Source organism: Ciconia boyciana, chromosome 2 (assembly GCF_034638445.1).
Source record: "Ciconia boyciana chromosome 2, ASM3463844v1, whole genome shotgun sequence".
Lineage (NCBI taxonomy): Eukaryota > Metazoa > Chordata > Aves > Ciconiiformes > Ciconiidae > Ciconia > Ciconia boyciana.
The window spans coordinates 10,934-70,491 of NC_132935.1; the positions used below are offsets into that span (position 1 = coordinate 10,934).

Below are 59,558 nucleotides of genomic sequence, written 5' to 3' on the forward strand. Positions count from 1 at the left end.
ACAGGAGGAAGCCCAACACTACTTCCCTGGATGCCCTGGTGCTCCACTCCCCTCAGGAAAATGCAGTTGAGGATATCTGGAAAAAAAAAAAAAAAAAAAAAAAAAAGGAAAGAGAGCCACAGGGACCCGATATCAAAAGACGACTTGACCCACAGGAAGAAACAAAAGAAATCCTGCAAAAAAATTCTAACCAAAATCCAGAAAATATGAAAAACCCAGGAAGCTCAAAAAGACAGGACATTGTACAATGCAGCAACCAAGACTGCCCAACAGATGAAGCCATGAGGATGAGAGGTCCACCACGAAAGTGGCTCAAGACCCTTGAGCCCAATTACCTACAAAGCCCCTTAGGGAATTACAGCAGCAGTCGGTCAATGGAAAAACCACAATGGCGTGACATGGTGACTCAAAGATCTAAAATGGACACCTTATGACTACAGAAACTGGTGCTAAAAATGCAACAGATGAACAAGAACAAGAGAACCTAACTGCCATGACTGATACTAGACCAAACCTCATTGGACACTTAAGGAAAAAGGCAAAAATGGAATAATAGAAAAAGCTTGTGTGCCCAGGACCGAGATAAAAAACAGACCCCTGGATGGAGATTGTTATAAGCACGAATAGTACACTTCCTCTTCTCCAAGAAATTCCAGGGAAGACAATGATACAAGCCTGCACTGGAAATAAATGCCTATCCAATGCCTCTAAATAACAATGTGACATCCAGATGGACAGTGAAGGGATGGATGCAAAAATTAAGTCAGGGAATGAAGTAACTAAAAGGCACAGAGGAGCAGAGACCTCAGAGTTCTGGAGGATGTATTTTAATGTACCTCATACTTTCCAAGACGAGACTTGTCTGATGTTCAGCCCTGCATGTTGTGATGCAGAGGCCTGGACAGTTTACGCTGCATCTCTTGTGATTTTGTCATACCTCCCGTCGGCTGTGGAGAAACTAAAATACAACAGACCTCATCAACACCCAAATCCAAGTGCAAAGCCCATCTGAGAAAGGCTGATGAACCCGTCTCCCTTTCCCAAGGGAGGACTCTGGGCTCTACTACAGGCCCACAAAGTAAGTAAGGTCCTGATGCTTATAATCCATGAGGGGCCTGCCACAAGCTGCAAAGGTTCTAGAGACAACATGGTACTCTGTGGGCAATCAGGAAAGGCGATGAGCCATTCCATACCCTGAAAGACCCTTATGTCCCTGCTGCATTCTTGAAAAATGCTAAAATTCCATACAGAAATGCATACAAGATGATCACCTTAAACCCTACTAGATCATCTCACCATCAGCCCTATTAGGAGATGATATCAACAACTTCCATGGTATACAGCAAAAATGGTAAAAAACCAAGGTTCAATCTTCAATAAAAACAGGAATTCTAAGAAAACACAATGCACTTAGAACAAAAAAAAAAAAAAACCAAAACATACTATTAAACCATCTTGCCACCCCTGAATACCTAATACAAAATACTCACCTGGAAAAAAAAAAAAAAGCTGCATATAAGGGTACTTTCTACTATATATGCTGCTGAACCTTGACTAGTCCTGAAGCCCTTTCCTCAGACAGACACCTCCACATCTCTCAATGTCAAAACACATCTACCCAAATAGCTTAGATGGCTCAAAAGCTGCCTCAAACCCTCCAATCAAATGAAGGAACAGCAGAGCACACACACCCAAGAAGCCCAGGAGCACAATGAGCCCCCAATGAGAGGCTGTGGCTCATATACCCCAGGTCCTGCCCACCACCCTTCCCACAATCCCCTGGGAACAGGGAGGGGCAAACCACCAGAAAGCATAAAGGCGGCCGGAGGAATAGCAGGGGGACTTCTCATCTGCCTTAACTTTACAGCCTGCAGAGCACTGGACAGAAAAAGCGACCCTTACTGGAGATTACGATGATCCCTGCTCTTTTACTACAACTACCTCTATTGCATCAGCCATATGACTGGATAGTGAATTAAACTTAATTTTTCTGGGGCATAGATAGAAAAATATAGGTGTCATGCTAAGCTACACAGGAAAGTAACTCATTAAATGCAATAACAATATTATTATCAAAAACAATGTGCTTTAGTTCCATGTAAAAAAACCAAAATGCTATGGCGTTATGCTTCATTTCTAGCAAGACCACGCATGCTTCCTAACTTCTACGAGAACTATGTTCTGGATAGGACTGAATGACAAAGCAGATTTAGATCCCGTAAGAATCCTTTCTCAAAAAAAATTCTGGCTGCAAAGTAAACTATTTATTGTAAATCACTAACAATTCAGAGTCACCTCAATGGTCTCTCTGACTGAGTCCCTTAAGAGAACTAGATGAGTCCCAAAGGACAGAAGACACAAAAAAACCCATGGAAAAACAAGAAATGTATGAGAAGCTGTATGAAGCAGCCTAATTAACACATAAGTAGCTAGAACAAAAATAAATTGCAAAACACAACAGAAACCACCATGGGAGATGTGTCCATAAAAAGAGATGAAGGTTATCGCCTTCTCAGAAAAGCTCAAGAGGAGATCTGAGCTGATGATAGACATCTTTGGGGTGCCAGATATCAAATAGAAACATACTATAAGACAGAAAACAGACAGACTGCTGCGGAGCACAAAGAGGGCTTTGGCAAAGGTTCTGACAGAACGAGAGGCATCATCACAGGGATGAGAGAGGTCCCAAAGGGGCTTGGAGAGACTGTGCTGGTTTTGGCTGGGATAGAGTTAATTTTCTTTATAGTAGCCAGTATGGGGCTATGTTTAGGATTTGTGCTGAAAACACTGTTGATAATACAGGGATGTTTTAGTTGTTGCTAAGTAGTTCTTCTGCAAAATCAAGGACTTTTCAGCTTCCCATGTTCTGCCAGGTGCACAAAAAGTTGGGAGAGGATACAGCTGGGACAGCTCACCCCAACTGACCAAAGGGCTATTCCATAGCACATGATGTCATGCTCAGTATATAAAGCTGGGGAAGAAGAAGGAAGGGGGGGTTTGTTCGGAGTGATGGCGTTTGTCTTCCCAAGTCACCATTACGCATGATGGAGCCCTGCTTTCCTGGAGATGGCTGAACACCTGCCTGCCGATGAGAAGTAGTGAATGAATTCCTTGCTTTGCTTTGCTTGTGTGCATGGCTTTTGCTTTACCTATTAAACTGTCTTTATCTCAACCCATGAGTTTTCTCACTTTTACTCTTCAGATTCTTTCCCCCATCCCACTGGGGGGGGGGGGGGAGGGAGTGGCTGTGTGATGCTTAGTTGCCTGCTGGGGTTAAACTACGACGGTCCTTTTTGGCACCCAACGTAGGGCTCAAAGGGTTTGAGGTAATGACAGATTTGACTGGAATGTGCTAGAGAGAATGTATAGCTGTTATTGCTGTTTAGCTATTAATCGGCAGGCTTCTGTGCTTGCCATGGGGCTTGCTTACCTTACTGTATCTTAGAGTCTAGTGCTCATTAGTGGCTGCTTTTTTGCTTTTGCTGTTTGCTGTGCTGCTGTACTGCTGATCATCTGGCTGTGCTCTGCCTAGGAACATTTGGGTAACAGCAATGGAGATGTGCCTGGGCTGGCAGATAGCCAGGCCATCGCTGCTGTTTGTGTGCTGCTGTACTGGACAGGCTGGAACTCCAGTATGAACTCGAGTCGAAGGGACTGTGACTTGTGGATGAGTCCACATGGGAGCAGGACACCCCAAAGCGTCTGTGCCCATGGATTAGCCCATACCAGAGCAGGTATATCTTGAAACGTCTGTGGTGGTTATGTCTGTGCCGCAGCAGGTATACCTCTGAAGGGATTGTGGCTCAAGTATAAGCCCATGCTGGAGAAAGTACACCTCGAAGCATCTGTGGCTGTGCATGAGATGATGCTGGAGCACCTCAAAGCGTGTGGCTATGGATAAGCCCACGACAGAGCACATACGGCCCTGGAGGGACTGCAGCTGTGTATAAGGCCATGTTGGAGCAAGTTTACTTCTGAAGGAACTGTGGCTGTGGGTAAGGCCATGCTGGAGCACGTATATCTCTGAAGGCATTGAGGCCCATGGAGAAGGCCACGCTGGAACAGGTGCACCTCAAAGCGACTGTGGCTGTGGATAAGTCTATGCCGCAGCAGGTATACCCCTGGAGAGACTGTGGCTCATAGATAAGGCTCCACTTGGAGCAGGTACACCCCTCAGGGACTGCAGTCTGTGGATAAGTCCAAGCCAGAGCAGGGGCAAGGGGAGGCATTGGTTGCAATGTTAAACCCGATGGTGTGGTCCAAAGGGACCAGGGGTGGAGATTGTAATGGAAGTACCTTTGAATTGTTGTAACCTGGGATTTCAGTTGCATGTTATGGGAATTACTATAGCCAGAACCACCTGAACCAATGGAGGACAAGCCTTACAAGAAGCAGTGCAAGTGCAGCAGTGACCCAAACTGAGCTGGCTTTGGTGCCCAGTAACTCCAAGCGACACACCACCTCTCCTGTCCCGAGTGACCACCTGTGACGGTGTGCTTCCCCCGCCCCCGACCTTTATCTCCTCTAACCCTGCTTAGGTGATAACCACCAGTGGTGATTGTAATGGATGCATCTGGTCACGATGGCTGCATCGGCTCAAAGTGAATTCAGGAGACAGATAACAACACAATAGCCTAGGGCTATTGTGCAATGCGCCCACCGAAGAAACTAAAACCTGTGGTCGGCATGCAAATATGACTATGGGTCAATCATCTTATCCCCATAAATACTGAGCAGCCCATGAGCCCTTTGAGCTCTCCTGCACGGCAGCGGGCTGCACGCCAGGATCTCCCCTTGAGCAGGGACGCCTCTCAAGGTTACTCCTTGAGGTTGAGAGATTCCTTGCCGCAACAGATCCTCGGTAAGTGACTAATAGCATGCTAAACTTTGAAATCTTAGCTAAGTGATATAAAGGATTGATTGTGCACATATAATCCTTTAGATATAAACCGTTGACCAAGTCTGGGACTAGGACTGGATCTAGCCGCACCTAGACTCCTCTCTGAGAAGGAGTTTAGAAAGCAAGGGGATCCTTCCAAACCTCATGACTCAATGGGAGGGTCTCCCTGACAGTTTTGTCTGACTCTGACCCTGTCCTCTATGCAGTAAATAATCAAGTGTACCTCACCATCGAATCTTGTTAAAACGCTGTCGCATTGAACTTTGTTAACTCCCTATTCTGTATCAATAAACTATATTTTTTACTTCTCTCTAATGAGTGAAGTGCACTCTCGCTCCATCCGCGACACCACCATAACAGATGAAGCCCAAAGTCATGGACTAAATGAACCCAGTGGACATTTATGGACATTTTACAGACGTTTTGTGGGGGTGGTCCATAGACTAAGGGAATGATATCTGTGTATTATATCAAAAGATGGGAAGGGTGGTGGTGCGTAATGAGAATGTATTGGATAGTGTGAGACCTGAGCATGATGTAAATGGTATGAAATAAGGGGTGGAGCCTGTGCTGGTTTTGGCTGGGATAGAGTTAATTTTCTTTATAGTAGCTAGTATGTGGCTATGTTTTGGATTTGTGCTGGAAACAGTGTTGATAATACAGAGATGTTTTTGTTGTTGCAAAGTAGTGCTTCTACCAAATCAAGGACTTTTCAGCTTCCCATGCTCTGCCAGGTGCACAAGAAGTTGGGGGGATACAGCTAGGACAGCTGACTTGCTTGTGTGCATGGCTTTTGCTTTACTTAATAAACTGTCTTTATCTCAACCCATGAGTTTTCTCACTTTACTCTTCTGATTCTCTCCCCTATCCCACCGGGGCGGGGGGTGAGCAAGTGGCTGTGTGGTGCTTAGTTGCCGGCTGGGGTTAAACCACAACAGAGACCAAAGAAGTCTTAGGGATGCAATGAGATCCAAAGGGAATTGAACAAAGTACAGATGTCCTCAGGGGATCGGGACCAAATGGAGGCACACCACATGGGTGAGAGGACAGAAAAAATGACGGGGTAACAGATGCGGGCTCAGGAAGGGTTCTGAGGGGGGAAAAAAAAAAAAAAAAAAAAGAGCAGTGCAAAGTGCCCTGCCAAGCTAAAACAGGGCTCTGGGGCATAGGGGATGTCTCACAAGAGCTCAGCTAAGGGAGCAGAGGAGTCCCGAGGGGGCCTGAGAGACAAAAGAAACCTCAGATATAACAATGAGGAACTCTGAAGGGGATTTCAACAAAGTATAGATGTCATCAGGGGGCTGGGGGCTGAAGGAAGGCATCCTAAAGGGCAAAGAGTAAGATAAGAGCGCTCTGAAGCACACAGACAAAAAATCAAAAGGGAACTAAAGTGCTACAAGAGTGTTGTGGAGTACAAGAAAGGACTCAGATGACATTGTTATAGAGAGTACAGGAATGAGGAGGGGGCAGGGTAAGAAAAGAAGCCTTGGAGACATAGGGCCTTGGAGTCTCAGGAGGGCATCTAGGCAAACTAGAGATGACTGAGAGAGGAACCAGAGACACCCTTGATGGCAGAGAGAAAGATAAAGGAGCGCTGCATAGCAAAGAAAGATGGGAGGCTCTGACGGAACAAGAAAAATGGAAAGGGAGATAACATGCTACAAGGTCCTGTGGAGAACGAGGAAGGTCTCAGGAGGCATCGTGACTGTGAGGAGAGGGGTGCTGAGGGAGGCTAAAGGACAAAAGAAGGCTTGGGACAACAAGGAGGAACTCGGGTGATCATCTGAGCGGACTACAGATGGTCTCGGGTGGCCAGGGACTGAACACAGGAGTCCTAGATAGTGTAGAAGAGCAAATGAGTGCTCTATGGCTCAAAGTGCAACAAGATGGATGTGGAGCACAAGGAAGGTCTCGGGAAGCATCGTGACTAGGAGAAAAAAATGTCCCAAGGGAGGCAGAGAAACAGAAAAAGGATTGGGGACACAATTATTAAATCCAGAGGGGATCTGAACCAAATAAACATGTTATCTTTAACATGTTTCTTTAACAGAGGGCCAGGGAACAAATAGAGGCATGGCTAAAGGGAAGAGAGGCCAGAATGACTCGGCCGGGTCACATATGGACTCAGGAAGTCTTCTGAGGGAACAAGAGGGGTGCAAGGTCCACTACAAAGCTAAAAGTGTGCTAAGCGCAACCTTGAAGGCATCGATGGCATCGTGGCACCATTAAAGGGGTCCTGAATGGGCCAGAGAGACCAAAGAAGGCTCAGGTACACAAGGAGGAAGCCTGGAGGGAATTTGAACAGAGTACAGATGTCCTCAGGAGGCCAGGGACCAAAGAGAGGCACCCTAGATGGCAGACAGGATGATAAGAGCGCTCTGAGTCACAAACAAACCGGAGGATGGGGTTTGGAGGTAACAAGAGAGGATCAAAGTCCACTACAGAGCTAAAACAGGGCTATGGGACACAAAGAAGGTCTCGGGAGGCACAGTGACTGGGAGCAGAGGGGTCATGAAAGAAGTAAGAGAGACTGAAAGGGAGGTAAAGTGCTACCAAAATGCTGTGGAGTGCAACGAAGGTTCCAGGAGGCATCCTAGATGGCACAGAGAAGAAAAATAATGCTCTTTTTTGGGAACAGAGATCTTAGGAGAGGTGTGATTGCAACAAAAAGAGTCCAAAGTGGGCTTATGGAGCTAAAAGTATGCTGTGGGGAACATCTAAGACCTCAGGAGGCATCATTACAGTAGCAGAGGGGTTCTGAGAGGGACAGACAAAAGAAGGCTCAAGGACATAATGAAGAAGTCCAGAGGGGACTTGAACAGACTACAGATGTCCTCAGGGGACCAGGGACTGAACAAAGGTATCCTAGCTAGCATAGAGGACAACATGAGTGTTCTGGAGATGAAAGATGGCATCAGGAAAGGTTCTCAGGGAGCAAGAAGGGTGCAAAAGCAAGAGCCAAAGAGGGCTGCAGGGCATGAGGAGGGCCTCCGGAGGCATGATGACAGCAGAAGAAGGGTGCTGAGAGTGAAAGAGACAGAAGGTGGCTCTGGGACGCAATGCAAAACTAAAGAGGCTGTCCCAGCAATGTCCTCAGGGGATGGGCAACTGAATGGAGACATCCTAGATGGCAGTGAATAAGGTAAGAGAGCTGTGGGGCACAACAAAAGCCTGAGGAGGGGTTCTGTCTGAATAAGAGACACAAAGAGGGCTGCAGAGCTCGAAGGGTGCCGTGGGGCACGAGGACAGTCTCAGGAGGCGTCATGAGAGGAACGAGAGGGCTCCGGGGGGCGGGGGAAAACATGGACATAGAGACAAACAAAGGATTACTGACACAATGAGGTACTTGGGAGGGGATCTGAACAGAGTAGAGATGTCCTCAGGGGACCAGGGACCGATCGGAGGCATCTGACATGGTGGAGGGAAGGTAACAGTGCTCTGGGGCAAAATGAAAGCCTGAGGAAGAGTTGTGTCTGAATAAGAAAGATACAAAGCCTGCTGCAGAACTAAAGGATGGCCATGGAACACAAGGATGCTCACAGGAAGCATCGTGACAGAAACAGAGGGTTCCTGAGGTGGCTGGAGAGACAGAAGAAGGCTCGAGGGCACAAAGGTACTTGGGAGGGGATTTCAACAAAGTACAGATGTCACGAGGGAGACACTGACCCATTGGAGGCAAGCGAGATGGAGGAGAGGACAAAAAGACTGCTCGGAGGAAGAGGGATGACCTGAGGAGATGTTCTGACAAACCAAGATGAGTACAAATTATGCTCCAGACATAACAGCGTGCCGAGGAGACCCTCTAAAGCCTCGGGATGAGCTGAGAGAGAGAAAAAAAATAAAAGACAGAAAGAAAATTTAAAAAGCATCAGGGTGAAGAAACAAGAAAGACAGAAATAGAAAACAGGGATAGACAGCTCGATAAAAGTTGACATAGAAAGAAAATGTAAAAAGCAAAAGGTTACAAGGCAGAGGAGAAAAAAAATTTAAAAATAGGGACAGAAAACTAGATAAAAGTAGAAATAGAAAAAAAAGAAAAAAGAAGGCATTAAAGGAGGAAAAACTTAAAATATAGGGACAGCAAACTAAATAGAGACATAGAAACAAAATTTAAAAAGCAATAAGGTATGGCACAGACTAGAATGAAATAAAAAATAAAGACAGTGAACTGGATAAAAGTAGATATAGAAGAAAATTTAAAAGCAACGTGACAGGAAAGACAGGAAATAATAAAATAAGGTTAGACATTTGGATAAAAGTAGACAGAAAATTGTAAGAGTGACAATGTAGAGGACAGGGAAAAAGTAAATAATAGAGACAGAAAAATACATAAACGTGAACATAGAAACAAAAATTCAAAAGTGAAGAGATTAAGAGAGGAAAAAACTAAAAAATAGGGAAAAACCTAAATAGGCGGAGACACAGAATGAAAATTCTAAAAGCAACTGGGTACAGGACAGACTAGAAGGAATTAAAAAATAAGGACGGCAAACTGGATAAAAATAGATGAGGAAAGAAACTTTAAAAGCCATGGGGTACAGGACAGACAGGAAACAATTAAACAGGGAGAGACAACTTGATAAAAGTAGACATAGAATTAATATTTTAAAAGCGACAGGATACTGGGAAAAAAATCAAAAAACAGAGACAGCAAACAAGATAAAAGTACACCTAGAAACAAAATTTAAAAGATAAAAGAATTATGAGAGTAAAAAATTGAAAAATAGGGACAGTTAACTAGAAAAAAGTAGACATAGAAAAAAGTAGAAAATTTAAACAGCGATGCAGTTCAGGACAGACAGGAAAGAATTCGGAACTAGAAACAGGAACTGGATAAAAATAGACATAGAAAGAACATTTTAAAAGTGACAGGATTAAGGAAATAAAGGGAAAAATTAAAAAATAGGGACAGTGAACTAAAACAGAGACATATAAAGTAAATTTTAAAATCAACAGGGTACACAACAGAAAGACAAGAAATAATTAAAAAATAGGGATGGGAGCTTGATAAAAGTAGACATAGAAAGAAAATTTAAAAAGCAACAGCACTAAGGAAAGACAAGAAACAAAAAATAAAGACAGTGAATGGGATGAAAGTAGACAAAGAAAGGGCATTTTAAAAAAGGATTAAGAAAATAAAGGAAAAAAATTGAAAAATAAGGACAACAAGCTAAAACGCAGACATAGAAAATTTGAAAATCAAAGGTGTCAAGGACAGACAAGAAACAAATTAAAATAGAGACAGTGAACTGGATAAAAGGAGACATAGAAAATATTAAAAGCAATAGGGATTAAGAAAATAAAGGGAAAAAATAAAAAATAAGTACAACGAACTAAAACAGTAACATAGAAAGTAAATTTTAAAATGATGGGGATTAAGAGGAAAAAATTAAAAAATAGGGACAAACTAAAACGGAGACATAGCAAGTACATTTTAAAAGTGACGGGATACACAACAGACAGAAAAGAAATAAAATATAGGGATAGGGAGCTTGATAAAAATAGATCTAGAAACAAAACTTGAAAAATCCAAGAGATTAAGAGAGGAAAGCATTACAAAATAGGGACACTGAACTAAATACATAAAGACATAGACAGATAACTTAAAAAGAGAGGGTACTAAGGAAATGCAAGAAATAAAAAATAAAGACAGTAAACTGGATAAAAGCAGACATAGAAAGAAAATTTAAAAGCAACGTGTTAAACAACAGAGAGGAAAGAATTAAAAAATAAGGATAGGCCTGTTGATAAAAATGGTCATGGAAAGAAAATTTAACAAGCAGCCCTGATACTACACGGCCCTGATATTACAGCCTACCACATGGCCCAAGGCCAGTTCTCTCTTTGCCCCTTGACCACTGGACCCACAGAACTAGAGAGACTCATAGAGGACTACAGAATGAGGGAGGGCCGTCGGTCACAAGGACGGCTTTAGCAGGGGTCTCAATGAGACTGTAACGGCCCTAGGTGGGTGAATGATGCAACATGCGCAATGAGGGCCTCAGGAGAGGTCCTGAGGGGACAAGAGGGGTTCTAAGGGCCAACAGAGCAGTCCTGAAGGTGTAAAGGGTAAACAATGCTCTAGGGCACAATCAAAGCCTTTGGGAGTGATTTTGAGAAGGCTAGAAGGGTCTTAAGGTGACTAGAGGGGAAAAAGAAGACTCTGGAGCATACTCAAAGCCTCAGGAGAGGTCCTGAGGGGCCCAGATGGGTCCAAAGATGGTTAGAGGGCCAATAGAGGGATCCTGAGGGGAATAGAGCAATCCTAAGAAGGCTACAGGGCCAATAGAGGGGTTCTGCTTTTGGCTAGAAGGCCAGTGGAGGGCTCTGGAGCACAATAAAGATTTTGAGGGACTCTGGAGTGCAATGAAAGCCAGGGGGGGCGGGGTCTGAGGCTCAAACAGAGGGGTTCTAATGATACAAGGGAGCTAGCAGAGGGTTTCTGAGGGGTCAAGGGCACAAAGAGAGGCCTCTGGAGCACACCGAAAGGGCTGTTGGGGTGCTGAGAGGTTCTGAGGGAACAACTGGGCCAAATGGATAGGTGCTGAGGGTACTGAGTGGGAAATTGAGGGCTCTTGGACACATGAAGCCTGATGCAACCACAGGACTATACAGGAGTCCAGAGGAGACTGGTGACTATGAGGAGGGCTCTGGTCCTGAGGGGATGGAACAGAAAATGGAGAAGTCCTGAGGGGATCAGAAGGCAAAAAGAAGGCTCTGGAATGCGATTAATACAAAACAGATGTTCTAGGGTACTGAAAAAGGCAAACAGAAGGGCTTGAAGGGCCTAGAGAGCAAATGGAGGGCTCTGAGGCATGTCAAAAGACAAACAGAGCGGTCTTCAGGGGATTAGTGGCCAAATGAAGAATGCTGGTGTGCAGTGACAGTAAATGTGTGCATTTTGAGGAAACTACATGTCAGTTGGAGGGGTGCTGAGGGGACCAGAGGGCAGACTTGGGGTCCTGTCACACAAAGGGCTCTAAGTACAACAAAGGCAAATAGAAGTGTTCCCAGGGAACCAGAGAACCAAAGGAGAGCTCTGGGTGCAAAAAAGGAATACAGAGGGCTCTGGAATGCACTAAAGCACAAAGAACCCTGATAGTGGGTGGAAATTGAAGGGGTCCTGAGAATATTGGAAGGCTCTGGGGTGCACTGAAGGGAACCAGGAATCCTGAAGGGAACCAGGAGAATACAGAGGAATCTAAGGTGCAACAAAGGGAAACAGAGAGATTATGAGAGGAACTGGAGGGAAAACAGATGAGTCCTGAGAGGATCAGAGGGCACACCTTGGGCTCTGGGGTGCAATGAAGGCAAAAGTAGATTTCTGGTCCACACCAAAGGCCAATGGAGGGGTCCTTAGGATCCTGAGGGCCAAGGCAGAGGGTTCTGAAGGGATTAGAGGGCAAATGGGGTGGGTCCTAAGGGGAACAGACACCTCCCAGAGGGCTTTAAGGCATACCAAAATATAAAAGGAAAGGTCTTTATATGACCAGAGGGCAAATGGGGCTCCAGGGCACAACAGAAAAAGATAAGTTTCTGTGGTTGCACCCTGGGGTTCATCAAAAGGCAAAGAAAGAAGTATACGGGAACTTGAGGGACACAGAACACTCAACTGGACTAGAAGGCAACTGCAGGGTGCTGAAGTAAAATGGCCAGCAGTTGTGAGTAGATTCTGTGAAGCATGGTTTGCTTCTGAATGGACTAGTGGACATACAGAGGGTTCTGAGGTACAACAAACAATAACAGAGGGGTCCTGAGGGGTCTATAAGGAAGATGTAGGGGAACTGTACAGATGGTGGGCACACAAAGGGTTCTGGAGGGAATTGGAGGGCAACTAATGGTTCTGCAGGGCAATGAAGACAAAAGGAGTGTTCCGGAGCACATTAGAAGGCAGAGAGGTCCTGCAGAGACTAGATGACGCATGAAGGGCTCCTGACCACAGCAAAGGCAAACAGGTCTCTGGCTTGCAAGAAAGGCAAGTAGTGGAGTCCCCAGGGGATGTGAATGCACACAGGGCTTTAAGGTGCAATGATGGTAAACATAGGAGTCTAGGGTGCCCCAAAAGACCTGAGGGAACTAATGGGAAATCAGAGAGCTGCTAAGTGGGTCTCTCTGATTGAGATACAGAGGACAAGAGGGACAATGAGGACTCTGGGATGCAGGAAAGGCAAACAGAGGGGGGTTGAGTGGACCACAGGGAAAAGAGGAGATTTAATGGGACGAGAGGAGAAACACAAGAGTCTTGATGCTACCCAAGGGCCCACAGGGATCAAAAGGCAAGCAGAGCAACATTGCAGGAATGAGAGTGAAATGGGGGGTTCTGGGGCAAAAAGAGGGCAAGAGAAATGGTTGAGTGGCTCAAAAAGCAAATGGAGTGCCCCAGGGCACACCCAAAGGCAAATGGATGGGTCCTGAGGGGACATGGGGACAAACTGAAGGCTTCTCACTTCCAAGAAGTCATCCTTCACTTTCCTTCCACAGACAGCTGTAATGTAGGCTTGGCACACAACTTGAGGATCCCTACCCAGGCAGTTGTGACCTACAACTCCACATGCATACAGCAGTTCTGAGAAGTCATGCAGACTCACAACATGAATGTTGTCACCTGGGGACAATCATGCCTGGTTCCACCAGAGATGCAAAACATCCCCATCCCAAACTGGGAAAAACTGTGGAAACCCCAATGTCCCTCTAAATCAAAGTGGACTCTCCTGTAAGTGATGCATGTCCGGTAACAAACGGACAGGCCAAGCCCCTGCCATGGGGCAGAGGGGGTGTGGGCATCCAGAACTACAGCTCTCAGTGTGCCACTGAACACAACATCGCAGACCTAAATCCCACAAGCAGAAAACTACACCTCCTGGCATGCCTCGCAGGTAACACGGTGTCGTGGTTTAGCCCCAGCTGGCAACTAAGCACCACACAGCCGCTCTCTCACTCCCCCCCGGTGGGATGGGGGAGAGAATCGGAAGAGCAAAAGTAAGAAAACTCGTGGGTTGAGATAAGAACAGTTTAATAATTGGAACAAAATAATAATAATAATAATAATGAATTATAATGAGAAGGAATACAATGAGAGAGAGAAAGAGGAACAAAACCCAAGGGAGGGGAAAAAAAGGAAAAAATAAAATAAAATAAAATTATACAACCGCTCACCACCCGCCAACCGACGCCCAGCCAGTCCCCGAGCAGCGATCGCAACCCCCCGGCCAACTCCCCCAGTTTATATACTGGGCATGACATCATATGGTATGGAATAGCCCTTTGGTCAGTTTGGATCAACTATCCTGGCTGTGCCCCCTCCCATTTCTTGGGCACCTGGCAGAGCATGGGAAGCTGGGGGGAAAAAAAAAAAAAAAAAGGGTCCTTGACCAATGTAAATACCGCTTAGCGACAGCCAAAACATCAGCGTGTTATCAATATCATTCTCATACTAAAATCCAAAGCACCACACTATACCAGCTACTAGGAATAAAATTAACTCTATCCCAGCCGAAACCAGGACACACGGCCAGCCAGAAGTCCATTGCCCAAAGACCACACCACTCAGCAAATCCTGCAAACAATGTGCCCATCCGAAAGCACAATGTCGAGAGACTACATCTGCTGTCATGCTCTGCAAACCAGGATGGCTGCCTGGAAGTTCAGTGCCAGAAGACTACACCTCCCAGAATGCCACGGGCCGCAGTGTTCTGAGAGCCTTAAACCTGTGGGAAGCCAACCTTACCACCTCCCAGAAGCCCCACAGAGCCCAGAACACTGCCGCGGGATCAAAACTGGCGCAGTGCTCCCCCATGACTGCCTTGGTTCGGGTCCAACACTGCCCCAACCAACACACACTCACCCCCTACCTGTCTGGCACTGCCCACTCCTCTGGCATAGTCCTGACCTGCCCCAGCTCCTCTGCACATGCTTCGGGACCCTCACTAGTGCTTCCTTTCCCTAGGGCTCCCCCCGCCCCACAACACGTCCCCAACCTGACCCAGGCTGCCCTGCAGCACTGCTACAGCCCCTCAGCATGCCCCATCCCAACCGTGACTCCCTCTGGCCAGTCCCAGCCACCCAGGCAACCCTGCATGCCTGGGTGCAGTCACCACACTGCTCTGATACGCCACCTTCCCCCACCACAGCCCCAAGCCACCCATCACCCCTGTCCCCACTGTACCTTCAACCTCCCTCACCGTGTGTCACCTTGCCTGGGACGCCCCTGCACGCATGGGACCCGCAGCCCTGCGCACAGATCCCCGTGCCCACTAACACTCACCTTCTTTGCAGTTCCAGCCACAGTCTTGATCCCAGATGGTGACGTTTGGCAGGGGCTCAGTTGTCCCAGCCTGGCCACAGTGCAGCTACCCCAGAGCAGCACAGACCCATCCAGCATGACCACAGTGAGCAGCACAGCTCTCCTCCCACCCACTCTCAGCTGCAGTTTGTACCACCTGCCACATGGCCCACAGCTGTAGCCCATGGGGAACACAGGGCCAGTTCCATTAGTCCCATCAGAGACAGCTGGGGCTACCAGGGTAGCAGAGGTGTGCCCCAGCTCCTGGGAGCAGCTTGCTGAAAGCTAATGAGAAAGCCCTAGGGGTGCACAAAAAGGGAAAAGATGTAGTATTAAAGGTGACAAGAGAACAAAAGGCTACAAAGAGTTCTGCTGTGTAACAAAAAGAAAGACAAAACCCCACACCAGGGAATGACAGGTAAACAGAAGACTCTGAGGGCACAGAAAAGGGGGCAGGGATGAGAAAAAACCACGACCCTGGAGCACATCAAAAAATCTTGGGCCAGGGGAGAAAGCTAAGCAGGAAACTTTGTGGCACGCTGCAAGACAAACACAGGTCCCAGCAGTATGCAGAAAGGCACATGGAAGCCTCAGGGGCAACCTAAAGTGAATTGAGGGGTTCATAAGGCAAATGGAGGACTCTGTGGCACAACAAAATAGAAATGAAGGGTCATGGTGCACACCAAAACAGCCATAAGACATGCTGTGGGGACCAGTGTGACTGACAGGAAGTTGCCTGCAGGTACCCCCTGTCCGTATGGAAACTCCATCTCCCAGCCCCACCAACATAGGCCTCTGCCCCAGACACACTGGGGATATCTCAGGTTGATGCAAGCAAACTCAGGAGCAGCCTAGGAAACTCACAAAGCTGTAGAGGGGCCCTGACTGCCCCCAGGGTGACAGGAAATCACTCCAACAGCCCCAAGCATTCATGGCAATGCAAAGGACATCACCCACAACTGTGTGAACAGCACTGGGAAACCCCCAGGGACCTCAAAGGACTCCAAGAGACCTTGGGACCAGCCCGAACCCCCTCAGACCCAATGGATAACCTCCGTCTCTTGGGCACTGTCTGGTGGCATGTTCTATTAAATCTAAAGGGACTGCAGGAACCACAGCCAAGAGTGCAAACAATAAAGCAAGTATTCATTATTTAATGTACATAAACAACACCTGGGAGCAAGTCTGACAGTGAGCTCAGTGCCAATACACTTCCCCTTCTCCTGCGATACCTTGTCAGTCTGGTGGGGAAGGGTCGACTCCTCCTGCTGCAGTCTTTGAGGGTGTTTGGGGACCAGAGGGACCTTTGGGGCAGCATCAGGGAGTGATTGGGGTCCCTGAGACAGGGTTTGGAGGGGTTTGCAGGATGGCAAACCTGCCATTATTATTGCATAAAGCAGTTAGACCAAGCAAAGCAAGACAAAGACAAGTTAGGACACAGGCAAGCCATCAAGCCATGAAAAATCTTATTGTAGGCCTTACTGGTTGTTCCAGGTAAAAACACCAAAATAAAACTCATAAAAGGCAGGTGAAACTTCATGCAGACATTGGGGTCCTGCTAGCAATGGCAACGCCACATTGACTCAACTACTGGTCACTGTTCTCCTTCTCCTGTGCTAGTCCATGAATCATAGGTTATTACTCACAAGTCCAGTAAGGATGCTATAAACCCGCCTATGACTCCAGGCTCCTAACCGGGATCAAGCCAGGAACCTTCATGGAGGTGTTTGTGTTCTCCTTGCCACTGTGCTAACTTGTAAAGGTCAGAGGATGGCAGTCTGTAGTCTTTCATGTATAGTTATTCCTGATGTTTTAAATGCCTAGGATTAACACAATTTATAAACACACAGATACTATTACTGTAGGGTGTAAAGCCAAACTAAGATTTCTGCAACTGCAGAAAACCTTTCTGAGTCTAACAGAATGAAGCATATATACCAATGGCTACAGCTAAAGGCTATCAACTGCTACTGAGTGATGTTCTTCTGGCAGGCTGCACATCTCAAGTCCTTGATCTTGCTTTAGAGTCTCCCTTGTGGCATTATAACTTTGTCAGCCAGCACTTGTCAGTGGAGTCATAGTGAAATCCTTCACCCTAAAAAATATGAAGCAAAGCATCCTGAGTTGTACAAACAGATGTAAAACATATTTGGTCCAAAGCACACATACCCAGCAACTCACTGCTCTCCATTTGCACTGAGGAAGCTACCTGTTCATGTGTTTGGCTGGCAGATTCCATTAGGAGAAAAATGGTCCATTAATCCACTTTTCAATGTAGCTTAATGCACCTAAATTACATACAGAACAAAATAGATTGGGTGCAAACCTACAAACTAACAAACGTCTTGCTGCATTTCTTACATCTCTATGTTTGACTACATGCAGACTAGAATCAAAACATTTAAAAAGACATTGATAGACTGAGGTGCTATATGAGAGACATAAAATTATTCATGAGCTGGAGAAAATGCTTCAAAATGAGAGGCAAGCAACTCAAGCAACTTTTTCTTTCAGAAAAAGACCGGGACATACAAACACCATACATAAAAATCTTCACAGGGAGAAAAGACTTAAGAGTAAAAGGTTGTGGTGGGTTGACCTAGGCTGGCTGCCAGGTGCCCACCAAGCTGCTCTATCATTCCCCTCCTCAACAGGACAGGGGGAGAAAATACTATGAAAGGTTCAAGATAAGGGTCAAGATAAGGATAAGGAGATCACTCAGCAATTGCTGTCACAGGCAAAACAGACTCGACTTGGGGAAATTAATTTAGTTTACTGCCAATCAAAATCAGAGGAGGATAATGAGAATTAAGAACAAATCTAAAAACACTTTCTCCCCACCCCTCCCTTTCCCAGGCTCAACTTCACTCCTGACTTCTCTACCTCCTCCCCCCGAGCAGTGCAGGGGTGAGGGAATGGGGGTTGCGGTCAGTTCATAACATTTTGTCTCTGCCGCTCCTTCCTCCTCACACTCTTCCCCTGCTCCAGTGTGGTGGGGTCCCACCCACAGGGGACAGTCCTTCACGAACTTCTCCAGTGTGGGTCCTTTTCACAGGCTGCAGTTCTTCACGAACTGTTCCAGCATGGGTCCTTTCCACGGGGTGCAGTCCTTCAGGAATGGACTGCTCCAGCGTGGGTCCCTCGCGAGGCCACAGGTCCTGCCAGAAGACCTGCTCTTGCGTGGGCTCCTCTCCACAGAGCCACAGCTCCTGCCAGGAGCCTGCTCCAGCACGGGCTCTCCATGGGGTCACAGCTTCCTTCAGGCACATCCACCTGCTCTGGCGTGGGGTCCTCCATGGGCTGCAGGGGGACAACTGCTTCACCATGGTCTTCACCACAGGCTGCAGGGGAATCTCTGCTCCGGCGCCTGGAGCACCTCCTCCCCCCCCTTCTTCACTGACCTTGGTGTCTGCAGAGTTTTTTCTCTCACATATTCTTACTCCCCTCTCTCAGCTGCTGTTGCACAGCGTTTTTTACTTCTTCTTAAATATGTTATCACAGAGGCGCTACCACCATTGCTGATTGGCTCAGCTTTGGCCAGCAGCAGGTCCTTGGAGCCATCTGGAACTGGCTCCATCTGACATGGGGCCAGCGTCTGGTGCCTTCTGACAGAAGGCAACCCTGCAGCCCCCCCCCCACCCCCCCCAAAACCTTGCCACGTAAAACCAATACAAGGGTGCTCTAATTTGTCAGGAAACCACCTACAAATCAGTAAAATCTGAAGCTGTAAAACTGAAATTAGGAAAAAAAAAATTCACTTTCACACATTTTTATGGGAAATGATCAACCATTGCAAAAACCAACCAAAGGAAGTAGTGTATTCTCCATTATTACTGTATTGAAGTTTAGATGCTTTTCTAGAAAGTTATATTTTAGTCACAAATAGCCAAGTTAGATGAATAAGTAAACCAGTGAAATTCCATGCCCTATGCCACAGAGATGCCAAGTTTCTACTGTTATACACCTAGAGAAACAAAATTTCTCATGTACAAGGATCAGCTCATTTTCCCTACAAAATGCAGGTAGTGCCTCCCAAACTATTCATTTCCTTTCCAAAACAAGAAACCCCTCCATAAATAAGGACTGCATTTGCAGAAATCCTTTCTAGCATCTGCCTTTCAAATGTCACAAACATTCCCATATACACACACCCCTTCCTAACTTTGTGAGACCTGGGACTGCTTGCCAACCTGTTGGAAAGAAAACCCAAATATATGGACCAGAAATGCTTGAGTAGATACTGGCACCTAATTTCCAAGGAGGACCATGTCTTAAGTCATAACTTTTCCTTCAGCACATGCTAACAGCTAGCTGAGGCTGTTTCCCTATTAATATAGTGGCCACTATAAATCATATTCTTATAAGCCAAACCACCTTTGTGTTTCTGCTTAACTGATGCCAATAGGTAACAAATTATGTCACAGTCAGGCCTCACAACCAAGCTGGGAACTGAAATCGCTCTGAGAATCTCGCTGCAGAGCTTCTCTTGTGACTTCGCATGTTTCATCACCATGGACACGCACAGTTTACAAACACCAGCATTCATCAGAGATCACAGTTTGGCTATCAGCAAATGCTGTCCAGTAAACCAGGAACAGCAAGCCAGAAGAAGCTATTTGGAAAATCTGTGAAGACCACAGGAGCAGGAAAGGTCAGTGCTTTTTTAAAAGAAAAAAAACCAAACATTTTGTGTAATACCAACTTTAGCAAGGCCTGTTTTTTCCATGCAGATTTAGTCATTTCTCTAACATCCATACAGCTCTACAATTGCCTTTCCCCCAAAACTGCACAATTAGTATTAACTCAGTTCTACTACTTGTCCATTGTGACACCCTTCTAGCTCTTCAAATCTGTTTCCCAAAACACAACTGAACTGATTTATCTACAGATTCTTATGTCTCCCTATACCCACTCTACTTCTGATGCAGCTGCCACATTCCCAGCTTGGAACCTGTTCTGCTATTACTATGACAGAAAATTTTAGTATATTTATTCTATTTTGTTCATCTATCTACTTGAATTTTGTGTATTCTCTTTAAGAAGAAGGGCCACCAGTTGTATTAGGATACAGTAACTTTTAGTTACAAATGTTCATTAAAACCATTAGACTTATCAGACTTCTCTCCAGTTCTAAATCCTTGATTGCACTGTTCCTCTTTTGAGTAAGTAGTTTAGAAATTCAGCACACAAAGTGCTATTCACTCCTTTATTTTCTGTTTATGTCTGCAAGAATCATTAATACTGATGTATTTTCCTTCCTTTAGTGTCTGCTGCGGACTTAATTGTGCCTCTTATATTGCAGGTATCTCAGAAGTTTTAAAATATAATGTTGCATGTTAAAAAAACCTGAATCCCCTCCTGAAATGAATGCTTAAAAAAAAATTAGCAAATTCTTAATGTAGGATTGTAAGCATAGTGCTCACACTGTCTGAATATATATTCAAATAATTATATTACCACTTAGTGTTATTTCAACAATTCCCTGTCTCATTCACATCACAAAAATTAAGTCTAATTACTAGATATCCCTTTCCTATGATTGTCTTTTAATAACTTGATATACACAGAAGATGGATTTTTAAAAACGCTACATAGGGCATCGACCATTATTCCATCACCTTCACTTGGTATCTCACAAATGTTACAAAACATGTCTTCTAACTTATTTCTCAAATTCAGGAAGTGTTCAGCTATACTTACCAGTGTGAACCTGTGCCACACAGACAACAAGACCAACAAAAACAATATTCTGAACCTAAAGGAAAAAGCATGGATTTCAGGCATGTACAGCTTCTATCGTGTTGCTGCGCTTCATCATTCATTATTCAGTAATGTTTGACCCTTCTGGAAAACAATCCTGTGCTCTAAAGGTGCATCTTACTGTGGCAAATTTTACTAGCAGCTTGGTAAGTCTTACTTGCACTACATATGTGTTTCTTCGCCCTAGGCTCTTATCTGGGATGTTGTTCTCTTGCCACGGAAACCTGGGTGTACATCTAAGAATAAGCACAGAGGTCCTATCCTCAGGTATATGGTACCCATTCCAGAGCTAGCTTTTCCTGCCATCTGCAGCCCCAACCTGTCTGATTGGTCAAAGTTGTCTCACTGAGTCTTTTGCACTCCATTACACATTAGCCTCATAATTTCCTGCAGAACAGATAGCTCTGGCACACTACAAATTAGCTTCCATCTTTTGGCTTCTGTGATGCACGTACATGAGACAAGGATCCAGGGCACCATTATCATCCTTTCACAGAATCCCAGAATCACAGATGGTTGAGGTTGGAAGGGACCTCTGGAGGTCATCTGGTCCAAACACCCTGCTCAAGCAGGGGCACCAGGGCTCAAGCAGGTTGTCCATGATCATGTCCAGACAGCTTTTGAGTATCTCCAAGACATTTCAATATCTTTATTCTTGCTCTCTGGGGCCACTGAAGTTTCACAGGATCCAGTAGGGGTATCCCTTCCATAAATGTTCAGTTTTCAGATGTAAAATAAGTGGAGGTTTATATGTGATACTGGGGGGGCGGGGGGTGCCTTTGCTACTGAGTTCACTTCCTTCCTTCCTCTCCCAGTTTACAGCTGTTTATCAGATCAGGTAACTCCTAAGGGGATGCATAATGCTGGGGAGCAGGAAAGACAGGATAACTGGAAAAGGGTAACAACCTGTGTGCACTAACACTAGCACCCACTCAGCACTGGTGAGGCCACATCTGTAGTGTGTGGAGTTCTGGGCTCCCCAGTACAAGAGAGACATGTAGCTACTGGAGAGAGTCCAACAAAGGGCCACAAAGATGATTAAGGAACTTGAGCATCTGTAATCGAAGGAAAGGCGGAGAGAGCCAGGACTATTTAGCCTGGAGAAGAGAAGGCAAGGGGGGATCTTATTAATGGATATTGATACCTGAAGGGAGGGTGCAAAGAGGACAGAGACAGGCTCTTTTCATAGAATCATAGAATCGTTTACGCTGGAAAAGACCTTTAAGATCATCTAATCCAACCGTTAACCTAGCACTGCCAAGTCCACCACTAAATCATGTCCCTAAGCACCACATCTACACATCTTTCTAATACCTCCAGGGATGGGGACTCCGCCACTTCCCTGGGCAGCCTGTTCCAATGCTTGACAACCCTTTCGGTGAATAAATTTTTCCTAATATCCAATCTAAACCTCCCCTGGTACAACTTCAGGCTGTTTCCTCTTGTTCTATCGCTTGCTACTTGGGAAAAGACTGACACCCACCTTGCTACAACCTCCTTTCAAGTAGTTGTGGAGACGATAAGGTCTCCCCTGAGCCTCCTTTTCTCCAGGCTAAACAACCCCAGTTCCCTCAGCCGCTCCTCATCAGACTTGTGCTCTAGACCCTTCACCAGCTTCGTTGCCCTTCTTTGGACGTACTCCACCACCTCAGTGTCTCTCTTGTAGTGAGGGGCCCAAAACTGAACACAGTATTCGAGGTGTGGCCTCACCACTGCCGAGTACAGGGGGACAATTACAGCCCTAGTCCTGCTGGCCACGCTATTTCTGATACAAGCCAGGATGCTATTTGCCTTCTTGGCCACCTGGGCACAGTGCTGGCCCATATTCAGCCGGCTGTCGACCAACATCCCTGGGTCCTTTTCCGCCAGGCAGCTTTCCAGCCACTCTTCCCCAACTCTGTAGCGTTGCACACAGTTATCTGAGTTTACAGGGTATCCTTGCTGAACCTCATACAATTGGCCTCGGCCCATCGATCCAGCCTGTCCAGATCCCTCTGCAGAGCCTTCCTCCCCTCCAGCAGATCAACACTCCTGCTCAACTTGGTGTCGTCTGCAAACTGACTGAGGGTGCACTCGATCCCCTCATCCAAATCATTATTGAAGATGTTAAACAGAACTGGCTCCAATACTGAGCCCTGGCGAACACCAGTTGTGACCGGCCACCAACTGGATTTAACTCTATTCACCACAAGTCTTTGGGCCCGGCCATCCAGCCAGTTTTTTTACCCAGTGAAATGTACGCCTGTCCAAGCCATGAGCAGCCAGTTTCTCCAGGAGAATGCTGTGGGAAACTGTGTCAAAGGCTTTACTAAAGTCTAGGTAGACAACACGCACAGCCTTTCCCTCGTCCACTAAGCAGGTCACCTTGTCATAGCAGGAGATCAGGTTAGTCAGGCAGGACTTGCCTTTCCTAAACCCATGCTGACTGGGCCTGATCACCTGCTTGTCCTGTACGTGCCACGTGATGGCACTCAAGATGATCTGCTCCATAACCTTTCCTGGTACTGAGGTCAGACTGACAGGCCTATAGTTCCCCAGATCTTCCTTCCAGCCCTTCTTGTAGATGGGCGTCACATTTGCTAACTTCCAGTCAAATGGGATCGCCCTGGTTAGCCAGGACTGCTGCTCAGTGATTGAAAGTGGCTTTGTGAGCACTTCCGCCAGCTCCCTCGGTACCCTTGGGTGCATCCCATCTGGCCCCATAGACCTGTGTGTAAGTGGTGTAGCAGGTCGCTAACCATTTCCCCTTGAATTATGGGGGCTTCATTCTGCTCCCCATCCCTGTCTTCCAGCTCAGGGTGCTGGAGGCAAAGGGCACAAACTGAAACACAGGAGGTTACACTTGAACATCAGGAAACAATGTTTCACTGTGAGGGTGACCGAGTACTGGAACAAGTTGCCCAGAAATGGTGTGGAGTTTCCTGCCTTGGAGATATTTAAAAGCTGTCTGGACATGGTCCTGGGCAGCCTGTTCTAGGTGGCTCTGCTTGAGCAGAGGGGTTGGACCAGATGACCTCCAGAGGTCCCTTCCAACCTCAACCATTCTGTGATTCTGTGAACTTAACACTAGACAGACATGGTCTTGCTAGCCCTCATACTATAAAATTACAGATAGCTTTCCAAACAGTCCTTCCATACCAATATTAAAGAACTCCACCAAGCACTTCTGAAGTTGTAAAGGAAGCAGCAGGCCACAAGAATGAGGTCAACACTGCAAACATTAGCAAGAAGCCAGTTCCTGAGGGTTTATAACTTTATGGTGAGCCAGCAAAAGGATAATATGATCTCTACCCTGCAAAAGCACAGGCTTGGCTGAAACTTCTGTGTATGTCTTGACTCCCTTGGTAGGGCTGCAAAACTCGGAGGAACTGGAGAGAAAGCTATCAGCCATAGTACCTCTACATGCTCTAACGGTCACCGAGGACATACCTCTTGGGGCAAGAGTGTCAGCCTGTACTTCATGTAGGGTGCCAGGATTCTGGAAAATTCAGGTGTCATATGCTTGGGTAGTATTCAAGGGTGCTTTTTTTAGCCTCCATCAAACCACTGGTTAATGAGGGACAGAAGGGATTGGGCCAAAGTCTGGGCCCACACTGTTATCTCAGGAGACAGAAAGAGCATGCCAGCTGAAGCAGCTTCATCAGCTCTCATTCACTACAGTAGAGCAAAGAGCTATGATCCCATCTTCTACCACTACTGTATTAGTCTGACCCATTTTGTAAAGTGTGGATAGATCCAAGGGAATCCTCTATGACCAGCTTTCTATCCAGGTCTATCCCATGGAACATCAGAGGTCTCAACTCAAATGAAGTGACTGATGGAGGATGTAGCTTTCCATGCCTCAAGATGCTGGGAGTGTCTGGTGCCTCTCACTCTTGCTGTGGCTGGGGCAGGGGGAGATGGTCTCCTTGCCAGCAGGAGGTGTGCACTCGTGGAGCATGTGTGTTGCCAAAAGAGCTGCAAGAGGAGGTCAGCATATTGCAGCATCAAAGATAACAAGAAAGAGATTGACGACTGGATCTTCTGAGACCCTGCAGTTTCAAGAGCCCAAATCCCCAACTATACTGAGTCTGAGCTTACCTGGTTGGGAAATGAAGACTCCCATGATGACAAGGCAGGAATCCTGTGTCTTCCAGCAGCAGGAAGCAGGTGCCTGCTCCACCTGCAGTTCTGCAAGAACAGGTTGAGTGCTCTGGAAGCAGACAAGGGTCTGGGAACTCTCTCCAATGAAGCATCTGAGCTGGTTGAGCCCGAGCCGCACAGCAGCACCAGGAGGAAGCAGCAAGTGATTGTAGTGGGAAGGGGATTCCTCCTCACCCAGGGGGAATACAAAGACACTGTCCGAGTGTGCAGGAATGGTGTTAAGAAAGCCAAAGCCCATCTGGAATTGAATATGGCAAGGATGTGAATGGCAACAAGAAGGGCTTCTACAGGTATACGAGCAGCAAAAAGACAACTAGGGAAACATGGCCTCTTAGCTGAAAGGGGCAGGGGACCCAGTGACAAAGGATGCCGAAAAGGCTGAGCTACTCAGTACATTCTTTGCATTGATCTTTACCAGTAAGACTGACCTTCCAGAATCCCAGGTCCCTGAGGCCAGGAAGAAAGTCTGGAGCAAGGAAGACTTGCCCTCAATGGAGGAGGATCGGGTTAGGGAACATTTAAACAAAATGGACATACACAATTCTATCGGACCTGACAGGATGAAAGAGAAAACTTTTTTACTGTGAGGGTGGTCAAACACTCAGAAGGAACAGGTTGTCCAGGGGGGGCTGTGGAATCTCCATCCTTGGAGATATTCCAAACCTGACTGGACACAGTCTTAAGCAACCTGCTCTGGTTAACCCTGCTTTGAGCAAGGGGCTGGACTAGACAATCTCCTGAGGTCCCTTCCAGCCTCAACTATCTGGTGGTTCTGTGAATCTGTCCTATCACTGGTGAATGAATAACACAGACTGAGTGGGATCTATCAGACCAGAATTCTTATGCACACAGTGTGAAGTAGTGTCTATTTGTACACAACGCAGATGAGCTGAAGAATGCATGCTAGAAAGGCATTTCCAGTGGAGGACAAAAGAATGTGCCATAGTGCTTCCACTGCAAACCACTCCTGCTGCCCCCCCAGTATGGATGAGATCTGCCCACCCAAAAAGTTCCTGAAACCTTGAGAGTTTAAAAATAAAACCAGGTCATTGTACTTGACCTGCTATGCAGTGCTTTTTCACATACTTACCACAGGTAATAAATATATAGTCTATTGCAGAAACACAAATAGATTGTGATAATATTGTGCTTTGCAGTCATTTGACCAGTATAAATAGGAAATGACACAGGCAGAAAGAGAAGCCTCTCATTCTGCCTTAACTAAACTGTCTTTAATAAAGGACTGTTATCTTCTCAGCAAGAGAGGACCCAGACCGAACAACTCCTAACAGCACAGAAAACCAAGTCATTAGCTTGGATACAGATGTACTCTGATAGAGCCATAACATCTTTCTCATAACAGAGTAAAACATTTTGCCTTAATTTGGCCAAAACACCAAAGCCAATTTCACATTACTCACCTGTAACAAAACCAAAATAGAACACAGATAAAGCAGCCCGGATGAATAATCTCCAAATGAATAATCCAGCATGGTCTCAACAGATGCTGAATTGATGTTCAGCCCGTAATGTTCTGTATCTATCTGCCACCCACCATCTCTGAGGGAGGAATGCAGTCCTAGGTAACTGGAGAGATCACATCTGCATGGCACATTCAACATTCCATCAAAATCTATTGCACACATTCCATGGCCGGATGTGGGAGGATGTTTCTCTAGTCATTATCTCCTTTACGGTCATTCTTTTCACTCTCTCTGTATTCATAAATATTTAGTTATCTGTGTCATATCTCAAATGACATTACAGTTAAGATGATGTCCAAGAAGATACCAGTTTATGTTACCTCAGGCAGTGGAAGAATAAGAACGTGGTCGCTCTCCAAAGTGAGTAAATACCTTGACTGATCATTGAAGCCCTAGGTTAAAACTGGTTGCAACAGTTCCTTTTCTGCTCTCGTTTCATAGGACAATAGTGACTTAACTTTCTAGATCCAGGAAAAGGATGCAGCTGTCTCTTCAAATACAAATACAGGAATCTAACTTTGATGGAGGAATGGGGCTTAATCTGTACTACTATAAGTAACATTTTCTACAGGTAGCTTCCAGTCCAGCAGGATGACTTAGCAGTTATATTTTAGAATTTTCTTTATGAATTTGTAAGTTTCAGGCATGACTCTATTAGCATTTCAGTACTTACTTGCTGCTGAAATTTTATGGACAAGATCTACTGCCTACAGAAAGACAGTACAGAATGTAACAGCTGTAATAATTCACCAGTGGAATTTGACTTTGTACTCCAAACTACAGAAATAACACAATGTTATATGACAAAAAAGAAATCTTAAAAAGATGAGTATTTTTAGACTAGCAGAACTACTTATTCTCAGTTAATTAGGAATGTAAAAATACAAATACACATATGTGCACGTGTGCTTCAACTCAGGACATAGGCCAGACATGAAAAATTTTAGGTCAAACATTTTAGGTGCCAGAATAATCAGTTGGAAACAAAGGAACATAAGAGGGCATGACTGGGGGAAAAAGCAACGGTCATACATGAGGCATAAATGCTTGCTTAGAATTTGTAATTTTTCATTCTGTTACAGTTTGCCAGAGTTTGATACCCCCAGTGTGAAATATGGCATCCAAGACAAAGCAGATGAAACAAGACACCATGCGTGCTGGGAAAAATAAGCAAGGAGTAAGAACCAAGAATGGAGATATATCCAAAGGAGTAAGTGACATGGAAATACTTGTCAAAGAGAGGAAATCGTACTTGCAGAAGGAATACAAGATTCTCTCTGAACATATGAACACATACATGGGAAGAGTGGAGCATTTCCTGCAGGAAAATAAATTCCTAGAAAAGGAAGCCCAACAGAATCAGGAAGAGAGCAACGCTTACCTCTCTTACCTAACAAAACACAGCCAGAAATGCAAGAATCTGATAATAACATTAAATGACCAGAATCGCACTGATCTGTCTCAAGTCTGGATGCAGAAAGAGAAGCTAATCTCACAGTACACAGAAAAAGAGAAGGAGGTGAGGAGCTCTCTGATGAATATGGAGACAAAGTACTCCCTTATGACCAAGGAGGTTGAAGACCTGCAGCCTTTCAAAGATCCATCTGTTCAGCTGGAACAGATGAAAAAGATTAAAGAGCTGGAGAAGGAATTGTTGGTCACAAAGATACAGCATTCAGAAGAAATGCACAAAATCAAGAGCAGATTTCTGCAGGCCAAGGCTGACTGTGAGATGGACTTTCATCAGAAGATCCAGGTTCTCACCAAGAGAGCAGAAGAAGCAGCGATGCAATCTCTAATTCAGCATATCAAACAAGTAAAAGCAGAGAACTGGCATCTGCGCCAGGAATTGCTCAGACTCATCCAATACTCAAAAATCCTTAAAGAAACCAAAGTTCAACTGAGAGAGCAGCAGCAGCAGCTTCTTCGGGGGAACCAATACACTCAGGACATGGCACGCATGCACCACTGGTTACACCAGCATGAGGCACACAATGCAAATGGCAAAACCTACAGCTCTCACAGCCTATTCAGATGTGTCCGTTAACCTAAAAAAACATTTCTGCACTTCTCACTCATGCCAATATATCAGTAGACACAGCTGGACTGTCAACTGTTGCCACTATTAGTTAGGTAACAGAGTATATAGAAATAAATGTTCTGTGGGTGAATGAAAGGATTGATTTACATAGCTTATGCTCAGCATGCAATCCAGACAACAGATCTTAAAAGTAACCTCAGCTGTAACTTTCATGACATCTGTATTAAGACATTTGAAACTGCAATCCCTTCACGTCCCGAAATAAACAATGACATTTTCTCTTTGAGATCGGACTTTGATGTTTCATTAATTAGTAATTTTCCATGGGAAAATTATATTCTTAGACATAGTGAGCCAATTTCTATGTTACTTTTCACTGTAAACTACATCTACTGATACCATAGTATGAACCAACATAGGCCAGCTCTTACTTTCAGCAACATTCATTTTCCCAAATCTTCTACATGGCAAAGACTTTATTTTACCTTCTGCTAGTCTCCAAAGGAGAGAAAATAAATAGGCAAGCAACCAAATCCTTTAAACAATATAAGCAGTTGAGGTATTTGTCCCTTGATCATAACTATCAATAAAATATATTCACTGAATATAGTCATATGAATTTTTACTTTCTTCTCATTCTTTTCTTGCTTTAGCGTTTCACTTGAGAAGCAAGAGGTCAAGAGTTCTGTTTCTAATAGACTGCACCTACATCCACTTTCCAAGTTGAACACTTCTGGATTTCGATTACCTCATCAACAATTACACCAGAGGTCACCCTTACTCTAAGTTTTAACATTCACACAGGGTTATTTTATACAGAAGCAGACCTTAGCTGAGCTTGGAAGAGACCTCAAAGGAGGGTCAATCAGAGCAGGGCCACTTTCAGTGGCTTTTGAGTATCTCCAAGGACAGAGACTCCCCAGCCTCTCTGTGCAGCTTGTTCCAGTGTTCGACCACATTCACAGTAAAAAAAGTTTTTTCTTACATTTAAATGGAATTTCAATTCCATCACAAATTTCAGTTTCAGAACAGTCTGGTTCTGCCTTCCCCGCTGCTCTGCCTGATATTTAAACATATTAGTAAGATCCCCTGAGCCTTCTCCAGGCTACACAATCCCAGCTCTCAGCCTCTTCCTCTATCACAGATGCTCTAAGCCTTAATCGTCTTTGTGGCCCTTCGCTGGACACAATCCTGTATGTCCGTGTCTGTCTTACACTGCGGAGCACAGAACCATACAAGATACTCTAGGTGTGGTCTCTCAGTGCTGAGTAAAAAGGAAGGATCGCCTCCCTCAAACAGCTGGCAACGCTCTTCCCAGTGCAGCCCAGGACAGTGTTTGCCGCCTTTGCTGCAAGAGCACATTTGCTGGCTCATGGTCAACCTGGTGTCCACCAGGACCTCCAGGTCCTTTCCTGCCAAGCTGTCTTCTAGCCTGATAGCTGCCAGCCTGTACTGTTGCATTGGATTATTCCTCCCCAAGTGCAGGACTTGGCATTTTCCAGTGATGAAGTTCACAAGGTTCCTGTTGGCCCATTTCTCCAGCCTGACAGGGTTCCTTTGAATAGGAGCACGACCATCTGCTCTGTCAACCACTCCTCCCTGGTTTTTATCATCTGCAAACTTGCTGAGGCTGCACTCCAGCTCACCATCCAGCTGATTAATGAAGAAGCTAAACAGTACTGGCACCTGTATTGACCCCTTGAGTACTCCACCAGCAACTGACCTCCAGCTGGACTTCATATCACTGATGACAAACCTTTCGTTCGGGCAGTTCAACAAGTTTTCAGTCTGTCTAACCATGCACTTAACAAGTCTGTACTTACTCAGTTTGTCAACAAGGATGTTATGGGAATCAGCGTCTGCTAGAGCATGCTGCTAGCAAGGAAAGATTTGCATTGTAGGCATTAGCAATAACAGTTGCTAGATTTAAAAAAAAGTAGGAAAAATTTTTACAGTGCTTTTTACAGTGATACTAAGTGCTGAGAGCAATGTCTGACATCCCCCACTGCCACTAGCGCACTCCATTAAAGCTTATCAGATGAAGGCGCAAGATGCGCTACGCTGGAGAAGTATTACACTTTGCCTGCGCCACTCCCCCGCCGCACTCCTGGAAGCGGACAGCAGCACCGCGGTCACAGGCCGCCGCCGCCCGAGGAGAGTCGTCCGGCGGCGGCACGGGGCTCCCCCAGCAGCCGCCCACTCAGCCAGCAAGCACGGCCGTGGGCTCACGGCAGCACCTCCGGCCGCGCAGCACAGCCCCCGGCCGGGAAAGAAGAAAGGCGGAAGCGGCGGCACCAAGCCTCCGGCGCCATGTGCGGTACGCCTAGCGTCACGCATGCGTTGTGCGGCGGGGTTGTTTCCATAGCAGCAGAAATCAACAGGGAGAGCGCCGTGTGCGGCCTAGCGTGCCGTGCGGTGCAGTGCTTGTCCGTTCGCCGGGCGCGCCGCCCGCCGCCTCGACTTGTCCGCCATGAGCGTGCCAGAGGTGGAGGCCCTCGTCTCCCAGAAGTACGAGATCAAGAGGCGCCTGGGCAAGGGGGTAAGTCCCCTGGGGGGCCTTGGGAGCTCGGGGAGCCGGGCGGCGGGGTCCGGCGCTGCCCTGCGGGCTGTCCCGGAGGCATCTTTGTCTGCAGTCTCTCGGTCCCTACCGCAGGTTGCTGAGCTGAGCCGCGTCTAATGCTGGAGGTCTGAGAGTTTATATAATTGAAGAAAAACTGGACTTTGAAATATTTAGTACGCCTAATAGAGAAAAAAATCATAAATTGTAGCCTGATAACTTTCTGTGGCTTCTTGTAGTTGTTTCACAACTGAATTTCAGAGGAAGGTAAGTGTTATGTTGTAGCATGTGAAACTGGAAATACCTGTAAATTCCCCATCAGGTTTTTTTTCCTGTAATTTACTGGAGAAGCGCCACACAAAGCACCGACCTTGCATGTACACCTGGTTTATAGTAAAATGAATCTGAGTCTCAAAGTACATTCTGTTTGTGCCTGCTGAATTCTTTCGCATTTACTGTAACCCCGTTACTTTAAGTATTATGCTGCATCAAGTAATTTTTTCCCCATAAAATTACGTATTTTTATATGTGAGTCAACGTTAATTTCTAAGATCTTTCTCCTCAGGCAGTCTCTAAACCCTTCCTGATTATCTGCTTTTCTATTCTGGCAACTCTTTGCCATTGTTTAGTTGTGTTGATACTAGTAGTTAAGTATTTCATGTGCAATTACAAAGGGGCACTTTGAGAGAGGCTCATTTTCTTCATTATCCTCTAAGACAATGTTTTGTTTTTCTCCTTTTGAATTCACACTGATCTGTCTTATGGCTATATTTCATTCTCAGTTTGCCTCTGACTTGAGGTTTGCTGCCATCTTGTTACTAGTTACCAGCTTTCTCCCTTTGATTGTAATGTGTTCCATCTTTTAACACGCTAGGTTCTTCGAACAGAATGACATTATTCTTTCATCTGAAATATCAATTTGTTTGAGAGTTCTATTTGGAAACTGTTTCACAAGCATAACTACATACATTCAGGTCTTTAAAAGACTTTAGTGGCTTCAGGTCCATCATCTAGGCATCACTGACATTATCAAAACTACTAGTCCAGCTCTTAACTCAAGTGGTTCCAGTCTCCTAAATACCTGTGTTTTCTGCCTCTTGTATGCAGAAAGTTCTGTATGTATTGTGTATGTACACAGCTGATGTACTTACCTGAGCACTTAAAAGGCTGTTGGAGTCCCTGAAACAGGTGAGTACTGCCCATAAAGTAGAGCAGAGACGTGCAGCAGCAAGGGAGATAAGCTATTCCTGTACAGTGAGGGAATTCAAACAGTTCTTTTTTTTCTCTTTTTTTTTTTTTTTCCCCTAACTAAAAGCTGTGTTGTCTGCTAAGGGAATAGGAACTTCTGTCTGAGTTTTCCCTATTCTGGATGAATGTGTGATACTTGCAAATGGTGATTACTCAGTCTCCCTTGTGGTACAGATATACTTTTCTTATTTTTTGGTCATAGATTTGAATCTTTCCGCATTCTAGGAGATGCCTTACATCTGCAAAATGGGGTCTTTTCTCACTCAGAAATGCCCAGTTAATGTTTAAATACTCGTACAAAGTAAAACAGCTGCAATATGTGATACTGAGTGATTTTCAAGCTTAAATACTCAGATAGCAACATTGAGGCAGACTTCCCAAGAATATGTGTGGTCCTGGAGTATGGGTTCAGGTCCTTTGCCATGCATCAGGAAGTACAAACCATTGGAGTATAAGTATCTCAGATAAGTGCTATAATACTACACTGTTGGAAATTGGGATGTCTCTTCTTTTTTCCCAAGTAACAAGTGAGAGGACAAGAGGAAATGGCCTCACATTGTGCCAGGGGAGGTTTAGGTTGGATATTAGGAAAAATTTCGTCACCAAAAGGGTTATCAAGCGTTGGAATGGGCTGCCCAGGGAAGTGGTTGAATCACCATCCCTGGAGGTATTTAAAAGACATGTAGATGTGGTGCTTAGGGACATGGTTTAGTGGTGGACTTGGTACTGTTGGGTTAACTGTTGGACTTGATGATCTTAAGGGTCTTTTCCAACCTAAATGATTTGATGATTCTGTGCTACTGTCACTACAGGCCTTGGTAAAAAGTTGCTCTCCATCTTTCTTCTTAGCCCCCTTTAAGTATTGAAAGGCCACAATAAAGTCTCCCCAGAGCCTTCTCTTCTCCAGGCTGAACAACCGCAACTCTCTCAGCCTTTCTTGGTAGGAGAAGTGTTCCAGCCCTTGGACCATTTTCATGGCCCTCCTCTGGACCTGCCCTAACAGGTCCGTGTCTTTATTGTACTGGGGACCCCAGAGCTGGACGCAGTACTCCAGGTGGCATCTCACGAGAGCCGAGTAGAGGGGGAGAATCACCTCCCTCAACCTGCTGGCCACGCCGCTTTTGATGCAGCGATACACTTGGCAGGATGCACTTGGCTTTCTGGGCTGCGAATGCACATTGCCGGCTCACGTCTGTAGCGGATTGATGCACGGACTCCGATCGAGGGGTAAATCGAAGACCCTTTATTGAACTATTACATGGCTTATATACTATAATTGTTTGTACATGCGCTACTGAGAGAACTCTTATTGGTTTATAAGTCTTGTTCACGCGTCCTTCATGCGTTCCTTCAGCCAATACAATTGGCTATCTTTTTGCAACTTTGCAGTTCCCTTCTTCACAACAAAAAATCACACGCTCGCCTTATCTCTCTCCAATGCTATCCACTCCTACTCCTGACACACAGCCTCCTTCCCTCAGGCATAACCCAAACTCTCAGTACTTCAATCTTGTTAACCCTTTCACTCCTGCTATGCCTAATTCCTCCTCACACGTCCAGCTTTTCATCCACCAGTACCCCCACGTCCTTCTCCACAAGGCTGCTCTCAACCCCATCATCCCCCAGCCTGTATTGATACTGGGGATTGCCCTGACCCAGGTGCAGGACCTTGCACTTGACCTTGCTGAACTTCGTGAGCATGTACATCTGCTATTGGCTGCTTTGGGGGCCAGGATGCTTGTGACCTTGTGGACCTTTGGTCGGACTCAGTATAGATCTTGTTTGTCCTTGACTCAGCCAAGTATTGCTCATTGGCCTAACCTCTCTTCTAGGTAGCTGATGATTACCTCTTCTTTCAGTCCCTCTGTTGAGTACATTCTGCTTCCACACTGAAGGTCTGAACTGTGCTTAAGATGTCATAGTACACTGTTCATCTGTCCTTTTTTCTCCCTAGGCTTACGGCATTGTATGGAAAGCAATCAATCGCAGGACAGGAGAAATAGTTGCTGTTAAAAAGATTTTTGATGCTTTCAGGAACAGAACAGATGCTCAGGTGAGAAATCATTGTTCTAACATGTCCTGAAAGATGTGGTGGGAGTTCTTAGGTATTTTCAGGATTTATGTCTCTGAAAGATGTTAGTTATTTGACAATTATGCATGTAATAATACCGTCTACAGCTATATTAGGATAAAAAGGAGCAATAAATGTCAAGCTTCGTATATCATGGCATCTACAAAATACTGTTTGATGTCCCTGAGGAAAAAGTGTCTTTATAGGCATGCACAATTTGATTCTCCCTTATGTTGTTATGCTATAGTGTCTAAGCACAGAGAGCACACTTGTGACTCTGGTGAGCAACTAGCTTTTTCCTAGCCTGTCTACCATATAAGGGTTTCCTCCGCTTTAGAGATTAGAATGGATTTAACCCTCTCATTGGAAGCCCATACTCTGTTCTGTCATTCTGCCAAGGTGATAATAAACTTTTTTTTGTTTATTTCTAGAGAACATTTCGAGAGATTATGTTCCTGCAGGTAATGTCCATTTTCCCCCCTCCTCTCTGATTTTTAATTATCACTGATGCTGTTCACATATTTTCTTCCCATTCTTTTTCAAAATGCAATGATCAGTGTTGACAACACTATTCATTTCTTTTCTGCACCATCTTGGCAAACAGTCTTTCTGTGACTGGGCAAAACCACCTGAATGAAATGGAGAGTTGGTCTTATTTTTCCTTTGAGAAATGCCCTGTTCTTTCACCATTTTTAGCAGTATGTCTACTCTAAGAGCACCATATTGACTTGCACTTTCTGTCACTTCTTACTGCTTTGTGGACAGAAAGTGTTTTTCTTAAATTTTAAATGCCATGATTCAGAGGTGGGTCTGGGGTGTGGAAGAGATTTGCATGCCAAAATTTTTTCCTCCATCATGTGGGAAGCAACTTGACCACTTGAAATAATCAAAGCAAAACTAAAAGGAAAGTCCTGTATGGGATTACTTAAGGCTGCTCTTGTTTTGATATAATTGACCACACACTACATCTAATTACCTTATTGGTGGCAGTGGCATTAAAATTATCTGTCCATTCCTCCACAGACTTACCATGTAGAAACATCACTGTTTTTAAATAGTGATAATGTTGTTATAACTATGATTTTCTAAGGACACAAGCAAGGCAGGGCTCATAGGAAGAGGTATTTCCTAAGACTGTCAAGTTTAAGCAGGAAAGAGATGTGGTTTTTTACTTTTTAATCATTCTTTAAGCCTGAAATAGAAGCTGCAAACTTAAGAGCTAAAAACATATGAGAACAATGCCTTAGAAGTTAATTACCTGTAAGTTAGATCAGCTCTGAAAGTATAGCACTTGTGGAGTAGATGAGTGGAGGAGGAGTTGGGAGAAGAAAAAGAAGGATATTTCTCCTGAAGGAAAGAATGAGTCATTTTGGGGGAGTGAGGTTAATGTGTCATTAAGCCCTTACTTTCATGACTCTTGGTGCTCAATAGACTTAAGAATTTTAGTTTCCCCCTCCTATTTTTTAAGGTATTTTATAGCTTGCTCTTGACGTTCAGGACTAAGAGATCAGAAAGGGAAAGACATAATAAATATTCTTGCATTGGTAACTGGATGTTTGTCTTAATTTGCTTGTCTGTGCAAATTCCTTCCTGTGCATAATGATTGCTTAGTTTAATCTGTATGTTTATCATGAGGGCATTTGATGGACTGCATGAAGTTTATTGTAATTGAGAAGTGTTGATGTAGAATCTGGGCATTTTGATGATTCTTTTCTGGGTGATATGTAGTATGCTGAACATTATGCTGCTTGCAGGTTTTATGTTTATCATTCAGTATAGTTGTAGATCTGTTTGGTGCATTTTGGGCCACATTTTAGAATGTCATTTTTGGTAATTACTTCAGTGAGAGCATTGTTCTTTAAGCAAAGATAAGTAGGACTGGCTCTGACAAGATTTTTTTTCAAGGTAGGATGTTTTTTTAGTATAGATTGAAACTTTCATAACTTTCCATTATTAGTTCCAGGGCAAGACAGTGTGAGACAATAGAGTTTTTCTTCAGCATGAAGTAAGTTCTTGAACAGTACTCAAGTAACACTGTCAAGACTGATCTGCATCTCTAGAAAAATACCCCTTTTGGATAAAAACTTTCTTTAGATTATTTGGATGGGTATTCTGAATATTGTCCTCAGAATAAATGCAAGGTTATTTGATGGCCTGGCTGTATATTACTGCTTTGTAAGTGTATTTTCATGAATTGCTGCAGGCAAGTGTGTTGGTTTGTGGATTTTTCTATATGTTGTACATTATAACCAATTTTTGTCTTGGCCTCAGAGTCTAGGAAGATTATGCTGTTGTAAGACTGTGCTGGAGATAGCTTAATATTATTATTTTTGATACTGTTTATAACTGAATTTGTGATGGAAACAGATAAACAGTCTATATTACTGGTTCAAATAACAAAAAATTCATTGATGTATTTTAGATACAAGCATAGGGTTTATGGTGCAGCTATTTATAATTTTATACTCAGGGTAGTTCATGAAAATGTTGGCATATTGTGAAGTGTTTACAGTGTCTCTAGCTGTGCAGAAGTGTTAGCTACAGGAAAAAAAGTTGTTAAGACTGAGGATGAAGTAAGTGATCTTGACAGTATTGTCAGTCTGCAAATATGAGGATAGAATTCACCTCCAGTTTAAGATATCTGTATTTAGGTATCTCTTTGTATGCTGACTGATCTCACATTACAGTCTGTTCAATCAATGCTGCCTGTAGAGTGTTTCAGCCTACCATCAAACAGACACTTTCTGGTTGGTTGGGTTTTTTAATCATCAATGTTCATGGCAACTTTGTTCTATTTTCACTGCCACAATAATTCTTTGCCCTCAGTAGGAAATATGTAGTGCATAAAGTTGACTGGATTTTATTCACAAATGGTATAGAGGGATTTTTAGAACTAACGTCTCAGACAACAGAGATTATTTTTTTAGATGAACTGGCTGGTTTCATACTGTGGAGCAAGCTTAAATCTTTTGTTTTTATTTATTTCAGTAGAAGCATAATAAAGGAAATACCATGTTAATGTTTGTTCTAGACAATAATACAAAATGAAATAGGTTACTGTCCTTTTTTATGATTCACAAGCAGGAGACTTGATTTTGACAGTTGGGTCTCCTCCCTTTGCAGGAATTTGGAGAACATCCAAATATCATCAAGCTGCTTGATGTTATCCCAGCTCAGAATGACAAGGACATCTACCTCATCTTTGAGTCCATGGGTGAGACTTAGCATTGCATCAGCCATTTAAATACAGCCTCTCTTATGAGTTATCTTTGTTCCCTACTTTGATAGTAGTGTGTTGATGATTTACATGAATATTCCTGTAAGTAAACATATAAGTAGGAGCGGTACAGGGGGTTTTTTATATATATCAGTTGTGATTAGATGGGAATAGCAGTGAAACTCTAAAGGGAGTAATAATTATATATGAGAACTGGCTGGTTGAGATGAAGGAAAGACGGCAGTGAGCAACAAATTAGAAGGCTTGTAGAGATAGAAGAGTTTCATATGGAAAAGACTATGTGCAATTTTATTATAACAAAAGTATGCAATAATAGAACAGTTACTGTAGCATGAGCTGCAACTCAAACTGATAATACAGAGGGATTGCGGTACTATTAGTAATTACAGTGTTAACATCTGTTGAGGATGCACTTGAAAGACTACAGTTTGGACAATGGTCTATTCTGGCCTTGCTTTGAGGAACTTGTATTCACAACTTGGTAATCCTTTACTGATGTAATATATTACAGAAACAGATTTACATGCTGTGATTAAGAAGGGGAATTTGCTGAAAGATATCCACAAGTGTTACATTCTCTATCAACTCCTGAAGGCAACTAAATTCATCCACTCGGGAAATGTTATTCACAGAGATCAGAAGGTATATATCAGTCGTGGTCTTTATCCTTCACTCAAGTTTTCTGTTAAACACTAAATGGAAAAGTGTGAAAAGAATGAGACTAGTAAAAGAACTTTGATAATAATCTTCTTCCATTCAGAGAGTAAAAAGCTTATTAATTTTCCTTTGTTCAATTCAGCCTTCAAATATCTTGCTGGATGCAGACTGCTTTGTTAAACTTTGTGATTTTGGGCTGGCTCGTTCTTTATGTCAGATGAATGAGGACCAAGGCAACCCTGCTCTAACGGAATATGTGGCAACACGCTGGTACCGAGCCCCCGAGATCTTACTTTCCTCTCAGAGGTAACTGCTTAATATGAGCGAAGGGATGGGATCCTATAATTTCTTCACCATTGGGAAAATTCATTGTCTAAAAGTCTTAAATGTTTTCACTTTAGATGTCACCAGATGCAATGTCATGTCAGCAGTCCGTTTTCTCAATATGCATTTAAACTTCAGTTCTGCAACATAAAAATCTCTCATTACATGTACATTTCCTTCCTGGCTTCTTAGATTGTCCATTTACATACATTATCAGCTTATCTGTTTGTCATCCTTTCTCCCACAAGACTTACTCTTTCTCCCCTTAAATCTGCATTTTTAAAAAATTTGGTGGAGTACCTTAAAACCATAAAAGACGACTCTCTTTTCCAAATTTAAGGAGAGTTTTTTGGTAGACCTTCAGAAAATATTCTGTAATCAAATGTTAAATCAGCTGCCTGTTAGTCAGGCTTAGTCCTTTTTTTCACTTAAATCTACAAAATCTTATTGATCAGAAAAGAAAATAAATATAGGTTGGGTTAGTATCCCAAATTTGAAATGTGGATGTTTTGCAAACTGTCATTTACCCATTGTTTGGCATTTACTTTTGCTTAAGTAATTGTAACTACTTTCTAGATACATTATGCCCTGAAAAGTCAGTTGTTTCCAAATAGCAACTTGTATCTTCACTGTTGGGCATATGAAAAGTATATATTACTTTGTCCTGGCATTTACCTTTAATATATTTCCTTTTATGGTTTCCTAGAATACACTTTTAGTAGGATAAATCTCCTTTCTGTTTTATGCTTGCCAGTTTCACGATTCCCGAATCTCATTCACTTTATAGTTAAAACCTGTGAGCATTCATATTCAAGGAGTCATCAAGCTTGTTTTTCTAGCAAAATAAGCTAATGTAGATGATGTGAATACCAGGTACAGAATAATATTTGCTTGATTTAGTCCTAACTCTGTTCTATTCTTATCTGTAGTTACACTAAAGGTGTAGACATGTGGAGCATTGGCTGTATTCTGGGAGAGCTGCTACTTGGGAAACCTCTTTTTCCTGGAACATCAACAGTGAATCAAATAGAGCAAATCTTGAGGGTTGTTCCTGCCCCATCCCCAGAAGGTAGGACTCTTCTACAGGGAAAGGTATTTAGAAAAGAAATTAAATGAGTGAAAGAAAGCTGCCCAGCTGGATCAGGGAAGAAGGTATCTCTTGTGAGTCATGCTAACATCTTTCCAAGGAAATTAAAGACCTAATTGTGAAATGTTAGTGTTAGAGGAAAATAAGCCTGTACTTGATTAGATGAGAAACAAGAACCAGGCCTTCAAAACAGTTTTGAGATTTGTAAGAGGATAACAGTTTAAAACAGAGCATCATACTTCAGTGAGACTTGCATAGTAAAGGTAAATTAGACTTTTTGGTCTGGAAATCTAAACACAGAAGTGAAAGGTGGAGTAAATATATGTTAAATCCAAAAGGGATTATTATTATTATTATGATTGTCTGCTATGAGTTCCAGTCTAACAGCACATACACTTTATAAACTTTTACAACATGTCGATATATTCTAACTGAGCTAGCAAATAGTTTCTAGAAAAACAACTATCTTCAGTTTAAGGACATCACAGTTTTGGAGAATTCCATTCAAGCTTGAAGTTATTTACAGTTTTTATTAGAGATTTGGTTGCTGTGAATGAAGTATGAATGGAAATGTGTGTGTGAAAACACCAGAACAGGAGTTAGAAGAATAGCCAGCACTAATAACAGAATCACAGAATCACAGAATCGTATAGGTTGAAAAAGACCTTTAAGATCGAGTCCAACCGTAAACCTAACACTACCAAGACCACCACTAAACCATGTCCCTAAGCACCTCATCCAAACGTCTTTTAAATACCTCCAGGGATGGCGACTCAACCACTTCCCTGAGCAGCCTATTCCAATGCTTGATAACCCTTTCAGTGAAGTAAAATTTCCTAATATCCAGTCTAAAACAAAAAATGCTATTCCATTCTCAGTAATACAATTGAGGAATGTGTTGATAATGTCACTCTAAGACAAGACCACAGGACAAATGACTCATTAGCAGAAGGTCCTCTATCCTTACCACAGGACAATGGCTGCAAGGTTGCAGCATATCACAGGCACAATTTCTTTTTCTTTTAGTCAAACAAGTGAAAACAGACACTTGTTCAAAACGTTATTGCAAACAAGGAAAACCAACCTGTGAGCAGCAACTTTGCCTACGATTTATGGGGACCAATGAAACAAGATTCTGAAGCAAAAACCATTCCGTAGCAATTGTTGACTCTTTGAGAGTATGACAAATACGTTCAGAAAACAGTTCATTGTCACCAATCAAAAAGAACCCCACCGGATGTGATGAGGAAATCAATAGCTGGTATCCCTTGTTCTCCATGCCCCACATAAGTGATCCTGGCCAGATCATTTGGCCTCAGGTATCCTGGTGCTTCTGTGTATGTGGGTATAAGAGTGCAAGTTTATGAAATCTATGATAGAATGAATAGGAATTGAGAAAATCATCTTAGAAAATTTGTAAGTAAATATTCCATCCCCCTTCCATAAGATCTCCCATTGAGTTTTATGAGGATAATTTCCTATGTTAATATCAAATATTTGCTTTACTTCATAAACTGTGTAGCTCTGGTAATCCTAATCTTGGCATTAACAGTATCTTTTCATTATTGCAGATATTTTGGCTATGCAATCAGATTACAGGGCCTCAGTTATTAACCACATGAGTTCCCGGTAAGCCTTGTATGTTCGATGTGTCTCAGAAGTCAACAATCTACTGTATGATGTTGACAAAAAGTTCCCCTGAAGTTCACCTTCTGGTGTTCACCAGTGGAAATGATTTCTGCTCTCTGCAGATTCACCTACCTCCAAGGAAGGGATGTAAAATTTATATAAAAAAAAAAAAAGACCAATGACATAATCTTGGAAAAACAAAACAAAATGAGGTTGTGCCTACATTCCAAGCTATTGTCATGTGTACTTTCTCAAAATTAAAATATTTTTCCTGTCCTGAGTCATTTGGGTATCTGATGTCATTGGTTCACACATGGAAAGCCTGAATCTATTCAGGCTGACAGCCTCATTCCAGCTGCTTAACGACTCTCACTGTGATTTTTTTTTTAATTATTATTATTATTATTATTATTTTCCTTACATCTGTCATGGTTCTTTTGGATCCTCCAGTTATGTACACAGACTACCACATAATTCTGCATTTATTACATACCTAATTAGTAAACATTAGTAAACTTAATGCTCTTAGACTATCTTATGGCCATAGCAAATTACTCACCAGTCTCTAAGTATTTTCTGCTCGTGTCTGTCGTGATACTAGTGGGCATCCCTTCTCATCAGGGAGTCTGCAATACACATAGCCCAGCTATGTGTGGTATGAGTTCTCTGAATGCTTACGGATATGTTTTTATAGGTTTAGGTTAGCATGGCTCAAACCATAAGCTCTAGCAGGTCCCTTGCTGTGCACGTGAACAGCATATGCATTTTCATGCGGACTTTTGCTGACTTCTTCAGTTGGCATCCTGGAGCATTATCCCCTTTCATTCAGGGATGCCAGGATTCCTGTATCAATCTATGCCAGGTAGTTGGAGAACTGAGACCCTTTTGTCCCTGCTGATTCAGCTGTCAGCACGGCATGTGTGTTTGACCTTGTCAGGCAGAAGTGGATGGCCACAATATCCCATAGGAATTTCCCTTGGTGCAACTTGTGAATGTTGCTTTTCATCCTTTTGCTGTGCTCCTGTACTGGGTTCAGTTGGAATGGAGTTAATTTCCTTCATAGCAGCTCATATGCTGCTGTGTTTTATATTTGTGGCCAAAACAGTGTTGATAACACAGCAGTGTTTCAGCTGTTGCTTAACAGAGCTTGCACAGCAGCCATCAAGGCCCTCTCTGTTTCTCACTCTGCCCCCACACCAAGTAGGCTAAGGGTTGGCAAGAGACTGGAAGGGGACACAGCTGGGACAGCTGACCATTATGGCCAAAGAGATATTCCATACAATATGGTGTCATGCTCAGCAATAAAACAGGTGGGGAGAAATTTCTTCAAATTAGCTGTTGCTTGGACACTGGCTGAGTATCAGTCTGCTGGTGGTAAGCGATTGCTTTTGCACAACTTCCCCCCCCCTTTTTCCCCCCTCCACTTATTGAACTGTCTTTATCTTGACCCATGAGGTTTTCTTGCTTTTGCCCTTCTGATTCTCTCCCCTGTCCCGGTGAGGGGGAGAGAGTGAGTCACTGGATAGGGTCTTAGCTATCAACTGGGGTCAACCCACCTTTTGGTGGTCAACCAAGAGTCCTTTTTGGCACCCAACATGGGGCCAGAGGGGTTTGACATCACAATAGATTTGATTGGAGTGTACTAGACAGGAATTTATAGTAGTTACACCTGTTTAGCTGATGCTGTTCATAATATTGATGTATTTGGTCTCCACACTGGTTTATTTGTTCCTTTACCTTCTCCATGACATGCTCCCTCTCTTGCTGTACATCAAATTTGAGGGCTTGTTAATGGCTGCTTTCAGCTTTGCAGTTTTCTGTGCTGTTCAGCACTTTTTTGTGCTTTGCCTGGGAGAGTTATGATAAAAGCACTGGCCTTGAGCCTGATCTGGTATTTAGGCCCTGCATTGGTTCTCTCCCAGTACTTTGGGAACCATTTCATGGAGACAATTAACAATTTCTCCTCTTCTCATCCAAGAGCCAATTTGTAGAGGAAATGAAGAATGGCACCTCCCCCTTCCTCTCTCCTGAGGTAGATTTTTTTTTTCTGCCTTGTTACAACAGCTCTTCAGTTTCTTGAACATCCTTGGGTAACTAGAATGCTCAGACTGATATATGTCAAGAATCTGATTCTGGCTTTTCCTAAGGATAACTGACTATGAATGCCACGCAGGGATGTGCCCTGAGGTAGTCGGGTCATGGGTCACAAGTTGCGTAGGAGAATTTGGGCAGGTACCTAGAGCAATTTTCACATCCAGTGGTGTGGGACTTCACACCCGACCAACCGTGGCATCCTGTTGAAGTGACAAAACACTTGAAGAAAGGATGTCTTGTCTATGCCAAAGAGACACAACTTCTCACGCTGTGCTGGTGCCTGGCCTACGCCTACCTCAGCGGGGTGAAAGGGTCTCTGGATCTGAGGACATACAAATGGACACTGTGGCTAAGTCAGAGACTCAACCCTCAATGGTAGCAGTTGCTCCTAAACAATGGAAGAGGAAGTCAACTTGGTTAGTAAGGGAGGAAGAAGCTTCTAAGAGAGAGCGGGAGGAAGAATCAGAAGAGGCAGCCTGTTCTGCAGCAGAGCAGCCAGAAGAACAAGAGGAGGAAGAGAAAGAAATCATGAATGAGGGCAGAAACCACCCAGTCCCTATCCCTGAACGAGCCGCAAGATATGCAGAAAGTTTACAGCTGTCATCTAGGTGAGCAAATTATCACCTGGTTCCTCTGATGCTAGGATAGTGGGGCCAGTGCTGAGTCAGGAATTAGAGGGTAAGAAAGCCCAGCAACTGGGATATCTCACTAAGGACTGGGGTACCGATGAAGGCATTGGAAGAGGGGCAACAATCTGCAGCTTCTGGAGGTGACTTCTGTCAAGCGTGAAGGCAAGGTATTGCCTCAAGGAGCATCTTGTAAGCTACCAAGGCAAGTGGACTGCCATTGAGGGAGGTATCCAGCATTAGGGAATTGGTGGTGGAGGTGATCTACAGCAGCCTGGGCAACAACCAGGGCTTCATAGATCCGGGTGAAGTCCAGTGCACACAGTCAAAAGTTTGTACAGAGCACACCAACATTGTATGTCAGCACACTGATAATAATTTAACAGACATTGAGGCACCAACTGTGGACAGACTGGCTGGCCAGCCCTGGCAATACAAAGAGAATCTCCCTACCTCCCCAACCCTATGGTCCTGTGTCTCAGGTATAGAAAAACTGTCCCAAAGTTCCAGCAAATTCAAAGAGAGTATGTTTTCCTCCTCACCCATACAGGTCGGCATCTTAGCTATCAAGAGTGTCACATGGAGTCATCCCTTCTCTGTTCAAAGGAAAGGGAACTGTGCATGCCACCCTGTGGTTCTATCTGCATGACCATGGGGAGGACATGAGGAAGTGGGACGGTGCCTCTATCTCAAGCCTAGAAACTTGTGTATGTGAATTGCAAGGAAAAACAGCAGCCAGAAAGGGTCCATTCAGGAAGACGACTGCTCCAGTTGCTGTTGAGCAATTTTGCAGACACAGTGGAAGGACTGATCCTACTTCTGATTGTGGTTTGCAATTACAGGAGTTGGGTAATGAATGCTCTGACCAGGAATAGAGGGGCCATGCCTCCAGCCAGGCGGAAGAAAGGCATAACCGGGTTTATTGGACTGTATGGATTCAATAGTCTGGCGCATTGGAGCCACAGGAGTATAAGGCTCTGCTGGACACCAGTATACTGTGACCCTAATGCCATCAGGATACAAGGGGGCAGAACCCACCTGGATTTCTGGAGTGACAGGATAATGCCAACAGTTATCTGTGTTGGAGGCTGAAGTGACTCTAACAAGCAATAAGTGGCAAAAGCATCCTCTTGTGACTGACTTGGAGGCTCTGTGCATCCTTGGCATGGACTATATTAGGAGAGGCTACTTCAGGGACCCAAAAGGGTACCAGTGGGCTTTTGGTGTAGCTGCCATGGATACAGAGAGGATTAAACAGCTGTCTAGCTTGCCCAGCCTCTTAGTGAATCCTTCTGTTGTAGGGTTGCTGCATGTCAAAGAGCAGCAGCAGGGCAGGGGGGGGAGTGAGCAAGGGAATGGGTGAAGGCTTAGCTGCCAGCCTGGGTCAACCCACCACAGCACCTCTGAGAAGAGTGCTCTCATTTCTATAACCCTTCTCTGAGTAGTGAAAGACAGCAATTGGAACTCTCCATTCATTCCTGGCTGAAATGCACTTTTATTTGACAGCCCCACTCTTTGGATGTTATCTTCTTCCCCCCCTCCTCTGAAAAATGTGAAAATCAAGTGGCTAAGTTCTGATAGATGGCTCCAGCTAGGTAAAAGAGCAAGTGAAATCTTAGTCTTCAAAACGGAAAAGATTTTTTCTGAGCCACTCAGTCCAAATGCTATGTTCAGTGATGGATCATTTTTCTAAACTGAGAGAATGTTGTCATGGAATAACAAGATTATTTAAAATATGAGTAAGAATCATGTTTTAAAACTGTTTTTTCAAATGTACTAGATATTCTCATGTTCATTATGTTAATAATTATCTTTAGGCTTTCAAAATGCAAAACCAGATTTTTAAACTTCATCTTCTCATTGCAAATTATACAGAAATATATTTCTGTGGTCTAAGGGTTGCATTCATGGGATCTTTAACAGTTCAACTGAAACAACCAAGTTAGGAGTTTGGGCTTCCTGCATTGTCAAAAGAAGGACTCATTGTCCAGAGGTCTCGTTATTCCCCTTTGTCTAATACTGTCTGATATCTCTCACTCTTTCCACTGAAACAAGAGAAAGACTAGACTTGCAAGTTAGGTACATTGTGTAGGTTCCTAGCGCTAGGAGGGAGGCATTCAAACCTAATCAAAGGGGTAAAAGACTTTACTGTACTCACAGGCCTGTACTTTAGAGTGTTCCAGGATTATGACACACTATTTGTGAGTGAACTCTGGAGTCAGATGTCACCTTGATGTGATCCCCAGAACTGTAATTCATGCCTTCACTGTGAATTAGACACTGGGAGCTTATATTGCTGTTTTCTGACTTCTAGGCAGCGAGTAACATTTGAGGAGATCTTACCATCCTCTACTCCGTTGCCTGCCTTGGATCTTCTGAAGAAACTTTTAGTATTTAACCCTGAGAAACGACTCACAGCAGAGGAGGCTCTGCAACATCCTTATGTGAAAAGGTGAGAGTAATACCAATGTGCAGTTTCCCCAGATGTCTTCTGGGATGTTATAGACCTGCTCTTGGCACAAGGTATATGCGTGATTGATAGAAAAATAAAAACAAAGCTAGTTCTTAAGGTCACACTAGATGATTTGACAATCCTTTTTAACAATATATTAATCTGTGATGCTGTTTTTAGTCTTAGTTAATTACATTATGTGTTATCATCTTCTTAGGTTTCACTGTCCTGCCAGGGAGCCCTCTCTGGATTATGATGTAATTCTTCCTTTAGGTGATGATATCCAGCTGTCTGTGGCAGAATATCGCAATAAATTATATGAGGTAATTCTCTCATCCTATTTTCCAAACTCCTAATCCTCCAGGTAACCTGCCATTCTTGCACACGCTTACTGAATTCTGTCATTTTCTTCTATTTGCGTTCCCCTAGGCTTTCCATACATTCTCACAGTTACATCTTGGTATTTCTTATCACTCAGTTCCATACTGTCATAATTTTTGAGAGGTCTTTAAATCTAGATTCCCACTGGCAAAAGAAAAGTCTGTAAAGCATGATGTCTGAGAGACTGTGTTAGAGGAAAATATATTATGCTGGATCCAACAGTCCAAAAGAGGCGAGGCTGCTGCCACTTCATGTGCCCAGGTCCAGCCAGTAGCAAGGCTGAAGATGTATTCTCAGTAGGCACACGCACACAGAAAACACATACACGCTACGTATATACATGGCTGGCCACATGGATCACAAACGGGCATGCAGAGCGCTCACACAAACATAGACAGCACCAACACCCTCATCCTGCTCCCTTCTCTGGCTGAGCAAGACGGAAGTCCACTGGTGAGAATATAGAGAATATATATACAGATGTACAAGGTGGATGCCTGCAGCAGCTGCTCTCAGACGCTCGGTCTGCTCAGTAGCTGGCCCCTGGATCTCAGTCTCCTCAGTTGCTGGCACTTGGATATACAAGCCCCCAAGACTGCAGCCCTACTCCAGTTGCTGGTACAGACCATGCAGACAAACAGCTAGCCAGGACTTTCCAGGTCCCTTAGCTGCACCCTGTGCCATTGCGTGCTGCACCACATACACAGAACTATCAGATTTCAGAATAATTAATTAACAGAGGAGGAAGAGCAAGTGAAGGATCAGTGTAGCTGATGTGCTAGTAATAAAGGACAGTGATGTTTTAGGAGACATATTTTGAATGCATTAACATGGGGAAATAGTACTTGAAAAATCAGGAAATGGTGCAATAATCAAGCTGTGCCACTGCGTGCTGCACCACATACACAGAACTATCAGATTTCAGAATAATTAATTAACAGAGGAGGAAGAGCAAGTGAAGGATCAGTGTAGCTGATGTGCTAGTAATAAAGGACAGTGATGTTTTAGGAGACATATTTTGAATGCATTAACATGGGGAAATAGTACTTGAAAAATCAGGAAATGGTGCAATAATCAAGCAAATAAAAAAAAGCTGATGCAAAATGTTTAGTTGTACAGGGAAAAGGAAAGATAGTACTTTTGATGCCATTTGGTATATGCAATAAGATCCAAAGGAAAATTAAAAGCTGCACTTTCCTTGTAGACAGTGGGATCGAGTGCACCCTCGGGAAATTTGCAGATGACACCAAGCTGAGTGGTGCAGTCGACACGCCTGAGGGATGGGATGCCATTCAAAGGGACATGGACAAGCTTGAGAAGTGGGCCCATGTGAACCTCATGAGGTTCAACAAGGCTGAGCGCAAGGTCCTGCACCTGGGTCAGAGCAATCCCCAGTATCAATACAGGGTGGGGGATGATGGGGTTGAGAGCAGCCCTGCGGAGAAGGACTTGGGGGTACTGGTGGATGAAAAATCAGGTATGAGACAGCAATGTGCACTCGCAGCCCAGAAAGCCAAATGTATCCCGGGCTGCATCCAAAGCAGCGTGGCCGGCAGGTTGAGGGAGGTGATTCTCCCCCTCTACTCGGCTCTTGTGAGACCCCACCTGGAGTACTGTGTCCAGCTCTGGGGTTCCCAGCACAAGACAGACATGGACCTGTTAGGGCAGGTCCAGAGGAGGGCCAAGAAAATGGTCCGAGGGCTGGAACACCTCTCTTATGAAGAAAGGCTGAGAGAGTTGGGGTTGTTCAGCCTGGAGAAGAGAAGGCTCCGGGGAGACCTTATTGTGGCCTTTCAATACTTAAAGGGGGCCTATAAGAAAGATGGAGAGAGACTTTTACCAAGGCCTTAGTAACAGAACAAGGGTCAATGGTTTTAAACTGAAAGAGGGTAGGTTTAGATCGGACATAAGGAAGAAATTTTCTACGATGAGGATGATGAGGCACTGGACCCGGTTGCCCAGAGAAGTTTTGGATGCCCCATCATTGGAAGTGTTCAAGGTCAGGTTGGACATGGCTTTGAGCAACCTGGTCTAGTGGGAGATGTCCCTGCCCAAGGCAGGGGGTTTGGACTAGATTATCTTTAAGGGCCCTTCCAACCCAACCCATTCTATGATTCTATAAACATTTGAGTAATATCTAAAGATGTGAAAGAAGAACAAAGATAAACACAAATCAGAACTAATTATAAGATACACTGAACTGATCTGGATGGTGGTGTTGAAGCAGTAGGGGGAGGACAGCCAGAGTGAATGCTCTAACAGTGAAATATGAGGAGCAGCAAAAGTGGAAGTAAATCAAGCCTCCAGGAGGAGAAATAGGCTTTGGCTTAGTTTTGGCGGGGGTTTTTTTCCCTTTTTATGGTGGAAAAAAATTATGTAAATGCCATGTTATGAGGCAAAGGAACTGGAAAATGGTGAGAAGAGTAGGAGTTGGAATGTAAATGTAGTAAAACAGGCATTGGAAAGAATGATATTGGGAAGAGAAGACTGAAAAGGAAGCTTAGAGCTCAGAAAATCCAAGACTGAGAAAGACTGATAAGGGTGTCCACCTTCCCCGAGAGAGAGGAAAAGTGTTATTGCTTCTATTAACAGCAATTAAAACTGAAGAAAGAAAAAATAAAATTGAATTTTAAAAGTTGAACCTACTTAAAATTTCTTTTAAGGTCTTTAATAGAAGGAAACTAATAAACTCTACTGTGATAGTGTTAGGAGTCATGAGCAGATGAATTAATAAAGTGAATACTGAGCACAGGTAGAAAAGATATTCTAAATGTCATTAGACTGGTCACAGATAATCTAGGTACAAGGCTAAGAAACAAGTGCATAGTTTTGAATAATCTTACTGATAGGGTGTCAAATTTGGGATGACTGTGATTACAGGAAGTTGAGAGCAGACTGTCTGTGCCAAGACCCAAAACCTTAGCAAGGATTCTGTTGCTAGATAATAGCGTGTAGAGGTAGGTGAGAAATAATTATGAACTAACTGGAACGAATGTTGCTTTGACCATTAACAAAATCAGCTTTGCAAAGTTCTAGAAAGGGATGGTAAGAAACAACATAGCATTAACCTTTTGGGCATATAGATTCTGTCTTTTCCAAGGCTAATGCCCATATTTAGTCGTGTTCTCCCTCAGGATATATTGAAACTGCCTGTTCACCCAACCCTTTTTCTTAATGCTTCAGCCTATTCTTTCTTTCTACTGAGAATATTATTTCTATCTTCTTTCCAGCCCTAAATTAATTTTAAAATTATACTTGTTACCTATCCTGTGAAATAAATTGCAGTTAGTTATAAGTCTTTCTCTTTGTTTTTATGTTTTGTTGCTGTTGTGCTGGTTTTGGCTGGGATAGTAGCTGTGTTAAGTCTAACCAACTTCTCCTTTCTGTAGATGATTCTTGAAAAGAAATTAAATAGCCATCCAAAGGAGCAAGTGCGGAGAGAAAACATTCAACTACGTCAGTCTGAATCCAGGCCACTTCTTCCAAATTCCAGTTCTGTGACTTTACCTACCAGGAAAGGCCAAAGAGAACCAACACCACCTCTTCTAAAAACGCCGCGTGTGCATGCTGGAACTACAACTCGTGTCCAGCCAGAAGTATCCAGCCAGAGTGAAGATTTAGCAAGAACTTTATGTCAGAGATCAAAGATCAATGTGATATACAATCCCATAACACACACAGCTGTTCAAAGTAGGTACTGCCCTCCCTCCTACAGTGGCATGCAATCCACCATGAGGCATTATTATGGGGAAGAAAGAAGAAAAGAGACTGAGTGGGGAAAGGGGAATTTACATGGCAAAATGAGAGGGTGAAAGTGTGGGAGGAAAACGACATAAGAACAAAACACTGTCGAATGAGGTTTAAGTGTATGACATTCTCTTTGGCTCTTTCCTGCCTCAGTCTTGACTCTATGTTCCTTTCTGTTTTCTCTTTGCTTCTCTAGTGCTCTTATCTTTTCCCATGCTCTTTTGAACTGGTTTTGTTTGCTACTACATCTTAATTTTATTCTCAATATTTTTCTTCTGTTTGTAAGATGAAGTGAGGTGGCAGGAGCTGACTCAATTTTATGTTCTATCCCTGCCTCAGTCCGTGTATTCTGTGTCCTCATGGTTTTCCTACTTTCTCTCATGTTTTTTCTTCTGCAGGTAATGCAAATTCTGGTGCTGTGATCAGGAACTGTTCTGTGCCACCTTCTCAACAGGCCAGAATCTCCAACAATAGGAAACTGGGCAGACAAATCACATGGGCAAATGCAAATGCTCAGCTACCTCCTACAAGCGTACAGAACCTTTGTAACGTGAGTAGCAGTCCTACCAAAACCCAAAACCCCTCAACTTTTCATGGACCAAAATGATATAGACACAAAATATTTTAATTTGCAACTTTGTAAAGATACTTAAATGAGAGGCAAGACTTATTGCTCTGTGACTGACTAAATTAATACATTTTTATCAGTTAAAATTACTTATGACAAAGATATACACTGCAATTTTGTTGCTTGTATGCAGTGTCTGTCAAATGGTACCAGTAACCTAGTTTGATAAGGCAGTTAGGCTTGTATAGAGTATGTTCCCTTTACTAGAGAGCTGAAGAGTGTGCTAACTGAAGAGTTTCTGCTAGTAAGGGAAATAACTAGACATAACTTGCCTCTAGTATGGGGTAGAGTCATATAGGAACTTGTGTATTGTAGTCTTCAGTGTTGCAATACCTACATTTCAGCTGTTTTGTCTACTAAGGTATACGACGCTGAGTTAAGTTCTGTGAATGAGGCAGAGTGTTGAGAGGAAGACCATCTATAGTAATCACCAGGAAATGCCAAAGGCACAGATGTGGCTTCAGCCTTACAGCTCTGGCATATGTAATGCTAATCTTCAGCTAGTCTGGGTTTATAAACACTAACTTTCTCCTGGAGTTTTAAGTCTAACCCCAGTCTTTCAAAAAATCCTTTCACCTGTGACTTGAGCAGCAAGAGTATTTTGGTGCTTATAGGTTTATGCAGGAGTTCTGTGAAGGACTGTTGAATTTAAGTACGGGAATTAGGTACTTCAGAGAACATGAAGTAACACAACCCTTTTGTAAATCTAGGTCTCTGCCTCATTAGCAGTATTTTTTTCACAAAGATTAATTGTAATGGATCATATATGTCAGCTAACTGTAATCAAAAAGAAAAGTAAAAATATCTCTGCAGATTCTCTGCCTCTACTTTTTTCCCATCTTGAGTTTTTAATGCAACATCTTTTGAGATGTGCTGAGATATATGACTTTTTTTCCACTGCCCTTTTTCTAGAAGACAGGCTAATTTTGGACTCCATTCTGCTTTCAATTTTATAACTTCAGGTAAGTGAGGATTTGAACACCATTTCAGATTATCGCATTGTTCAGATTGTCAGCAGCACCAAAAATTCCCTTTGACTCTAAGAATCACAGATCAGTTGCTTTTACATTATCTTCAATGATGGCTTGTCCTGTACAAAGTGTGTAGGTAGCAAATTCTTTTTTAACCAAATTGAGACCGTTGGATATTCCAAACTTAGCTGGAGAATTTGCACTACCTCCGGAATCAACCTAATGGATTGCTGTTGCTGAACAGTGAAGGTTTCAGTCCTGTCCTCTCTGCTCCTCCCTCTTCCCTGTTCTTGGCCACGCTTCCTTGTCAAAGTTCTTATTCTCATTGGGTTCTTAAATTACCTCTTTGCCCCTGCTTTTTCTTTTTCCTGAGCTAGTAGTCTGCTGACTAGCTCAAGGAGAGTCTAGCCAACACAAGGTCATCAGAGGAAGCTTATGGCAGAGGAAGAATATGGAAGGAGGCACCACAGATTACCTTTTTTGTGACACTAAAGATTGACTTGTTTGTCATGGGACTTTCTCACATCCCCACAAAAGAATACTTGAATGTATATGTGCTGGAGCTCCAAACCATTCAAAATGCATGCTGAGCACAGTTGTGTGAAAGGACTTCTGACAGACACCACTATCAAAGATGAGTTGGGTGGGATCACCTGCTTTGTGTCAGCATGCAAGATCACGTTTACCTTAAAGCAAATTATTTCTTTTAACACAGCTCTGAATGATCTGAACCATTTCAAGCTAGAAACAAGCTGCAGACACTGTTAAGAGTCAAGCTTGCTCCTACTGGATCTCTTCTTACTGTTGTGATTAATATGAAAATACATATGAATAACTGCTAAAAGGAGACATGATTGCCAGCAACTTCCAAGTATGTCCACATGCACACTTGCAACCCATCTTTCAGCCTCTCTGCTTTGGAATCCCATTCAAAATGTTTTGAGACTAAGAGGAACCATTTATTCCACAAGTGTGGAGCAAGTGTGGAACCATTTATTCCACAATATGAGACTGTAGAGATTGCTGCATGTGCAGATGTACATATGAACAATGCATTTTGAAGAATCTTTAGGTAATTGTGACCAACTTTCTGTTACTGGAAGAGCATAATAGGGAGAAGATCATGCTACACGTGCCCTGTGCTTTGTATTTGTTCCCTGAGAGGCTAATACTGTCTAGTGTCAGAGACTGGATATTGTGGTAGAAGGTCATCAGCGTTGTGGCTGATCTTATGTTAAGTGAATGTTGACTTTTCCATCTTTCTCATTCAGCCTGAGCAGGAGCTGAAAAGTTCTGACATTCCAGTTTGCTCTGCATTCAGTCTGCATTCATTTTAAATATTCTATCAGGCTTATGAAACTCTTGTTCTCAGCCATTTGACCAGGAAAGACTCCTATAATGGCTGGGATGACAGCAGCCAGTGTCACAATAGTGAGTGGAAACTTTTGCCTTTCAATTAACTATAGAGGTTCACAAAGCATAAGCTGCAGTGAAACAGCTCTCCTCTTGAACTGCAGATTCAAATGTATTGTAATGTATTATGTATTGTAATGTATTAATGTATTCTTAACTTTTCCCCACAAGGGCTGATAAATACAGTATCCATATGCAGCTTCCAACTCAGAAAGTCACCAAGCCATTTGATTGGCAGAAGCCAGGAGGATATACTAGGGAATGATGATGATGATGATGTGTCTTTTGTACATATATTTAAAGCATTCACTACTGTTGAAAACAAGATACTAGCCAAACAGGCCTTTGGACTTTTGCTCCAGTGCAGGATTAGTTTGTCATATCTTGCTCCAATGCCACTAGCTCGTTCTTGATACACCCATTCTTAAGCCCTTCTCCCTCGCATCATTCTGACCATTCTATTCTTGATCTAATAAAACAGTCTGTTTGTTTATTATTCATATAACATTCATGATCTGTCCTACTCCTCAGCTGAAGCAAAATCTGTGTTCCTTATTTGTATTTTAGAAAGCTGATTACAGGTTACTATCTTGGCTTTTCTTTCTCGCACAGAATCCAAGAAATACTCAGTTTCACAGCAAAGATGTTCGTCCCCTTCTGAAGTCCAGTAAAAAGATGTTCCAGATTACTGCAAATATGGAAGCTGCCGGTGATCCGAAAGCATCGATGGGCAGTTACTCCCAGGCCTATGGAACCATATGTAAATCTGCACTGCAGAGTCTTCCAATATCAAAGTCCTCCCAACAACATGAGCAGTGAATATGGAAGTGTTCTAACCAGGTGAAGTGCAGCTCATCTCATCAGTCCCCTAACGGAGCCAGTAACAGCGAATGAGAGCAAAATATAACATGCATTTGACAGTTACCCCAGCTGAAGTGAAATGCTTTATTCATTGCATGGAAAAATGTACTACTTTCCTCTGGACAAACCACAGGAAAGAGAATCTAATCCCTTTGCCTTCCAGTCTTACCAGACAAGGGCACGGCACTATTTGCTCCCATGCCATGAGAACAATGAATACTGTCAGTTCATATTCCTCATTTGAATTATTGCAAAAAATTACAGAAAACTGCAATATTCTGATACTTGCATGTATTTAGACATATTCAGACATTTCAGGGCCTCATGAGGTTCAACAAGGCCGAGCACAAGGTCCTGCACCTGGGTCAGAGCAATCCCCAGTATCAATACAGGGTGGGGGATGATGGGGTTGAGAGCAGCCCTGCGGAGAAGGACTTGGGGGTACTGGTGGATGAAAAATCAGGTATGAGACAGCAATGTGCACTCGCAGCCCAGAAAGCCAAATGTATCCCGGGCTGCATCCAAAGCAGCGTGGCCGGCAGGTTGAGGGAGGTGATTCTCCCCCTCTACTCGGCTCTCGTGAGACCCCACCTGGAGTACTGTGTCCAGCTCTGGGGTTCCCAGCACAAGACAGACATGGACCTGTTAGGGCAGGTCCAGAGGAGGGCCAAGAAAATGGTCCGAGGGCTGGAACACCTCTCTTATGAAGAAAGGCTGAGAGAGTTGGGGTTGTTCAGCCTGGAGAAGAGAAGGCTCCGGGGAGACCTTATTGTGGCCTTTCAATACTTAAAGGGGGCCTATAAGAAAGATGGAGAGAGACTTTTACCAAGGCCTTAGTAACAGAACAAGGGTCAATGGTTTTAAACTGAAAGAGGGTAGGTTTAGATCGGACATAAGGAAGAAATTTTCTACGATGAGGATGATGAGGCACTGGACCCGGTTGCCCAGAGAAGTTTTGGATGCCCCATCATTGGAAGTGTTCAAGGTCAGGTTGGACATGGCTTTGAGCAACCTGGTCTAGTGGGAGATGTCCCTGCCCAAGGCAGGGGGGTTGGACTAGATGATCTTTAAGGGCCCTTCCAACCCAACCCATTCTATGATTCTTTCGCAGTTTCAGGTGCACTGCCTAAATGCAGATTTTTTTTTTTTGAGCAGAACAGGTAACTAACTGTTCTGTGAAGACCAAGAAGACTAATCTCTTCACAGATAATCTTAAAGCCCTTCATTTTGTTTTCCACTACTTTCTATGACTCTTCTGGGGTAAATGAACATAATCAATGGTGGCTTATTTTCATTAAAATCAAGTAGAGAAGGATTTTAAATATAGGTGGGTTCTGCTACAATATTTAATAGCTTACCTACCATGTAATATTGCAATATTGTAAATATTGTAATAATAAATACTTTATATTGCACTGCAGAAAATCTTTGTCTTTCAATCAGTGTTTGCTGTGTGTGAAAGGGAAAAATACAGGGGTATCTTCTTCAATGATTAATATGGTAATTTTTTGGTTTTTGCTTTCAGAAAGCAATGTTCCAAGAGATACTATTGCTGAAACATCATGAAGTTGTTATCAGGCAACAGTGGGACTATAGAACTTTAAAACTATATTCCTGTTTTAATGCTGAATTTTGATACATTCTCCTCATTAGCATCAAGTTCTTATACGAAGCCTCTGTCCCTGAAATTTTACTTCACCTGTGATAAATGATTGTTATTCCAGAACATTGGGACTACAGTTACAGAGGGGATTCAGGTACTGAATTCCAACATGTGAGTACCACTGCCATTGACAGAATATCCATTTTATCTTTTAGTACCTACACACCAAAGGCTAGTTAAGTAAAAAAAATAGTACATTCAATTCTGGTACCAGGTGTGGTCACTTAAGTCTGGTAATACTAGGGAGCTGGGAATGCAGCTCACAGGGAAGTCCTGGATTATTCTGGTATATTCATAAAATAGGCATTTCCTGTCTATCTCAGGTACAGATAGATACAGGAAATGGCAATGATTGGGTGAACATGTGTAGGCAGTGCTCCGTGCAGCATGCTGGCTCTTGTGAGTCTAAGATGCCAGTTCTCATGCACGGAAAAGGAAGCCTACTGCTTAATTCAGGGTTGTGACTTCCACTGAAAGCCTAGCACCTACCAATTTGACGATACAACGCAACATCTAAGATCCTCTGTGAACCTAGTCTCAGACTGAGAGGTGATGGGCTGTAACACTAACTTCTTATTCTTAAAATGGCTTTTGTTCTTACCAAGTGAATTAGTTATTCTGCAATATTTGTATACACCTACAACATCTGGTAATCAACATACCACTAAAAGAGATAAGTCATTCTAGTACTGGTCAGGAACATACTTTTACACTGAATGCACCATGCTGAGCAAGATAAAATTCTAAAAATCTAAACAAATACAGCAAAATTCTAAAATGTTAATGTAATCTGTGACTATAGAAATATTCCTAACTTGTCTGTTACACAACAATGCTGGAGCAGGTAGGTTTGGGAAGGACTGGGGAGGTATGGAATGATGTAAGAATTATACAAAATAGGGTTAGCATATATATAATAGGATATATCTCTATATAGCCTATCTTCCTCTCTAGAGTAAAATAATGTCTGTCTGTATCATATGGCAGACAACAACTGTATTGATCGTTACAGTTCATTTTGGGACCCACCGATAACTGGATCTGATTCATTACTAAGAGCAGACAAAATAAGTATACATACAGCATTCATTTATGAATTTGTACGTATGTAACAGATTATGGGTTGTATCTGAAATGGTATACATTTATACAATATGGAATAAGTGTAAGAAAACCATTTCAGCTTTTTTACAATTTTGGTTGCTTCTTCCCTCCTTTTTTTTTTTTTTTCCTTTTTTCCTGTCTTAACTTTATTTCTAGGTTTACCTCCTCATGTTAAAATGATAATTCCTCTTGATTCTTGCAGATTTTTACCATCATCTGTACTAATGGGGAAATCAGCTTAATTTTTTTTTCAGATCAATCTATCTTTCTGCACATTCATTTCCCAAGGTTTTCAACAAACAGTAAAATAATCATTAATTGTTACAGATATGTAAATTATATACAGCCTGCTAATTATATAAAGCCTGCTACCATGGGAGCTGGCATCCTAAAAAAACCCCTAAGTTTTAAAGACTCTACTAAAGTTACCTTCAGGCACCAATGCAGCCTCTTGCCTCCACCTGTAAGCCACGTACCTGAACTGGTTTGCTGAGCTTGCAGCTAGTGTCACAAATGGGTAATCATGAAACCCAAGCTAATGGGAATGGGAAATTCAAAAGCCTAGTTCCAGGTGAGAGCATTCTTCCCTGTCATCTCTTTAGACTATGGCACAAAGATCAGGAAAAAAAAAAAAAAAACCAAAACAGTTTGGCAATCCTGCTAGATGCCAAGCAGAGACAGTCCAAGCTGAGGGAAAAAAAACAAACAGTTAAGTAACTAAACATAGAATCGTTTAGGTTGGAAAAGACCTTTAAGATCATCTAGTCCAACTGTTAACCTAGCACTGCCAAGTCCACCACTAAACCATGTCCCTAAGCACCACATCTACACATCTTTCTAATACCTCCAGGGATGGTGACTCCGCCACTTCCCTGGGCAGCCTGTTCCAATGCTTGACAATCCTTTCGGTGAATAAATTTTTCCTAATATCCAATCTAAACCTCCCCTGGTGCAACTTCAGGCTGTTTCCTCTTGTCCTATCGCTTGTTACTTGGGAGAAGAAACCAACCCCCACCTTGCTATAACCTCCTTTCAGGCAGTTGTAGAGAGTGATAAGGTCTCCCCTGAGCCTCCTTTTCTCCAGGCTAAACAACCCCAGTTCCCTCAGCCGCTCCTCATCAGACTTGTGCTCTAGACCCTTCACCAGCTTCGATGCCCTTCTTTGGACATGCTCCAGCACCTCAATGTCTCTCTTGTAGTGAGGGGCCCAAAACTGAACACAGTATTCGAGGTGTGGCCTCACCAGTGCTGAGTACAGGGGGACAATTACAGCCCTAGTCCTGCTGGCCACGCTATTTCTGATACAAGCCAGAATGCCATTGGCCTTCTTGGCCACCTGGGCACAGTGCTGGCCCATATTCAGCCAGCTGTTGACCAACACCGCGGGTCCTTTTCCGCCAGGCAGCTTTCCAGCCACTCTTCCCCAACTCTGTAGCGTTGCATGGGGTTATCCAAGTGCAGAACCTGGCACTCAGCCTTGTTGAATCTCATATAATTGGCCTTGCCCCATTGATCCAGCCTGTCCAGATCCCTCTGTAGAGTCTTCCTACTGTCAAGCAGATCAATGCTCCTGCCCAACTTGGTGTCATCTGCAAACTGACTGAGGGTGCACTCGATCCCCTTGTCCAAATCATTAATAAAGAAAGATGTTAAACAGAACTGGCTCCAATACTCAGCCCTGGGGAACACCACTTGTGACCGGCCGCCAACAGGATTTAACTTCATTCACCACAGGTCTTTGGGCCCGGCCATCCAGACAGTTTTTTACCCAGTGAAGTGTATGCCCATCCAAGCCATGAGCAGCCAGTTTCTCCAGGAGAATGCTGTGGGAAATGGTGTCAAAAGCTCTACTAAAGTCTAGGTAGACAACATCCACAGCCTTTCCCTCATCCACTAAGCGGGTCACCTTGTCATAGGAGGAGATCAGGGTAGACAAGCTGCTTGACTAAACATTAGGTACAGCATTTCCTTGATAGCCTCTGTCTCTACCTTCTGTCTTGCAAGACACTGTAACACAACAGCATGAACCTACAGGCTAATCATCTGGACTGTTTTAAAGCTGCATGGTTAAGCTTGGTACCAAACTACTACAAGAAAGTTACATGAGATAAAACACTTCTGAGCTTGAAAATTACAGCAGCCTTATTCCTTCCATTGTTACGAGTCCCTTCTTTCTTGTCTTCACATGGAGAGATGT

General features: G+C 43.6%; 2 protein-coding genes across 3 annotated transcripts; both read left to right on the forward strand.

Annotated features, from left to right (window-relative positions):
• The first annotated feature begins 27,683 nt into the window (after nt 1-27,683).
• Nucleotides 27,684-28,616, forward strand: CCDC166 (coiled-coil domain containing 166). Its single transcript, XM_072855038.1, has one exon. The coding sequence runs from the start codon at nt 27,684-27,686 to the stop codon at nt 28,614-28,616; it is 933 nt and encodes a 310-aa protein (XP_072711139.1).
• A 2,168-nt stretch (nt 28,617-30,784) lies between these two features.
• On the forward strand, nt 30,785-55,971 carry MAPK15 (mitogen-activated protein kinase 15). Of its 2 annotated transcripts, XM_072851639.1 has the most exons (14): nt 30,785-31,149; nt 34,370-34,468; nt 34,918-34,947; nt 37,610-37,700; nt 38,236-38,366; nt 38,524-38,687; nt 39,635-39,774; nt 41,364-41,421; nt 46,456-46,593; nt 46,811-46,916; nt 50,364-50,664; nt 51,120-51,271; nt 52,262-52,311; nt 54,346-54,483. In XM_072851639.1, exons 1-13 carry the CDS (start codon nt 31,081-31,083, stop codon nt 52,271-52,273), a joined length of 1,491 nt encoding a protein of 496 aa, XP_072707740.1. In that variant the 5' UTR covers nt 30,785-31,080; the 3' UTR covers nt 52,274-52,311; nt 54,346-54,483. The 2 variants fall into 2 exon arrangements, with proteins under 2 accessions (XP_072707740.1, XP_072707739.1); XM_072851638.1 differs by lacking the exon at nt 52,262-52,311 and having other exon boundaries at nt 30,786-31,149; nt 54,346-55,971.
• The last annotated feature ends 3,587 nt before the right edge of the window (nt 55,972-59,558 follow it).

Excerpts from the sequence above, each read along its gene's own strand:
- CCDC166 (XM_072855038.1), top strand. The coding sequence starts at position 27,684 with ATGGCATCCAAGACAAAGCAGATGAAACAAGACACCATGCGTGCTGGG.
- MAPK15 (XM_072851638.1), top strand. The coding sequence starts at position 31,081 with ATGAGCGTGCCAGAGGTGGAGGCCCTCGTCTCCCAGAAGTACGAGATC. Across the intron at positions 38,367-38,523 it reads TTATTCACAGAGATCAGAAG|CCTTCAAATATCTTGCTGGA; the intron begins GTATATATCAGT and ends TGTTCAATTCAG. Across the intron at positions 51,272-54,345 it reads GCGTACAGAACCTTTGTAAC|AATCCAAGAAATACTCAGTT; the intron begins GTGAGTAGCAGT and ends TTTCTCGCACAG.